The sequence below is a fragment of the Paroedura picta genome, chromosome 2, assembly GCF_049243985.1.
Source record: "Paroedura picta isolate Pp20150507F chromosome 2, Ppicta_v3.0, whole genome shotgun sequence".
NCBI lineage: Eukaryota > Metazoa > Chordata > Lepidosauria > Squamata > Gekkonidae > Paroedura > Paroedura picta.
This window is the reverse complement of record NC_135370.1, coordinates 33,651,839-33,723,927: the sequence shown is the minus strand read 5'-3', so window position 1 is coordinate 33,723,927 and position 72,089 is coordinate 33,651,839. Positions and strand designations below refer to the sequence as shown.

The following is a 72,089-nucleotide window of genomic DNA, read 5'->3' as shown; positions in this document are numbered from 1 at the left end:
TCTGGTATGAACGTAGGACCTGGGGAGCCCCTGAAATCAGTTCATCTTCAGGTGACAGAGACCAGTTCCTGTGGACAAAGTGGCTGCTTTGGAGGATGAGGTCAACTGAGGTCACTCCCTGGCCCAAATCCCACCCACTCCTGGCTCCACCCCCAAATTATCCAGGTATTTCCCAACCCAGAACCGGCAACCCTCTATGAAGATCTGGTGCAGAACAGCATTTAAAAAAAGGCGGGGAATCTCCCGTCATAACCAGGTTTGTCTCCAATTGTGCTTGCAGGTAGAAATGAAGCAATCCAATTAGCTGCTAAAATAGTTACCTCCCCTCAAACCTCTTCCAAGTCCCCTAAAACTACTGTCTGTCTTCAAACTCAGGGAGGGTTTTTGTTTGTTTGCCGAACTATATCTCACAAAGGAGGTCCAGGTGTCAGCATTAGGGCTGAATGCTTGACATGCACAAGGAAAACAGAGAGGGAATTTCATCTTGGATCAGTGTTGTTCGTGATAAAGACCTACTCAGCATTAGATGAAGCAATCAGCGCAGAATGCCGGTGGCACGGAACCCCCTGCAAATCTGCATGCCAGCAGCGGCAATATCTCTCACAGATTGTGCTTTCCCAGTTAAAAAGCTCTTCTCTTCCATCATCACAGCTGCAAAGCTTCATTTGGCAGACTGAGGCCTAATTGAACTGGCAGCTCCTCTCGCACTGCATAAATATTTGGATCAGGCACCGACTGCTGCAAAGAGCTTGCATGATGCTTCACGGATAATATTGGCCGAACACGAGAGGAGCAAGGGCAGAACGTTCTGGGACAGGATCTTCCCCCTCTGTCCGCACATGGCCTCATTCGGACTGATGGCAGGGGTTTTGAAGCAATCAAACAGAAACTGGTGGTGGGATTATTAAAGCAAAGATTCCAACGTTCCAAACAAGCTTCTAATTTGATTGACGTGAAAATGACTCCTGTTATAGGTTTCTGAGTTTCTCCAACAAAGGAGTGTTTTCCTCTTTTTTTTTCGTGTTAAAAATGCTATCACTTTTTATTTTGAGTATTTCCCACCTCACTCTGGATAGAACGCCCCCCTCTCCCCTCTCCCAGCACTGAGCACGTGCTGTTGGGCATCGTGCTTCTTACTGGGTTGGGCCAGGTGTAAATCTTGCACCAAATGGTGCAAGCACTATCAGCTCCGACAGCAATCGTAACTGAAGTGTGTGGCAGTATCAGGGAATTAAATCCAGCTCTCATTTCACCCCATCAACACTTCATCCTCGTGGCACTGTTGCAGCGAAAGAGATGCCACATCATTGGATGATATGTGTGTAAACTCTCACACACCTTGGTTCACACATGGTCCTCCATTAGTACTTCCTGGAATTCTAGCTCTTTGTTAAAAATTACAATTTAAGGCAGGTTCATTTGAGTTACCGACAAATAGCCACAGGGTACAGCAAGTAATGTTTGTGTAACTACCTGGATAACGGTTTGAACTGACATTGTTGTCTTTGTGCATTCCATGCTTTATGTGAAGGAATGGTGATGGATTGATTGATTGATTAGATTTTTAGACTTCCCTCCCGGCAAGCCGGCTCAAGGCAGTCTACAAAATTATATAAAATCCAAAATCAAAACAGATAAAATTTAAATTTAAAATTAATGTAAATAATTAACGGCAGATTAAAACAGCAGCGATACTTCCACAGAGCATCTATTATCGTCGGTTTTCCCCTGAAGGTTCAAGCTGGACCTAGTCTGCACACAATAGATAATGCACTTTCAATGCACTTTTGAAGTAGATTTTCCTGTTCTGCACAGGAAAATCCAGCTGCCAAAGCATATTGAAAGTGCATTATCCTGTGTATGCAGACTAGGCCCAGGTCTGAGTGAATCAATTCATAAGTAGATGGACAGATAGGAGATAGATAGATGTCAAATTTGGCCCCAACCAAACTCCCCCTCATGCCTGGCGGAAGAGCTCTGTCTTATAGGACCTGTGGAATTTTCCTAATTCTGACAGGGCTCTGATGTCCTCCGGGAGCTCATTCCACCAGGGAGGGGCCTGGATGGAAAATGTCCTGGTCCCGGTGGAGGCCAGCTGTACCTCCCTGGGGGCAGGGAACACTGACCGGTTGGTATTGAAAGGACAGAGCATTTTTTGAGGGGTGTAGATAGAGAGGTGGTCTCTCTGATATGCAGGATTCAGACTGCTCTGTTTACAGGGAGGTGTGGAAATGTGTAGATTTCCATATACATGGATGTCAAAGATGCTTTTAGTAGGACCTTTCCAGAAAGACTGTACCAAAGCTGGGGAGGGGATATCATAAAGCCAAGGAAAACCTGGAAGATGTACAACTGCATGAAGATGTCATTTGGAAGCCCCCTCCCACCCATCCCCCAAACCCGCTACAGTTTAGGGGGCTATGTGAAAACAACCTTTGAGATTTAGGCTGAAATTCTGTCTGCCATATGCAGAATTCAATCTACATTGCCAAAGCACAAAACACATTAATGTCCATCAGTTCATCTAACCAAACCAGGATCTGTCAAGAGACTCATATTCTTCTCTGCACAAAAAACAATCTACTATAGTGATGCATCGCTTTCATGAAGGAGACAAAATTATGGCAAATGCAGCCCATTTTCATGGAAATGCTCTTCTTTCCCCCCCCCCTGCTTCCTCAAACCACCTGAAGCTCAATTCATTCCAATAATTTTCTAGAGATTTCTTTAGCTAAGTAGCCGACAAGAACAGAAAGCAATTAGGAAAATGGCTTTAACCTCTCTTCTCTCTGTCGTATCATTAGTAGTCCAGTTCATACAAGCTCTGACTCTCTTAGGAAACCAGCCAGCAGCAAGTACAGATGTGTCTTGGGGCACAAGACTGACACATGCTTTTAGTTGCGCCAGCCTATTCTGAAAGTAGGATTTGGGCAATTGATGGGACTTTTAGACTAGTCTTGGCCCTGAGTCACTCCAGAAAAACAGACCAGCAGAATAACAGAACATTTGCAGTTATTGGTTACCTTTTATGGATTATGTACAGATCCAGACTCACAGAGCTTTGAGGTTTAAAAGGCATAATCTCTACTGAAAAATTATACAGAATATATATATTCATCTGCTTCAGTCTCCTTACAGAAGCAGTGCACAAAAGCTTAAAAAATTAATTACAACGAAAACACATTGCAAGTCCCTATGGCTGCCTTTGCAAGCAGGACTACATGCCCACACATAAGCAGATAGAGAGAACTGAGAGCCTAACAGAGGTTGCCTTCTCCTCACTAGCAGAAGAACTTCTCTTCCTGAAGAAGGAGGAAGTAGTTGGATGCCACCTTAAACAAAGATATCTACCAGCCATGTGCTTGGGAATTTCCACTTATCTTGGCTGCAATCATAGCTGTAACCATTTGGTGTCACTAGTGAGCACATAGGTGCTGTTTAGCAGTTCAACAGCTTAAGAACAACAACCCTTCGATAATGACTTCACCAAATTACTTGCTGATTGCAATTCCAACAGCAATGAACATAGCAGGTAACTTGAGAAGTGGACAAGATCCAGAGGAGAAATTTTGCAGCCCAAGAGAGAAGGAATGAGAGGCAGGGGATCTATAAGCTGGCAGGAGAATCCTAATGTGAATATAGATAGAATGTGTGTCTTGGACTAAGGGATAAACTATGGGTCGTTCCGCATTCGTCCAAAATAGCACAATGGTTACTAATTGAAATCGCTACAGTTTTGCCGTTATGCACAACGTCGTTGACAATCTGCAACACTCCTGAAACCGATCCGCAAAAAGCGCTTCATTGTAGCGCTTTCAGGGAAATCCCAAAAAGTGGATTCACCCTCCGGAAAGTGCTGCACTCCTGCAACCAATCTGCAACACTAGCGGGAAAGTTCTGTGCGTTACCATTGTTGCGGTTTCTGCAAAGTCCCTCCCCCTGGCTCTCTCCTCTGATCTTCCGGCGAAGCGATCGCCATTTTTTTTTCTCCGAGCGAGTGGAGATCAACGCACCAGCAAGCTTTCGTTTACCCAGTGAGGCTTCCCCGGCTGCAGTCCCTCTGTTTAAAGTCACCAAGCACAAGCATCGCAGAGGCCCGTTTGCTGGTTTATTTTCACTTTATTTTTCACACTGTTTTCAGCCGAAAATCGCGCCCGTGAGGGGGGGGGGGATTTTTTTTTCACTCGGGGGGAGCATGGCAACGATGAAACGGCAGCTCAAATATCACCTGCTAGCTGGATGGGTCTCTCCTTTGCAACGAATCAACGCATATTTGTTGCAATGGGTGTGTGTTTTTTTTTTTTTATAAAACCTTCTTTAAAGGGAAAGGGGCTGTTTGGGAGCATGATAACAGCTGCCCATTGGCTGCTTGACGGCCAGGGGCGGGACACAGCTCAGCAATAGCGCTACCTTTCTAGCGATTTTTGCCGAGACCGGAACCCTGTGGGAAACGATAGAAACGCAACTGGATTCCACTACAAAGGCAGGTATGCATAACGACGAATTCCACTATTTAAAATGGCGATTTTTCGTTCAGCAAACAATTTGCTACATGGATCCCGGTGCGGAATGGCTCTATGTGTCAGCATATCCAGAGAAAGGGCAGCTCCCAGGGCCCAGGCTTTTGGTGGGGCTCACTGCCACCAGTCCCCCTTCTATATGCCTTGCCTACTGCTTACCCTTCCCCCACCTGCTCCCACTTGCTCCACCCTCCATACTCCTAGCAAAACACTCTCTCTACATCAGGGGTAGTCAAACTGCGGCCCTCCAGATGTCCATGGACTGCAATTCCCAGGAGCCCCTGCCAGCGAATGCTGGCAGGGGCTTGTGGGAATTGTAGTCCATGGACATCTGGAGGGCCGCAGTTTGACTACCCCTGCTCTACATTATTGAGGAAGAGCATGCCAATGATGCACGGCAACAGGGCCCCTGGCAGCCATGGTGGGAGCTCCTCCAAGTACATGCAATGCCTAATACTATCAGGCAAAGAGGATACAGGCAAGATGAGCAGCTGTGCATGCAAGCAGGGGAAGGACATGATGGAAATAGAAAGGAAGGAGTAACTGGTGGGGTCTGGTGGTAGGGAAAGAGGGGCCCCGCAAAAACCTGGAACCAGCCCTCACTTAGGCATAGCACAGAAGAGGCAAGAACAGTTTCCAAATATTTTTATGCAGTAATAGGAGCGTCAAATTGTCGCCTTCAAATTGCCTTCTTAGCTTGATACCTAGTCCATCAATATTTTGTCCAGTAAGGGTGAGAAGCATCTCAGGGACAGAAAGGTTGATACTGAGAAAAGATTAACCCCCTTCCCCCTGCATTTATTCCAATCAAATCTGCTTATAGCCGGGGGGGGGGGAGAATCTGGAGACTGCCTTTGCATTTCCCCTTGAGTTCCATAGAGGTAGGTTTATACAGCCCTGATGAAGAAGAAGAGTTGGTTTTTATACCTTCCTTTTCACTAACTGAAGGAGTCCCAAAGCGGTTGACAGTCGCTTTCCCAATCCTCTTCCCACAACAGAGGTAGGTAGGGCTGAGGAAAGAGCTCTAAGAGAACTGACCTGCACAAAAAGCACTATTGGGACTGTGACTAGTCCAAGGTCACCCAGCTGGCTGCATGTGGAGGAGTGGAGAATCAAACCAGGTTAGAGGCTCTTAACCACTACACCACACTGTTTCTCTCGCCTTACCTTGAGCAGAGCAATACTCACTATTCCCCTATCAAGAATTAATTTTGGGGGGGAGGAAGACAAAGGTTTTCTCCTAGATTAGTTTCTGTTTAAAATTCCCCTTCCTCTCAGCTTTTGCGCAGTACCTTTTCCACCTGTCCTCACAAAATGGTTCCAAGGGGGGCAGAAAGATGCACAGAAGTGTGGGACATTGCTATATAACATTTCAGTTCTACTGACAGCTCTTCAAATATAATGTACTTGTGGGAATTTACATTTTAGATCAATCTCTCTCTCTCTCTCTCTTTTGCAGGCAGCTTGGAAATGCACTATTACTCTGAAGTTACATGCACCTTCAGTATGTAGATAGCTAGAGTATCATGCAGGGGGTCAATCAGATTAGGAATCTCTTGCCATACACGGGTCTTTTTCTTCCCCCCTTGTCAGATCAGAAGATTTCAGAATTAATTAAATCTCCTGATGTACTTGGACAGCTTGCAGAGTAAATGTTAAGGTATTAAAGACACTGAACTTGTTCATTTGATTTCATCTCTGTAACCTTTCCAATTTAATACTGTATCTTCTAACCTCTCCGAGATTAATTACTGCGCCAGTTAGTAAGTCAGCCCATTTCTTTTTCATGTGTGGAGCATTCATCAGTAGAAATGTAATTCAGGTATTATGCTGGCTTTGCGTACAAGTTCAAAGAGGGGGGAAAGCCTTGGTGTAACAGGGAATCTTACAGTGAGTAAGTACAGGGTTGCCAGGTTTCTTTTCTTTTGAGGGACATCCTTACTTTAAAGGGGTGTAAGAGATGCTCTTTTTCTAAAACAAAACAGCACAAATCTTTATAGGCAGGAGCCCATTTTCAAGATAAAACATATAGCAAATTCATATGGGTCTAACAGATTAAAAAATGAGATGAACCTTGGAGTGCAGTAAGCAAAGCAGATCTATGCACAACTAAAGGCTTTCTGCCATTTTGGTCATAGGTGGCTTACCAACAATCTTGGCCAATGATGTTTTAAATCTCATTGAAAGCAGGGCTCATTCCACACACATAGGATAATGCACTTTCAATGTGCTTTGGCAGCTGGATTTTCCTGTGCGGAACAGGAAAATCTACTTCTAAAATGTATTAAAAGGCCCAGGTCTCCACTTGTAGAATTCCCATGTTAGAACTACCAAACTGTCCCTTCCAATGTCTAACAGCTACAGCAGAAGGCACATGCTATACCTGCTCCTTGGATCAATCTGGGAGCAAGGCAGATGTCAATGTGTAGGGGGGGGGAGGTGTTGCTTCAGCCCAACATTTCCCCCCATAGGTGCCTGCTTTGGTGGCAATCAAAATCCCCACAACGGAGAACTGGATGGGACCGTCCTCCTCCTTTCCAGTCCCACTGAGGACCCCTGTTATCTCATACCTTCATTAGAGGTGAATACTGGTCACTTTTACCTTTGCGTGAAAGTTTATTATCTGTGGGGGAAGACCTTTAGCAAATGTACTATTTAGCATTTTCAGAATGTTCACCTTAAATTGCCACCACATTATTGGGAAGATCCTTGAGATCAATGCCCCCCCCCAGTCCCTCGGAAACATCACTGAGCACAGATCATGCTAGAAATATATTCATTGATGTTGCTGCTCCCTTATGGAAAGTGGTTTTTAACGGGTTTTATATTTATATCATTTTATATTATGTTATCGTTTTTTTTTAATTGTATTCTGTTATTAATCCTGTTGCTCACCACCCTGAGTTGGCTTGCTGGAAGAACAGTATACAAATCAAATCAATATTAATAATTTCAGAATGAAATCTGGAAGAGGGCAAGCTCCATCTTCCAAAGCTACCATTTTCTCCAGGGGAACCCCAAGCTTCACCTGGAGGCTAGCCACCCTAGTTGGTCTAGACGCCTGTTTATCAAAATCTGAGTTTTGCCTTTCCACATGTTGACCTGAAGACCTTTATTTTTCTGGCTTAATATACCGGGTTTTTTTTCTGTTCTGCATCTGGCTTGTGACTTCCAGAAATACCATGCAGCAATTATTCTGTTTGGCTGTGTCAACGGGTCCCACATATCCCTGATAATGATTATCAAGAAGAGGTCGCTTTTCAACAGTATTTATGGGAGGCACATCAATCATGCAACTGGATGTGAGGCATATGAAGGGAAGTGACCTTCACATGTGTCGAAAAACAATAGTGTGTGGAGTGAATTCTTCTTCTTAATGAATCAACGTAAAGGGATTTTTACATTCATGATTTCCTCACCAGGTTCACTCTTCTAAGCAAACCAGATGTTCATAGGATTCTATTCCTCAACTCTGTTTTACTGATACTAAACATCTGCCACAATATGATATTTGTTTTAGAGTTGTATGGTACCTTTTTAAAAATATGAGTACAATGTCACCAAGTGGAAAATAACTCAATGACTTGCAGTTCAATCTTAAGAAGAGTTCCATTTGAAGTCAATGGGCTTAAAAGGGAGTAAGTCAGTTTAGGATGGCACTGCTACCTTTCCGCCTAAAGGTCTGAGAGCCAGCGAGGTGTAGTAGTTCTGGGGCCCCACTTTGCTTCTTGTCATTACATAAACAACCATAACTTTGTTTTCTCTGCAAGTCTTACTGCTTAATCTTTTTGTTAGTGCATGGACCACTGGATTGTAAAGAAAGAGGAACCTTCTCCAATTGTAGACCTAGCAACTTTACCAAATAAATAAGTCTACTTCAAACAGTTGGTTAAGGATGCAATCCTCTTAACTGATATAGGAGCTTGTAATTCTTATTTAGTATGATTGAAACATAGAAGTTAATGCTAGTGACTATGAGATTGATTTTGAGCCAAAATTCTATCAAACTGTTGGTTATGCTGGAAAAATCAACCAGAGTAAGACCATTTCCACACGACGAATCTGTCACTGGACAGCATTCGAATGTTGGCAGCTTTTAGAGCCTCCTCCACATGAAATCACCTGCATTCTGAGGCTGTACAGTAGCTGGCTTAAGTTATGGCCATTTTTAAATAGCGATGAGGGGAATAGCTGAAACAGGATTTACAACCCTAAATTGTATGTCCCATCGGTGAGCAATCAGAGGCAAGCCTGTATGGAGGGGGAAAGGCACAATAGTCTCTGCAGTGTTGTTCTGCCCTTGAACCCCCCTCCCCACTCCATTTCCTGCTCCAAGTAATTTTTTTTAATGGAGCGGTCTGTGTTGCAGAGCAACCATGGAACTTCATTGTCAAAGGTAAAATAAAATCTTCTGCAAAGTGAACACAATCTTTTTGGGCTCTCCCGATCATATAGGGGCCTGAGTGCTTTGTTCTTAAGCCAACAGTTAACACAAAATATCTTTTTGGGCTCCAGGAACAATGTTCAGCATCTCAGAAATCCACCCAGACTGAAAAAAGTACAAAAGAATACGAATCCCCAAAGGGAGGGAGATGCTGTATTGTTCTGACATTTCTCCATAGCAATATGGCAGTGCTGAATTTATTAAAAATGCATCTGTGTTGTGGCATTACCGCGTAGCAACGCAGAAGTGCCTTAAAAAAAACACACATTAATTTCAGGGCTCAGGGAAGGGATGGGAGATAATTTCTGTCCACAAGAGAACTGCTGTGTTGTGGTTGGTGGGTTGCTGTAATTGACAAGCCAAGGAGTGGAGGGAGAAGATTGTTTTGCTTTCCCTTGTAGCGTCATCAGGAGGCAAAAAGCCACAATGGGGGAGAGGGAAAACACAGGAGAGGTCTCCCCATGAGGAGGGCTGCTAACGCGAGATTTACCATCCCGCATTTGCAAGCAGGAAGTTACTTGCGTTTTACCCTCCCTGAGGAAATGGTCTAATTACTGAACCTCTCTCATTTTGATAGGAGTACATGAAGATGTTCTAGATAAATATAGGGAAGGGGGAACCTAATGTTAAATAGTTTTGACCCATGTGACTCATCAAAGTTTGCATTGTGACCTGATGGTCTGAGAAACCCAACTAGCAAAATCAATTATACAGCATTTTCTGGCTGGCTTAAATGGTCATATTTTTGCATTAAAATGTGCAGAGTGTTTCCATGGGTGGAAAGATTTCCATCACAGATCACTTCAGACCCCCAGAAACCACACTGCAGGGGTCATTTTCAGCTATGGCGTGTGGAGAGGGAAGGCTAGAAAGTTGCACTCTATAGGTGGAAATCCTTCTATGTATGAATAAAGCTTGCTTGATCCAAGTCTTTGGCCGCCATTTTCCCGGAGTAAACCAAATCAGAACTGATGGGAATTGTTACGTTACTCTGTTTACTCTTGTGCTGCTCTTATTGATCTCAAACAGTGGGACCTTCTGGTGGGCTGAGCTTTTGGGCTCATCTCCTGCATTTCCTACAATACTTCTGCTTATTCTTCTTTCCATCCCTCTGATTATTCTTCTTTCCATCCCTTCAAAGCTCTAAATATCAGGCTTGAGAGCATCCTGCCATCTTTAATCAGGAACGTCTCCTCAAGGGGAGTTACAGCAGCCAACACAAAGCAACTGTTGTGGAACAATTACAACTAATAACTCAAACAAGATGTCTTAGAAGAAGAAGAGTTGGTTCTCATATGCCACTTTTCTCTACCCGAAGGAGTCTCAAAGAGGCTTATGATCGTCTTCCGTTTCCTCTCCCCACAACAGACACCCTGTGAGGTGGGGGTGAGGCTAAGAGAGCCCTGAGATTACTGTTCAGTCACAACAGCTATCTCAGTGCTGTGGCAAGCCCAAGGCCACCTAGCTGGCTGCATGTGGAGGAGCACAGAATCAAACCCGGCTTGCCAGATTAGAAATCCACACTCCTAACCACTACACCAAACTGGCTTTCTTATTAAAAGGCATATGCACCTCTCTGCCTAATGGGCCCCAAGTGGCGTTTGGAGAAGGGAAACTTGAACTACAACCTCTGTAGTTGTGAGTAGCACCCTATTAGGACATGGCTAGGCCTCAGGAACATACAGTGTTATGGAAGATAGTAGAGAAGGCCTATGGGCCAATTACCATTGCTAACAGGTGCAAAGACAGGGGAGGAGAGGAACCCTTGTGGCTTGGATTCCATTGGCGCCCATCGTCAAATATATCTCTGTATCATTAAAAAAAAATTTAACTACAGTTTGCTGCTCCCCTCAGACAGCTTTTATCCCTCCCTCCCCCAAATGCAGAAATATAATTAGCATCTTTGTTTTAAGGCGCCTCCTTTTTTCAAATTAGCCTGCACAACAAACCACGATGGCAATGAAATCGTTAAAATCATGTAAATGCTTAAAGTGCTTCGGCCTGGGAGATTATGGTTTCATTAGAGAAAAGGCTATAAAGTTAGACCTAGGTAATTACCTTTCCCATTAATGCTTGAGAATTCTTTCCTCCACCGAGAAGGGATTGTGGTCCATCATGCCTTCTGTGCTTTTAACATTCAAGCGGCGGGAGCCTTTATTTCATCAGCACAAAACTGCACAGAAACAGCAGCAGCTTTCCAGGTGTACTTTGCAAATTGGGGGTTTAAATGTGGAAGGCATCAAATTAAAATTCGATATTAATTATTTTGTCTTGCTAGGAGCCCGAGTAGTTTAAAGCAGCAAGGGTAATTGTCTAATTCATTGTGTGTGTCTACAGTGAACTTAATCATTATGTCAGCTTCCTAATAAAAGGTTATTATAGAAACAAAGATCCCCATTTTACATATGGTAGGCAAGGGAGAATTCGATGCGCGGGTCTCCAAGGTAGATTTGAGGTTCTTGACAAATGATGCCCATGCTGTGATCAGATACTTAACAAGGAATCTCGTTATTAACTAGGCCTGTACAGATAATTAGCACTTGAGCTTCAAATTTTAAATCTGGCTTGAGATGTATAATTTATCACATCCTCTCGCTTGCTGTCAAACCTCTCTAATAAGACAGCGTTATTGATGAATTGAGATTAAGAGCAGATTGAAGAGAAAATTAGGCCACTGGTTAGTCTGGGGGAAAAAAAGAAGGAGTCTGATTTCAATATTTACAGTACTAATTTGGCATTATTTTGGTAAATGGATGGAGTCCCAACGTGCGCGTACACAGCAAAAAAAAAGGGGGGAATCAACTCGGCATCATTATATTCGAACAGAAACAACATTGTTTACTGGAACCTGGATTCTGCAGCATTAGCAGTCTAGTTAATAAGCTTCTTTATGAGATAAGTGTACCTGTTTTTATAGCGCGCATTTATTATAACACATTCAGGAGGCTTTTAGGCAGGATTAGAAAACGTCTTGCCTTTATGTTAAAAAAAGAGATTATGTTAAACAAATTGTGATGAATCAGGCAGCTCCCCCCTCCCTCCCCAATTTAAGTCCATTTCATTTACGTCTTTTGAATTGTCTTTGTGCTGGAACGCGGGCTAAGTACTTTCATACAATCAAGTTATGTATAATAAGCAATCTTTCCTCCTCCCCCCCCCCCTTTTTAATGGCTGCAGGCAGCACTTCACTGCAAGTGGTTCTGGGGAGGGGGAAATATGAAAGAGTTACTGTATGCAATCAATCGACAGCCAACCACAGCTGCAAAGGTGTGAGACGCACATTCATGACCCCGAGTATGCTAAATCTTTTTTGATGCATATAATAAAAAGGCATTTGAGGCAGTAAGCTGGTTCCCAGGATTATATTAGGCAAAACGTAAAGATGCAGGGGGAACGGTTTTCATTTTTTTTTTTTTTTTGGCCTCGTCTGTTGCCAGAAATACAAAAGCACATGGCAAAGACGCTCAAGATTATGCGTCAAACAACCAGGCTTTTACTGTTTATAACGCATCTATCCTGTCCAAATCCTCTAGCAAAATAATTGTGGCAGCGAGGGTCTCTTTCTAGGAAAGTTTGCATTGAAAATCCCTTGTAATTCATTACTGGCAGCCAGTCCTTTCCCCTTCAGCTTCCAGCTGTCCAGTGGGGCATGCCAACTCACAGCAGGACCTGAGGAGTGTTTATTCTCAACCATGCCAGGGAACCTTTGGGAGTATTCCCTTGTATGCACATAGCGTACACAAAGGCAATATTTTTGAGATCTAGGCAATACTGACCTCTTACTTAGCTCTTACTCAGCTTCTGGGCCAATTGGTTTTCTGGACATACATGTTTTTCCCAGAAAAAAGTCTCACTTAGTTCCATGGACATTATCCCCCCAGGAAGTGTGATAAGGACAACAGTGTTAATGACCTGTGCAAGGTATTGTGTACAAGCTCAGTGTGGCGCAATGCCAGGAAAGCGATGGCTGAGAAGACGCTTCCGCAGATCTGAATCCGAGGACAGACGATTATGAAGGTTTCTTGGAAGGAAACAGAACCATGTCTCGGTTGATCCATAAAGGTTACAGAGATGAATAAATCAAACAAGCTTTTGGGAACTGGGGGGGAGGGGCAGCTAAGGCTCACTTAATATGCTTCAGAGAATGCATGCTCCTCAGGTTCAACTTCTGATCCAACCATGAAGTCCCTCAGCCTCGTGGAGAGAACACTTTGTTCACAGTACATTTATACAGACGTTATCATTAATGACGAGAGCGTTGCTAATGCTTGAGAACCCAACGGAGAAACATTAGGCTGAAATCCTAAGCAATAGCCTTATTATGAAGGAAAACTCACCGGCCGTGGCAAGTCCAACGTCGCCGAGAAGGAGCGCTTTCAAAACTGGCAACCCTTGATCACGAGTCCCGAATGCCCCCGTTACTTGACCTATGAAGAAGATAAAAGACAAGACGGCCATGGTCACTATTCCAAGTCTGGTACACCCTTAAAAAAATATCCTCTAAAAGCAAACAATAAGAACAAATGGAGCTAATTAAAAACTGGCTGTCCTCCGTTGGGGTAACGAGAGTCACAAAAACTGTTCTGCATGCAGACAAGCCTGAAGTCTCTACACTGTGGAAGAAGAGGAGTCTGAAAATCCACCCAAAGAAAAATGCCCCTCAAAAACCAAGTCACCTGAGGAAGACTAGAAATGCTCTAGAAGGAACAACATGTCCAGAGCAGCTGAATGCCCATGAAGAGGAAAAAGGGAGAGGTGGGATTTTCAAACTACCCCCCCCCCATGACTCTTTGGAGTCTCCCAGCTTGTAATCATTACAGTAATAATATGCTTTGAGTTCCCGACTTCCCAGGCTAAAGAATCGCTAGAAGTAAATGGGGCATCCATGAAAATATGAAGGACAAAAAAGGGACGGGGACGTTTTCAGTGGGAAGGTACATTCTTTGCACGCTGAAACACCACATGTGACATTTCTCAGTTACAATGGGCTCAAGACAGCAGGGGAAGACTTAAGCCCAAGGCCATGGAAAGCCACCAACAGGCTGAGGCTAAAGGAAATTGTGAGGTCAAATATGGTCAAATACATATCACTCTAACCTAGTGTTCGTTCAGTTGTCTGCATGTTGAACCATTAAATTGTTTTTATCACCTTGAGGATCCTAAGGTGGGTGGAAGGGTGGCGTTTAAACATTGTAAATCCATCAAACTAAAGTACTCATCTGTCATTACCAAAAGGAAAATGGCTCCCAAAAACTTTGGTGGCTCTTTCACTTAACAGGGCCTTATACAATGCAGAGATGTTCAGTCTGAGGGCTCATTTAGAAGAAGAAGAGCAGCAGCTTTTTTTTTCTTTTTGTACCCAGCTTTTCACTAACCAAAGGGGTGACAATGCAATTGCCTTCCCTTCCTCTTCCTACAACAGACACCCTGTGTGCTAAGTGAGAAAGCTGGGAATAAAACCAGGGGAGAGGGGAATCAAACCCAGTTCTCAGCTTAGAGGTTGCTGCTCTTAGCCATTACAGCAAGTTGGCTCTTCAGTTGTATAGGAAAAGAGATACCAAGCAAAAAAAAAAAATTCTGCAGGCTTATTTTTGTGGTTGTGGCAATAGGAGTCCCTATACAGTCAGGCTATTTCTTTAAGAATCCCTGCAGAATAAAATACTCTGAAAGCCATTTAAATGAAGCCCTCTGGGCTATTCAGGTTTTTTTGTTCAATTGACAACTGACTATTTACAGGGTGTCTTATTGTTGTCTCACTGTTTTTAATATTTCATAATCCACCTAGAATCTCAGGGAGAAAAGTGGGTTATAAGTGAAACAACCAAATAAATAACAACAGTATGCATTTCAGGTTCTCTTTCACTCAAAAGAGAAAGTAAGTCTCTTGAGCCTTTCTTTGTGGAGATATAAGAGGAAAGGCATATATCCAAAATAAAAGCAACTAGAGATATACTTTTTATTATTTTTTAACGTAAGCTGGGACTTCAAAGAACCTAATGTCAGAGTGATATAATGATATTCACTTGCTAGTACAACATATTTATATAGCATTACAGTACTCACAGATGTTTACCTGATTAATCTTTGCTACAATCACATACTTTCAGAATAGCCGGTTCCATGATGCTGTCTGGAGATTAAAGGCAGGTTCTGGGTCCTGATATGCTGAAGAACTCTGTCATATTCTAGACAAGGAAGAGTTAAGATTGAAAAGTATTACTAAAGCTACTTAGGCTGCATCCAAATATTGTTGAACTACCATTGCTTTATATCTGGATTCAAGTTCAATAACACCTTTGCGATCAACAAAATTTGGGGGGGGTAGAGGCTTTTGAGCTATCTGACAGAGGGACTTTTGAATCTCAAAAGCTCACACCCTGAAAATATTTCTGGTGCTCCTTGCCTTAAAGCCAGTTCTTCTGTTGTAGATCAACATGGCTACCTCCTGAAACATTGTTATATAGCAATCCTTCACCTCTTGGTTTAGCTCTGTGCATACAATCCAGCTGCACACGGACTCAGCACATCTGGAGGGAGAGCTTGCATGAGCATGTTGGCCCCACCCAGTTCTTCCATGAGATTGCCGAGTCATCCCACTTTGCCAACTCAAGGAGGAAGTGCTCAGGTGCACCGTCCCATTCCCCCCCCCTCCCCGTGACGAGCAACAGTCAGAAAGCAGCACGAGGGACATATACACAGGGCATTCTCTGCACATTCATACCATGCACACTGCACAGTGATAGGGCCAGTGTGCTCAGGACCAATCAACTTCCATGCCTAGTGAATCAACACACAGATGGGTCATCGGTAGATACTGTGACATCACTCGTGGGTCACATGGTTGTGTGCATGATCCAGAAGGGAGACCCTAGCATTCCCTGTGATACTACAAATGCCTGGAGCACACAGCTTGAAATACGGTGTAAAGTCATTAATGAGGACTACCTATTACAAGCCAGTTATTTTTTGAGTTATAATGTTTTATATACATATTTTTTAAAATACAACGATCAACATCATTGGGCATTTTGTTATACCATTCTTTTGTTTTCAGTACAGCATTATTATTTAAAAAACAGCAACTTTGCAAATGCCATCATGTGCAATTTATATTAATGGCCCAAATGATGGCGCTTTCCATTTTAATACATTCAGATTGTTTAAGGGGGCAAACGGTTTGGAGACCTTTTCCCTCGACTTCTCGATTGCTAACCGCCCCGTTCCGCTTCCTACAGCTGTCACTGTCAGAAACCCACCAATAGGGGTCTCCAGTGCATCACAGAACTAGTTATATAGACCATTCACTCATGATTATATTTACAGTATAAACTGTGAAAAGACACAGAGACGGAAAGTGAGGGAGTGCATGAGGGTGTTTTCTAAGAAGTTCACTGCCCATGATGTTATTTTCAGGGGACTGCATCACATTTAGCATTTAGCAAAGCAAAGCAGGGGATCGAATGCAGGGGCAGTTTTCACTCTCTACTTCCTAGGTGCAAAGCGAAGACCAACCCAATAGCTTTTCTTTCCACATTTTATGTGCTTCTGTCTGTCTGTCTACATGTATGGATTTTGTTGATTTAAATGTGTTTCACCCATCTGTCTTTATTTTTTAACTTCTAAATATTGCACAGCTCCAGGGAAATACTGTTTCCCCCCCCCCCCCATTGAGAAGGTTAAGGAGCATTGTGGGGAGGGGGGGAATACCTCACACAGCTAGAGGTAGTCACGATTAAGCCTCTGATAGAATATAAACTTTAGCAGCAGTGAGTCCCGCTGAATGCAGTGAGCAACGGAGCTAGAATAAGTCACGGCTAACTCATTCCATTTCGTTTCACGGGCAACGAACTGATGTTTGGCTTCCAACCGCGACCCCAAATTTGATCCATCTTCCCAATCACCGCAAATGAAGCCTACAATAGAGATGGCCAGGCAAATCCCTCATACCGTTCTGCACTGGGACCTTGGCTGCTCTGGCTCCCGTGTGGGAGCACAAATCTGGGGTGGACAAGGTACACCAGGCAAAATGCTCCCCCATGCTGGAGCAGGAAGAGGCGGGGCAATGTGCCCCGGCTCAAAATCCAGTCTGCAGCCTAGCGCGAAACCTCCAGTGCGGAAACGGTAACAGTGTACGTTCCCCTCCTCTTTCCCCAATTTTTTCCCTTCCTTATATGTATCCATATTGAAGAGCAAAGATAATATGTACCGTTTCCTCACAGGAACAAAGACATATACAAGAAGGCAGTGTTAAACTTTGTTTTAACGGCCTACACCTATTTATTTTGACTATATCTTACATTTTAGTCATCTTTAATTTACGCTTTTCTCGACGGGCACATTTGTTAGATGTAAACAAACAAAATAAAATTATGGGTTAAAAAACCTGGATGGGGGCCTTTAATTTGCAATTACAGATTTGAGGCCTTTGGCGTAATGAAATGGCATTGTGCTTTCTATTCAACAGATTATTTGATTAAGGAATAACTGGCTGATTCCCTCAACCTCCCCACATACATAGAATGTACCCTCGTTGAATGCAGCCCTTATAGGTTTGGAGGGCAATCTTTTGCTGAAGCTAAGTCAGTACCCACCGCCATCGTGCTAGAAGTCTTAGGACTTTCAGATTAGATTTCCTAAATGTTTCCAGCTAGGTATTGAGTTGGTACATTTTGCTTTAAACTGCCGGAGGAGACAACTGCCCCAGAGCTTGAGGGCAACCGAAAACTCCAGCGTCGCTCTATAGTCTGACAATGCACCGGTGGTTGATGAGTTTGTTCTGGAGGCTTCTGAATTTTAATGATGTTGGAGATGATATTGTGTGTCCTTCAGCTTGTTAGAGTGACACTAGCACTCCATAAATCATAATACCTGTGTATTGTAAAATCAATACAAAAGTGCTACCTCAGCACAAAACCTTAATAAGTTTTTTTCCCCCCCCCTCCCTCCCTTCCCCTCAGTACTTCTAACAGCTTTAACTTTGCTCTAAAGCCATTGGGCCCGCAGGCTGGGGAATCAGCGCATGCCTAATTTGTTTTGTAATGGAGACTTTTCTTTAATGAAGAGGCGATTAGTAAAGCCTTGGTCGCCACGCGGGTGATCAGTTGGCCGAACAAGCCTCCGCAATTAAACTCGTGTATCTCTGTCCTGAAGCACAAAAAGCAGGCTTAAACAGTCAATAAATGTTAATCCAGTCAGAAACTGTCTGTGCCTTTGAAGGCTGCCCATGAGGGGCTTTTCAAATAGCAATTTTTTGTCTCGTTTTTAAGTGCACGCGTCCCCACAGACTTGGTACCTCGTGTAGCAGGCCTCCCACTGCTCTGTAATAAGACTTGGCATTCTCACACTATTCTATAAAGGTCTGTCATCTATGGGTTCCGTTCCCACAGACTCTCTGTTTTATCTCTTCCTTAAGAATAAATGTGCAACCCTGTTAATTTTCAAACTGGGGGAGCAGGAGGAGAGCGTTATGCTTTTAAATGAAAAAAAAATCAGGGTGGAGGTTGGTCTCTGTGTTTGTTTACTATTTACATGGATAGGGACCATCTGCAGAGCCGTAAATTCACGTCCTCGGGAATGACGGTGTCGTTTAAAGCCAGGTCCTGCTTTGTACGAGGCGGAGGCATTTTCAAAGAACTTTCGAAAGCGTGGGCATAAATGAAACCTCAGATGGCAGATATTGCTTGGTCCGCAGAGTCTCTTCTGGTCTCTTTCTGTATTCTGGTTCTAAAGCCTCAGTCTTCACGGACTGCCGCAGTTTATTGCAGGTTAATCGCTGAAGGCAAGCAGAATTTCAGGCCTAAAGCTGCCTTCTAAAATTGTGAGGGGACGGCATCCGTTACAGGAAACAGCCAAACAGTTAAAATGCTCTTTAGCTGGCTCTTGGCCAATGCCATTTCCCAGGAATTGGATTATATTTCACGAATATCAATAATCCGGATTGTGTTATCTTTATCAATGCATCTGCATGTGTGTCTTTGGCTATAAATATAATAGGAGCATGCACCAGAGAGTATAGTATAAATTGGCCTAATTATAAATGGCATTAGATTTATGATGCTTTGTGTAACTCAGCTTGTGCTCATTATAAGCAAACTAGAAAGGGAGCCAGGCTAGGGGTAAAAAGGGGGGGGGGGGGAAGCTGGATGGAGATTGTTGTATGACTCGTAATGTAAGGCACCAAATATATGAGCAGAACAAGATATATGGCTGGTTACCACCTTTAACGCTCTACATTAATTTAAGTTTCAATACATTAAATTCATTTATGAATTATGAACCTGTCAGGCTATTCATTGGTCCCTCTAGCTCAAAATCTGGGGTGACTGCGGCTCAGTGGTAGAACACCTGCTTGGCATGCAGAATACCCCAAGTTTAATCTCTGGCATGTCTAGTTAAAAAGATAAGGCAGAAGGTGATGTGAAAGACAGCTACCTGAGACCTTGGAACAGGGTTTCTGAAGTGTCCGGGAAAGATTTCCTGAATGGCTGGGAATTAATTAATTTTAATATATTTTTTAAAAATTCTTAAATATTTATCAGGTGATATGATCATATATGTTTATGTCAACCTCCCCCCCCCCAATAGCTAATGATGGGCCTGGAGGGGGTGGGAAGGGGAGGGACCCCTGGTGGGCGTGTCCACAGCCATGCTTCCCAACTTTATTCTGCATGATGGTGCCACTTCTGGGGTTTCTCAAAGCCTGAAGAATGTTTCAGGGGTTTCTCAATGGTAAAAAGAAGTTGAGAAAGGCTGCCTTGGAGAGATACTACCAGTCAGTGCAGGAAATATGGCTAGACCAGTGATCTGATCATACATAAAGTTGCTTCTTGTGTTCATTTGTGTCTGTTCCAACTGGGAGTGGTTATTTCCCCCAACATCATTGACACTCTCCTCCTTTCTGATTCCAGTCACTCTCAGTCTTTTTATGGTGCTTTATCAGGGCTTGGCTTTTAGAATGTTTTTGTTTTATCTTCATAGTGGTTTTTAAAAAACTCTGCCTCAACCGTACGCCTTCCATTTTTTGACCTCATCCTCATCTCCGGTATGAGACTCAGCATGGTATGCTGGTTAGAGGGCCAGTTCAGGTTCTGGAAGACCCAATTTCTAATCCCCACTCAGTCTTGGAAACTTGCTGGGTGACCCTGGCCCAGACACACTTATCCTAACCTACCTCACAGTTTCCTGTTCTGAGGATCGAATGGAGGAAGTGGGGAATGTTCTAAGGCCCTGTGGGTATTTATTGGGAAGAAAATTAAGAAATAAACCAAGTAAATAAATACATCAGTCTCTGCGGTCCTTACAACACATGTATGCTAGTATTAACTCATAGCAGACAGGTGGCAAGTGAAGCTACGAACCTATTTTCTTGCCCATGAAAGTTTTAGAAGAGAAGCAGATTTAACTCCTCTTAGTTCCAGCCTTCAGAGGGAGCTGTGCTTAGTTTAGGGTAGATAAGTCAGGTCTCAAAACTTCCTGTTTACTCTCTGATCCTTTGTGACTGTCTCCTTTGAAGGAGACTGAGGTAGCTCTCAGGGAATTCTGGTCTCTCCCTCCTCATTTTATAACTCTCTCTCTGTAAAGACTCTATCTTTGAGAGTGAGATACAAACATGGGGTTTGCAACACCTTGCAGCTTAGGCAAGAGTAGCCTGCTATCTCTCCCTATCCCATCACTGATGGATTTCCTATAATAAAGTCGTTATATCAGCCTGAAGAAGTACCACCTGAGCCTGCTTAATCGTGTTTGTTATTTTCTCTTACTGCACTCACAACAGAGTATGTTCTTACTTCCGTTGTGCTTAGCCTTGAGCACTCTGGGCATATTCGATCAGAAAGGAAAACAGCCCACAAACTAGTGGGATAATGCTACAGAAGTAATTACCGCTGTCAAACTTTAAAATGTCACTTTATAGAGCAGCAGAAGTGGAGCCCCTTAAAAATAAATGCAATTTTTGGCAGCTTGAATGGGAAGTGCCATTGAGTTACAGAAGGCTTATGGTATCAAACAGGGTTTTGTGAAACCCTGTGGTTTCTTGATGGCCCTGGAAGGTTTTCCCAAATGGGTGGGAATTAATTAATGTTTAATATATTTTTTTTAAATGTGCTGCACATTTATTGGGTGACATGACCACATATGGTAATGTCAACCCACCCTCCTATCCCAAAATGTGATGGGCCTGGAGGGGATGGGAAGGGGAGAGGCCCCAGGTGGGCATGTACACAGCTATGCTTCCCAACCATATTCTGCAGGATTGCACCACTTCTGGGGTTCCTCAAAGCCCAAAGAATGTTTATGGAGTTTCTCACTGGTAAAGAAATTGAGAAAGGCTGCTGTAGGGCTTCCACAGCAAGAAATGTTCAAATCTGTTTGCCACTGTCTGCCTCTTCATGGCAACCCTGGACTTCATTGGGGTTTCCCCTTTCACTACTAACAAGCATCTGAGATCTGATGAGATCAGGTTGACCTGGGCCATCCAGAACAAGGCAATAAAATTGTTGGCAGTTCTAAAAATGCTGAACGGATTGGATGGACAGGGGCTACTGAACTAATCTCAAGTGGTTTCAAGGTTGGTGGTGGATCGGCATCCATGTGACACACACGTACGTTCTCAGTTACAATTTCCCCCCAACTTGATATGATACTTCTTCACCTTTTATAAAAGTCAAGAGGCAACATTACATTGTAGGCCAAACCAGTAAGCCTGAAGCATCTTCCTTCAAACAGTGCATTCCATTTAAAGGCAATCTCAAAACCCATTCCAGGACGGAGGGCAAGAAGTGTGAGAGAGACAATACATGATGAAAACTGCCTAACAAAAACTCCACCACCACCCTCCTAAATATGTGCAATGGAGCTTGGGACCATGGGCTTGTAGAGGTAACGTACACACATCTGTATGCATGCATGCCAAAGTAATGAGATACTCAATTATTTTGGTATCAGAGAACATTATAGAATCATAGAGTTGGAAGGGAATGTACAGGCCACCTTGTCCAACCCCCTGCTCAATGCAGGATCAGCCTAACACATCCACAATAAGTATCTGTCCAGCCACTGCTTGAAGATGGCCAGTGAGGGGGAGCTCACCACCTCCTTAGGCAGTTGATTCCACTGCTGAACACTGCTGACTGTGAATTTCGCCCCCTGATACCTAGCTGGTACAGTTCCCCACGTAATTAAAACCTATTACTGAGTGTCCTATCCCCTGCTGCCAACAGGAATTATTCCCTGCCCTCCTCCAAGTGACCTTTCAAATATTTAAAGAGAGCCATCATGTCCCCTCTCAACCTCTACTCTCCAGGCTGAACATTCCCAAGTTCCTCAGCCTTTCCTCATAGGGTTTGGTCCCCAGGCTCCTGATCATCCTTGTCACTCTCCTCTGCACCCTTCATTGGTGAGGAACAGGACAGAGCTCTTTTAATATTTATTTTTCCCAACTCCCACTAAGAAGATATTATTTTACACATGCAAGAAATATGACTTTTAAAGAGTTGGCTTCTTTGTGATCAACTTCAACTATCCAATTTATTCAATAAGCAAAAACAGACCACGGTGCCATCATTTAACGTGACATGCTCGGTCCTACATTCCCTTCTGACTCGGATGAAGGTCCTTCCTGCTATCTGAACCCTCATCACACTTGAAATTTAACCCCGGTTGAAATGTTGCAACAAGGGTTGAACTGCAGAAACCAAAATTAGGTACGTTTGGCCAAAATGGGTATGCTGACAGTCTGATTATTATAAACACACAAAAAAAATCCACAAAATGTGGGGGGGGGATCTGTTCCATTGACGCTGCAATCCTAAGAACTTGTTGATGGGGTTAAGGCTATTGAATTGACCTGAGGAGAGTTCTGAGTAGCAAAAACAGGATTTAAATTTCCCAAATGGTTCAAAATCACAAGACTCCAGAATAAAAATCCGTAAAAATAATTAATGAAATAAAATCTGTTTGTAAAACGGTCCTGATCAGAATTGTGCTGCTGTTTCTAGCATCTTCAGAAATGACCGGCTTTGACTTTCTCTCTCTGGGCTCCCCTGAATTATCAGTATCCTTTCATTCGTTCAGCAGGGCTTCCAATCATTGGAGAGGTCAAAGGAAAAAGCCACTGAATTGCTTTACCTCCTTGCTCACAACAAGGGAAGGAGCGACAAAGCTATTTGGCCATTCATCTGCCTGCCAGCGTCAGCCAGACATTCCAAGGTCCTTCTGCATCTGCTAATGTTTTAGGGAAGCCAATGATTTTCCTAGTGAATGCTCTGAAACCTCAACAACCATGGCCAGGAAGTCCAGGAGGGAATGAAGGCTGCCGGTATTGGAGCGGAATGCCTTAAATATCATGCTGGTGTAAAGAATGAACAGAGCAAAATCTGTTTGGACTGTAAATACATACTATTTGCAGGTAGTCTCCAGCTACTCTTTCAAACCACACTGTACTGGAAGGAGATGCATATCCCGGGTGGATCTATCCACATTACAGAACTCAGCTTGCTTATTGACTTTTCCCATTGAACTTTGGAAAATGTAGCTGGGGGTGGGGGAGGCAAAGACCGCCTCTACTATAGATCACAGGATTCTGGGCAGGAGGCAGGAAACACATATAGGGCAGTTAAGTGTGCATACGATTGTGGCCTTAAAGTGGCATAAAGTCACATCTGTATACAACACTGGCTCCGGGTTGGGGAAATACCTGGAGATTTTGGGGGTGGAGCAACAAGGCGTGGGTGGGATTTGGAGTGGGGGGACCTCAGTGGAGTATAATGCTATGGAGTCCACCCTGAAAGGAGCCATGTTCTCCAGGGGAACTGATCTCTGCCGCATGGAGATGAGTTATAATTCCAGGGGATCTTGCTACTTCAGCCACTTTGGTAACGCACGTGTCTTGTGCGAGTGTCTTGCTGGCTGCTCTCATTCTGCTAGCACTACACGGCAGGAGTAATCCAGTCTTGTGGATTTCCTTGCAAGCACTTTAAAATAGAGGATGTAGCTCCTGGTTTGCAGATGTAATGCAGGATTGTTACGACAGTGAGCAAAACACCAAAAATATGATGTTTGCAAAGGGCAAGGCTCACTTTTTAAATTGGGTGCGGAATGGCCCTGGCTATCTTCCCTCCATGTCAATCACCCAAAACATATAAGTCCTAACATGTATCTGGAGCTTGGGCCGGGCTTCTAGGCAGATTTCAGTTGCTGTTCTTGAAACACAAAAGACAGAAAGAAATGTTTAACTATTAACTTCTCAATGTGCCATGACTCTTTTTGGTATTGAGTCCTTTATGTTTCAAGAAGATGATAGTATAGCTCCTTGTTTAGATTTTATCTTATAAATTTATTTTTCATTCTCCAGACTAAGTTCGATGAAAACAACATTTACTAGAAATTGTTTGAGAACTAAGACTTAAGGAGGATTCATTAAGGAGTGATTTAAGATTTGTGGGGCCCATAGCACCAAAGCCAGTTTAAGGATTCACGGGGCCCTAGAAGAGTACAGTTGTAGGTGGAAGCAGCCAGACTGGGGACAGAGAGGCCCCTCACAGTGGAAAGGTGTGTCACTCCGTGTCCTTAAAGAGTGGGAGGGAGAGTGGCTATGGCCATGATCCATGGGGAGATGGCATCCCTGGAAGTGCCAGACCTGTAGTACATGCTACATGTTCTACATCAGGGGTAGTCAACCTGTGGTCCTCCAGATGTTCATGGACTACAATTCCCATGAGCCCTTGCCAGCAAACGCTGGCAGGGGCTCATGGGAATTGTAGACCATGAACATCTGGAGGACCACAGGTTGACTACCCCTGTTCTACATGGATAAACCAGTCCTGGATTTGTTCCCTGGATGACAACATATTTTGTTTGCATTGAAGCAGAAGCTATTTAATTACACTAGTAAAATTTCTTATTTATAGTTATTACCTTGCACGGATTTATCTTTTTGTTTGACACAGGTTTTGGCAGAAGATACGCAAGAAAGCCTTCTGAGACACCACAGGGATGGGGCAGCTTCACCCTGAGCAGGAACCTATGAGTTAAATGGGATAAATTTACATAGTACCACAATCCAAAATGGTTGATGTTGTGCTGTTCTGCTTGATAACTGGAGACCAAAAGGTTCCCCAGGCACAGCTGCTGAAAGTGCCCCCCCTCTTCTTGGATCTGAAATGGTTGTAGCTGTTTCTAAGTCAAGGAGAGGCAAACTTTTGCACTGCCTCCAATTTATGATTGCTTAATTTGCAATAATTGATTTGCCTTCATTTAGCTCAAGATCAAGCAACTCATCTTAATATGTGTAATTTGCCTAATTTGTTTAATGTGTCTCATTCATCTTTTGCACAAACGAACATGAAACTGACACAGATCTATTTAGCCATATCCAGGCACTCTGCAATTATGGCTGAAAGCATGTGACATGTTATTAGCCAATGATCAAGGGACAACACAAAGTTGACAATTTCTTTCTTTCTTTCTTTCTTTCTTTCTTTCTTTCTTTCTTTCTTTCTTTCTTTCTTTCTTTCTTTCTTTCTTTCTTTCTTTCTTTCTTTCTTTCTTTCTTTCTTTCTTTCTTTCTTTCTTATTATGATGCACTTTATCCATTTGTTGATTTTAAAAAGAGCCACCTTGCTGTAGGGTTAAGAATGGCAGCTTGTAATCTCCTCTACATTCAGCCAGCTGGGTGACCTTGGGCTTGTCGCAGTCCTGACAGAGTTGTTCTCACAGAGCAGTTCTGGCAGGGTTTTCTCAGTCCCACTTACCTCCCGGGTTGTCTGTTGTGGAGAGAGGAAGGGAAGGAGATTGTAAGCTGCTTTGAGACTCATTAGGTTAGTGAAAAGAGGGGTATAAAAACTGCTCTTCTTCTAATCTAACTGCTTAGGATCATGCAGAGAAAAAAGGATATCAGAATTTGGACATCCTGATCTTTTTATTAACAACCTTCAAGTATTCTGTTAAACTCTATATTGCCTAAGGAGAGACCCTGCTCATGTACCAGTAAAGCTAAGGGGGTGAACAGAAAACAGATTGGTTTGGGAAAATGTCTTGTCTCGTTCCAAAATAAATGAACAAACAGACAAATCAAATACCAAGCAGAAATGCACCAAAGAGAGTGGGTATTTATACCCTGAACTAAATTGTTGGGGCAGCCAAGCCTACATTTTACTCCCTCCATCTAGTGGCCAGGCTGGAATGACTTTTCTCATATTTTTACAAGACTACAGTAGTTCGCTAGATACAGGACCAGCCTGACCCAAAGTTGCCACAAATGCAGCAAATGGGATAGCTTGGAGCACATGAACACAACTGAATCTGAAGTTACACCCTTTTATATCCATTGTCTGTGCTGGATTTTGAAGGGTGTAATTTAGAGGCAGGCAATGGCAAACCACCATTGAACATCTCCTGAAAACCTGTAAGTTGGCAGTGACTTGATGGCCAACCCGCCCCCCCTCCCCCCGCTTACGACTGTGCTGTAAGGCTGTGCTTCTAAAAGCACTTTTGGGGGTGGGTGGTGGGTGAGGAGTAAAGTTCTTGAATAAAATGGGAACAGTTCCAAGCAGATTGGTTTAGGATTTCTGCCTAACCCTTTGCCTCTTAGTCTACACCAGCTTATTATTGCACCACTAGAACAATTCATTGATAGACTCCCATCTAACTACGACTCAAGGACAACACACAGTCACACATGTATACTTACATTTATAAACACAAACCTTCACTATTTAAGCAGTGGTCTAAGTTTATTTCTATACAAGCAGGGGATTCACAAGGGCTTCTAGGGGCATCTGATTTTCCTCTCCCCCGCTATGCCCACTTTTTCTTTCCTGAAAGCCTCTATAGTAGGGGTGGCCAAACTTTGGCTCTCCACTTGCTTTATAGCCATCCCCCCTCCCCCAGCTCTTCCTCTCCTTCCCACCCGCCAGCCAACCTACCTTTATCTGTTTCCCTCTCCTTGACTTTTCCTCACCCTGGTGGCCTATTCTTTGAAAAACTCTAGCCAAATTGCAAAAAGCATAGTTTGGTGGTGTGGTTAAGAGCAGTGACCTCAAATATAGAAAACTGAGTTTGATTCCCCACTATTCCACATGAAGCCAACTTGGTGACCTTGGGCCAGTCACAGTTCTCTCAGAGTTCTTTCAGTCTCACCTACCCCACAGGGTGTCTGCTGCGGGGAGAAAAGTAGGCCACTGAAAACCCCTTTGAGACTCCTCTGGGCAGTACAAAACAGTGTACTAAAAACCAGCTTTTCTGCTCCTCCTCAAAGGCCAAAACTGCCTTAGGAGCATTTGGTCAAAACTGCTCAAGAAGTGGCCCTGCTCCCTTGCTGTTCACTGAAAGAAACCAAGGCTTGAAGGGTGGTAATAATGTTGTGGTTGCCTAACAATGGCTATTGAAGGCACAGCTTCTATCATTTTGGAGGCATTTAACCCTTCACTATTTCTTATTGCAGTGTTTTTGGGTAATGTTTTCACAGTTAATTCCGTGTCTTTAACGAAACTGAGTAACACTGTTTTATCATAACTATATTACTATATATATTTTGCATATCTTGTTCCCAAATGACAATAAGGGCTTCTGTATCTCCATTGTTTTTTGTTTGGTTTTTAGTTTTCAGATTTTTCTGCACGCCTGGAGCTTTGCAGAAAACATCGTTAACGTCCATGGTTCTAGTCTTGGGGTTTAAACATCCACGCTGAGAATTAGACATATTGATAATTATATGCATACCCATCTCCCTTTCTCATACACTCACACACACTGTTGAAGTCCATGGGGATCTGTAACTAATATCCGTTAAAATAATTCCAACCCAACAAAAGAAAAAAGTTAGCATTCCTACAAACAGCGACTTGCTTCCAGGGCAATTGCCCTCAATGTTTTCATTTACGCTAATAAAAACAAATGCCATCAAATTGGGAGGCCCACAAAATATCTGCTTCCATTCGGTAACAATTATTTTCTTGCAAGAATGACAATATTAATAGAATTCATTTTAAAACTGATGAAAAAGCTCATTGTCCCCATTATTCTGCATAACATGCTCTGATCTAGTTGAAGAACAAAGCTTAATGCCATTTTTTTTAAAAGAAGAATTACAAACACCCATCGTGCGGCAGGGGTTAGATGCTACCTTATCAAGTCGCAGCCCGAAGCCAGTTTTTACAGCCAAGTTATAAAGCTCCCGAAAAGGGATTTTTATAGCTGAAATGCTGACAGAGCCACAACCTGACTTGCCACTGGTTGCTCCCTCAATTAGTCTAAACGTACATCCTCCCCATCCAAGGCAATAACGCACAACTGCACATCTTAGCCGGGCATTTCATGCTGTCAGAACTCCACGTAACGTATTTTTGTCCTTTGTGCTCTTTGCGGTTTTGACAACAAGGCCTTATTGGCTTTTCTAATTATACGAATATCCGGGAATGCTGTTTGGATTTCAGCAGCTTTTGTTTCTTGTTGTTGTTGTTGGGTTTTTTTTTTACCCTGTGTTTGACAGCGTAGGAGTTCCCCATATACTCACTTGACGGAGGCAGACATGAAGTCCACACTACTAGCTACCCACATGTTCTCCAGATACTCGTTTTAGAGAAACTCTTCAAATGCTTTCAATAAAACTTCTGTTCCTGTCCACAGCCTGTGCTGGAAAAACATCCTGCCAGCAGACTGAAATAAATAAAACACAGGGAACTGAACAGCCCGTCATTTGACTTCTGCCTCCTTCTAGACTCCCCATCTTTGCGCTCATATATATTTAACTAGATTTAAAGCCCGTTGAATCTGTAAATAAAACGGACGCAGGCATCCCCTTTCCTCACTCCCCCTCCCCGCTGGCACTCCCCCGTGTCCCAAAAAGGCTGGCCACGGCCTCTTCATGGCATGGCGGGCCTTTTCAGGGCCGGGAAGGAGGCATGGAGTTCCCGCCTGGACTCCCCCCTAGAGGGGAGACCACAGCAGGTGGTTTCGGGGCAGGGGGAAGTGCTGGCTGGAACTTGGTTCCTCCCCCCCCCCCCCCGGCAGCCCTCCCACCAGCATTCCCCCCCTGCCCTCCCGAAAAGCCCTGCTGTGGCCTCTCCAAGCCTTGGTGAGCCTTTTTGGAGCAAGGGGGAGGCATGGAGTTTCCACCAGGACTCTCTTTGGCCCCGAAAAAGCATGCCCGGGCTTGAGGGGGCCATGGCAGGGTTTGGGGGGGCAAGGGGGAACCTTGTTTCTCCCCCCCCCCCGATGGGCAGCCCTCCTGCCAGCCCTCCCCCGGTGGGCCTTTTGGGGGCAGGGAACTCCCTTCTTTCCCCGCCCCCCCCAGGCCAGCCCCAGCAACCTCCTCTCCTGGCAGTGGTCAGGGGCAGACTGGCAGCGATTGTGCCAGACTGCCCCTTGCTGGGTTCGTTGGGGGCTGGGGCTGGCCTCTGTTTCCGTTCCATAGGCCAATCTGTTTCCAGTCCATGGGTTTTGATTGGCCTGTGGACCGGCATCAGAAGCCAGACCGGCTTCGCCCAGGAGGCCGCTGCTCAAATATGAAGAGTGTCTAAGTGTTAAAGATGCAGCAGGGGGGAACAAGCATATTGTTGTACACCCATCAGTTTTAGTGGCAAAACCACTTTGCCAATGCCCTTAGTGCTGGTTTGGCAATCTGAAAAAATTCTAAACATCTGCGTGTTCTGGAAAGTCAGCATCATACCCAAACAGCATTGAGTCACTTTGTACTCATGCTTCATACGAATTTAACTTTGAAGGAGTCTCAAAGTGGCTTACAATTGCCTTCCCGTCCTCTCCTAACAACAGGCACCCTGTGAGGTAAGTGGAGCTGAGAGAGATCTGACAGGACTGCTCTATGAGACCAGCATTATCAGGGCTGTGACGAACTCAAGGTCACCCAGCTGGCTGTAGAAGAGTGGGGAACGGGATTAGAATCAGCTGCTTAACCACTATGGTAGCTCTCAGTAGCATTATAATGCTGACTCTGACCAAATCTTTAACACTATTCTAGGGTTCTTGCACTCCCGGAGGATCACCTCAGCACAGACCTGAGATTATGGGAAACATCCCAGGGTTCTCTTTTACACCCTGCATTCCCAAAATCGTAGCACTCCGGCTCACTTACTTTGGCCATATCATGCACTCCAACTCAATGGAGAGAGCAATTATGCTAGGACTGGTCCATGGTAAAAGAACACAGTGGCTAGATAGGATCAAAATGGACACTGGCTAGAACATTGTACAACTAAACGAAGTGGTGCAAAATCAGAAGGGGTGGAGACAGCTGAGCCAAAACTCATACACGACTGAATGGCTAACATCATCATCTTCATTCCCAAAGTTGTGTAGAAATGTATTCTATTAAAAAGGTAAAGGTATCCCCTGTGCAAGCACCGAGTCACATCTGACCCTTGGGGTGACGCCCTCCAGCGTTTTCATGGCAGACTCAATACGGGGTGGTTTGCCAGTGCCTTCCCCAGTCATTACCGTTTACCCCCCAGCAGCAAGCTGGGCACTCATTTTACCGACCTCGCAAGGATGGAAGGCTGAATCAACCTTGAGCCAGCTGCTGGGACGGAACTCCCAGCCTCATGGGCAGAGCTTTCTGACTGCATGTCTGCTGCCTTACTACCCTGCGCTACAAGAGGCTCTTATACCCATGGTATAATACAGCATAGAAAACAGAGATCAGAATCACTGACGTGCCCCCCTTGTTATCCATATTCAATCTGATATAAATCTGATATTAGGAAGTACGACTGACCCAAGAGATTTGAGTGTTCTTGGGTAGGGGGTTGATGTTGCATATATAAACTCCTGCCAGCTGGCAGAAAGATGACAGCCAACTTCCACCCTGCAAACCGCACAGCAACCATGCATGGGGGAGGCAAGGCCCTGACTACTCCCAACAGCAGTGTGGCAAGGCAGAACCGTCCGCCCTGGCCTCCCTACAACACAGCGAGATGTGGAGAAAGGGAGACAATGTCTACCCTCCTTCCCCACTGTGCTAGTGATGCAGAGGTGAGGGAGGTGCCCTCTTTCCTCACCCAGTATGCAGTGGGAAGGCCGGGTGTGGAGACAACTAAATGAGACCCCCCCCCCACCATAGGAAGGAGAGGTGGGAGGGAAGGAGGAAGGGAAAGCAATGAGGGATGGAGAAAGGGGCTCAAGCCCGCTACTGTAAGGGAAGTAAGGAAGCAGATTCCCTGCTGGTTGCCCACTGCGGCCAGGGCATATGAAGAAGAAAAGTTGTTTTAGACCCTGCTTTTCACTACCCAAGAGTGTCGGAGTGGTTTACAATCGCCTTTCCTTCTTCTCCCCACAACAGGCACCCTGTGAGGTAGGGGGTGCTGAGAGAGCCCTGATATTATCGCTCTGTGAGAACAGCACTATCAGGGCTGTGATAAGCCCAAGGTCACCCAGCCGGCTGCATGTGGTGGAACGGGGAATCAATCCTGGCTCACCAGATTAGAAGCCACCCTCTTAACCACCACACCATGCTGGCTCTCCCAACTGGGTGACATATCAGGTGCAATCCTAAGCAGGTCTGCTCTGTAAACTCTACCTTAGGGTGGCAGCCTTTGATACATTCCCTCATGTTAATGCTGTGAATCCATAACTTTGGGCTGGAATAGCTCTTTGGGTGACATTGTTATTCTGTTAAGCGCGAACTGGATTGCCCTTTCAGTTTTTAGCCTTCTTTTTTTTCCCCCCCTCACAAGCCCACTGACACACAGCCACCATTCTGTAAATACAGATTTCCTTCTTCTTACACTCTGGCCCAGCCGGCTGTAGATCTATGAACGGCTGAGTTGCAGCCTACCTCATATTCTAGGGAAGACGAGCTTGGCTGACGACAAGAAAATCCTGCCTTTGATTACTTCTCTGTGTTGATTTTTGCCTTCTTTTGTAGGGATTGTTTCTGCCCGGCCTTTGGCGGGCCCAACAAAAGAGGCATCAGCCATGAATTTAGTATGTCTGATGGAATTACATTAGAACACCAGCGGCATCCAACCTCCAGTCAAGTCCTGACAGAGCTAACCCTTAATGCAAACATTTCTGCTTGTTCAGCAGTGCAAGGCCTCCCCCCCCCCCCCACTGCATTTATTTCCTCCCCTCACAAAATGGACGGCATCCTTTCAGGAGTGACCTGACGGCTCGGGGCTTTGAGATTTGACTCAACCAGATCTGACCAAACCAGCAACACTGACAATTAGACGGCAGTCTCCTGAGTGCATTAAGATCTACAACCCACTGGAGGTCTATTAGTCTGCTCGGCCACTAGAGTAGCCCTGATTGAAATTACCATTTTGATGCACTGACCTTCAAATCTCTTAATAAAATTGAAAAGTACCTATCCAGTCGTCCTCTTTCCCACCCCCACGACAGAGACACAATGTCTTGCCCACTACTAGGCAATGCGATTTTGAGAATTACAGGCAGTCCAAAATAAAATAACACGGCAACAACAACATATAGGATCGGTCCGAAACCCATTTTCCCCAGACACAAATTGTCACGCACACAGCCCATTCTCAGGGTGCTTAGTTCTGTTTTCTTAACTCAGAGAAGACAGCGTCTTCTAGCCCAACACAGAGGCTATTCATATTTCCTGACAAAGATAATTTAGCTTTAATTATTTGTTATAGCATACCTCTGACAGCCAATGCTCTGATGGCCCTCTTCCGAAGCAGACTGCATTTCACTAAATCCTCACTCTTTCCCATCATATGCATCAAACGGAATGAGGCCTGAGCAAATTCAACTGTATGCCAACAGGCATGATTTTCAAATATGAAAGGGCCTAGTTCATAGAATCAGGAATACCTACATCAGGGGTAGTCAAACTGCGGCCCTCCAGATGTCCATGGACTACAATTCCCAGGAGCCCCTGCCAGCAAATGCTGGCAGGGGCTCCTGGGAATTGTAGTCCATGGACATCTGGAGGGCCGCAGTTTGACTACCCCTGACCTACATTTTAGAAGGCTGCAATCAGCTCTACAAACACCTCACTATTTAAAGAGATAGGAATACACAGCAGAGAGGCTAACCCAGCCTTTCTCAATGTTTTTTACCATTGAGAAACCTATGAAACATTTTTGAGGCATTTCAAGAAACCTCAGAAATGGGGTGAGCGAGCAGAATAGCATTGGGAAGCATAGCTGTGCCCGCGCCCACCCAGGGCCCCTCTTCATTCCACCCCCTCTAGGCCTATCGCTGGCCATTATTTTTGGAGGGGTGGAGGAGGTCAACATAACCATATATGGTCATATCACCTGATAAATGTTTAACACATTTTTAAAAAATACGGATTTAATTAACTTCTACCCATGTCATGAAACTCTGTCGTGAAACCCTGGTTGAGAAAACCTGGGCTAACCGGTTAGGAAGGAGAAGGGGTAAAAATGCCTTTTCCCTATGGGGTTGCCAACCTCTAGGTGGGGCCCAGAAAACTCCTGAAACAACAGATGAGCTCCAGCTGATAGAGATCAGGGCCCCTTGGAGTAAGGTGAACCAACAACTGATGGTCAACCACATCAAATGCAGCCAACAGATCTAACAAAATGAGGATGGCTGAAATGCCTCAATCCAGCTGGCGCCAGAGATGATTCAGTAGGGCGACCAACATTGTTTCCACCCCATGGCCAGGATGGAAGCCAGACTGGTATGTGTTGAAACCCGAATCTAGATGAAGGTGGAATGAAAATGGGTGGAACATTAATAGTTTGAGATATGCTGATGATGCCACATTCCTGATGATGGAGCCATGGAATAGCTGGATAATTCCCTAGTAATAATTAGTTTTGTCTTCTTGATGTTTGTAACCCTGCTTTAGCACTTTCCACTTCAGCCTTTATCATCATCATCATCCAATTTATTGCCCACCGCTCCCAGACTAGCTGGCTTGAGGTGGGTTACAAATTTAAAACCCACAATAAAACCCCAGCCGGTACTTCGGGGGGGGGGGGTACTTCGGGGGGGGGGTTAGCTTGATGTTCCAGCTGTGTTGAAGAGGAGGAGCAGACTCAAGAAAACCAACCATAGATGTTCATGATCAAAAACTGCTGTATCTATCACAAGCTAATTTATTGCTGAAGTTATACAGCTAAAGTTAAAAACATGCAAAAATAGGCTTTTGAGCCTTGCTGTAATTTATCTCCCTTTTCACCCAAACTTGTTTGAGGAACTTTGGCATTTTCAAAAGTAACCTTATGTAGGAAAGTGATTGGACAAAATTAATTGTATTTTCCAACAGTGATGGCAAAAATAAATAATCACAGATTTAAAAAGTTTTTTTTCAGTTTCCAGTGAATGATAACCAGTTATCAGTAATCATGCCCAATACCAGTTAGAATGATTGGGGGGGGGGGTCAACTCTTTAACCTCACAACAACCCTAAGAGATTGGCTAGATTGACACAGACAGTAACTAGCCTAAAATCAACCAACCAAGCATATCATGGCTGAGTGTGGATTTGAACCCGGATCTCATTAGATGTTTTTTTTTTTAATCAAAATCTATTTTTGTGTAACAGAATGAGTAAATAAACTTCCAAAAGCTAAACTATTAATAAAGTTTGAAAACTATAAATACATGTAGCCACAGTTGTGTTGTATCTCATATTCCACTTCATAATATGAGCTTATTCATTACACTATTTCATTATTCAAATCCAAACATATGGTTGTTTTCCAAGAGATCTGGCAAACACTTTTATTGCTTTGAGGGGAAATATATGTAATTGTACTCTATAAACCCAATCTGTAGACCGAATTTTAATGGTTGGTATATATTATATATGTAATGCATATATAATTAATTAAAAAACTCTGCTCCAACTATTGAAGTTTGATATGCGTACATGCACAAAAATGTACAAAAATGGCAGCGGATTGTGCTGAAAATATCCAGTGTTTAATGCTGATTTCAAAAAGTGGCACCAACAAAAATTTTATTATGGGACCCTCTGGCCATGATGAAAGACACTGAGGCAGTTGGTTGTTTGTAAAGATTTTGCTGGATAGAGCTGAGATTTTTTTTAACTATGTGAGAGTTTCAGTTTGACAGTAAAGGGTCACATGACAGGCTTCAAGATGAGGCCCTGAGAATGAACTGAAGTCAGGCAGCAAAATGATGTAGCTGAAGCTAGACAGAAGAAAGCCCAGGAGCCCCATGCAAGATTCTTCAAGTTTTTCAGTGGTAGATGGGGCTATCAGCTCCCCAGGCAAAAATGGCTGCTTTGGTGGGATGACTCTGTAGCATTGTACCCCACTGAGGTTTAGGAAGGCCAGCCTCCAGGTGGGGTCTGAGAATCCCCTGGAAGTACAGCTCATCTCCAGGCAGCTAGGCTGGAGGGAAAGCTCTCCCCCCTCATATGCATCCCTTCAAAAAGAATGCACATGGTTGGCTGATGATGTCTGCCCTTCTGAAGCCTGAGGCCTACTGCTGGCACCTGAAGTCCCTGTTGTTGTCTGCAAGGCCAAGTTGTTGCCTAATAAAACTGGATCACCTAGTTCCCCCCAAAGTCTCACTGTCTATTTTCCTAACTCTGCTTGAAATTCTGGGCCACTTATGCCTTTGATTTTGTTTTTATTTACCATTGAGAAACCTATGAAACATTCTCAAGGCATCGTTTTTATTTACCAGGCCAAGCTTGAGAAAAGTCACTTCAGTTCCTATGTCTTTTCAGCCATTTATTGTTCACCATTTACAGTTTCAGGCTGTGTCGGAACCAGCCCAATTCTGCCTTACAGGCCCAGTTCCGTCCTTGCCCACCCCCTAATCTGGCTGGTTGCCAACTCCAGGCAGGCAGCAAAATGAACTATCTGGGTAACTGCTGCCACCCCTGGCTAAAGGACAGGATCCCTAGCTTCTCCTTCCACACCTGAGGCCTCACATCTCTAGGTCTCCCACAGCCCCGGCTACTGAGCACTTCCATTAGCATTTCCAAGGCGGGGGAGCACTACATGGATCAGAGAACCATTGCCCACTTCCCATTTATAAAAGATGTATTAAGAGAACAAGGTTTAAAAAGCAAATCTTTAGCACAGCACAGAGTTAAGCAAAAGAGACCAAAACAAACTATCGAATGTTAAATATAGGGCAGGAAGCGTTGCTTACAGAGGTTCCAAACTCTCATTGCCTTGCTCACACGTCCAAGATGGCTGCTCATGTCTTCTCCCAAGGGCAGGCTCCATCCCTAATGATCAGCAAGCAAAGACCAACAGCAAAAGCACCAAGGACCCTTCTTTCCTGTGCTCAGGGTCAGATATACCCTTCTGTCCCCTCCCACAGGAAGCCCTTCCCCTAGGAATGCTGGGAAGAAGAACCTCTCCCTCCCCCCATTCCAGGCACCTGCTTCCTGGCCAGGTCAATTAACTTGTGAAAGGGAAGGTGAACAGGGGCTTAGTAACTCCTGCCTCTCTCTCCCCAACTCAGAGGGGGGGAAACTGTCCTTTTGTCACACAGGCTGTAAATATTCTTTTCTTTTTTTTTTTTAGATCTTCCTGCCCTTTCCAGCCTTGCAGGAACCATGCTGGTCTGTCTGTCTGCACCACCAAAATACAAAGAGTTGCCCATAAGGGCTGGTCAAAGCCTGTAGCCCAGGTGGGACACACCCACACCACTCCACACCACTCCACCCCAACTTTAACCTAAAAGCTTCTACCAATGTCTTACTTCTCTTCTTGCCAAAAGATGTTTGTGGAATTCCAGGTAATCCATTTTAGGTCCTGGCCTATTCACTAAAGCCTCATAGAACAGAGGATCCTATGTCAGTAAAAGTAGCCATGGATTTTAATATTTTAATGTTAAGATTTTATATTTGTTACATGTTTCTGGTTTTTTTTTAATAGCTTAACAATAGAAACATAACTTTAAGATGAATGTTTAAACAATTATGAAAGTATATGCATGTACCACTTTTCATCTTCCTATGGTTTCAGGGGTAGTCAAACTGGGGCCTTCCAGATGTTCACGGACTACCCTGGCAGGGGCTCATGGGAATTGTAGTCCATGGACATCTGGAGGGCTGCAGTTTGACTACCCCTGGTTATACCATAGCTCTCCCTAGCTACTATCATGAAAATAACAGTATACATTTATTCTAAGAAAAAACCCCAGTGGTCATTAAATTCCTGTAATGGTCTTCTATTAACTAAGTTGGTCAGTTTTGCCATTATAGCCAGTTCTCTGGTTTTATCTAGACATATATTTCCATGTTGTTTTTATCTAATCAGTTTTAATGTTGCAAGTTGCCATGAGACCCTTTTGGTCAAAGGTGACTAAAAATGAATGAATGCATGCATGCATACAATGCATGGATGAATGAATGAATGCATCCAATGGAGGATGGATGGATGAATACTTTTCCTGATAATTTTCAAATCTTGCTACCACCACCTCCACCAAGTCCAAAAGAAACAGCACTGAGAAACACATTGAACCACCAAGCATTTGGTTGAGGCCAGGTGCTAGAACATCATTTGGGTCCCTCCTCTGCACCCCCCTTGAGGCGTGAGTTGGTCGGTCTTTGAGCTGCAGATAGAGGAGGCGGAGGATGAGGTTATTGTTATTGTGTTATTGTTATTTTAACTTAGTCTTTTACTCTGATGTAATCCGCCTCGAGCCTACTTGTCGGGAGGGGCAGTAAACAAATATGTAAATAAATAAATAAAAATAATTTATTCGTTTTAATAAAGACTGCCCTATGTAAGCCGCCCACCTGCAGTATTCAGCTTGTTGTTTATTTATTTATAGTTGGATTTATATACTGCCGTTCGTCAAAAGGTCTCATATCGGTTCACAGTAAAATATAAATTCACAGCAAAATCACATAAAACCCCATAAATACCCCATTATTACAATAAAAAGATGCCATTCTATTCTATAACTCTCCCCACATTCCCCGCTTGTTCAGAGAGAGGTCAGACATTAGTTCCGTAAGAGAGAGAGGAGAGAAAAACTGGCCGATGGATTAGGGATCTGCCCTGGCCTCAACCATACGCCTGGCGGAAGAGCTCTGTCTTACAGGCCCGGCAGAAAGATGGCAGTTCCGTTGTGGCTAAGAGCAGTGGCCTCTAATCTGGAGAGCCAGGTTTGATTCCCCGCTCCACCATATGCAGCCAGCTGGGAAACTTTGGGCCAGTCACAGTTTTTCTCGGAGGTCACTTGGCCCCACCTACCTTATAGGGTGCTTGTTGCAGGGGAAGGAAGGGTAGGCGATTGTAAGCCGATTTGAGCTTCCTTCTGGTAGTAAAAAGTGGGGTACAAAAAAAACCAGCTCTTCTTCTTCTGTGTGATAGTCAACCGATGGGAAGAGATGCATCAAGGAGTTAATGGTGGTTTACTAGGGGGAAAGGGAAATATGAGAACAAATGCGGAGTATGAGTGCCCTGATGTCCGAGCAAAGCTATGAAGCATGAGTCAGGCAAAACTGCTATGTGGAGAGACCAACACTTACACAGCACTGAAGAAAGGAGAACGGATAGGCGTACACTGCGACCACTCATGACAGTGTACACTTGGCTGTATCCATAACTTTCTCAGCATTGTTTGCAATGCAGATGGATATATGCATTCGGTAACAAATTGTGTGCCTAAACTATGCATTACAGCACATCAGTAAACAGGGTAATTTAACATCCATATAGAATAATAGGGAAGGGATGGATTAGGGTACATGCTTTGCACTGAGGGAGTGCCCAGGAGCGCAGGCTTGGAACGATGCTTCTCTGATCAAGACAATGGAGAGCTATGACGCACCAGAGGGGATGATACTCAGTTAGGCAGAATATAAGTTGCTAATTTCAAATTCCATAAAAGAACGGACCACCAGTAGACAAAATCACAAAACTCCAGCCCACTTACTTTGACCGTATTATGTGATCCAACTCAATGGAGAAAATAATTATGCTTGGTTTAAAGGTAAGGTAAAGGTATCCCCAGTGCAAGCACTGAGTCTTGTCTGACCCTTGGGGTGATGCCTTCTAGCGTTTTCATGGCAGACTCAATATGGGTTGGTTTGCCAGTGCCTTCCCCAGTCATTACCATTTTACCCCCCAGCAAGCTGGGTACTCATTTTACCAACCTCGGAAGGATGGAAGGATGAGTCAACCTTGAGCCGGCTGCTGGGATTGAACTCCCAGCCTCATGGGCAGACAGCTTCAGACAGCATGTTGGCTGCTTTACCACTCTGCGCCACAAGAGGCTCTTGTGCTTGGTTTGGTCAGTGGTAAAAGGAAACCAGGCTGACAACGCAGTGGTTGGATGCGATCGGAATGGACACCAGCCAGAACATGACACAACTAAAAGAAGCAGTGCAAGACCAAAAATCATGGTGACAGCTGAGCCATAGGATTGCCAAGAACTGGACTCAACTGAATAACTATCAACAAAAGAAAGGAGCCAGTCACAATGATGCAAAGTGGCTTGCAGTCATATTTTCATTCACAGAGCATCTGTTCCATTATTTTGTAATTGTAGTAAGAACTTCTATGCATTCTTCAAGTCGGTGCTTTCTGGTTTCGATACTGCAATGTCCAACAACATGCGCATCCAGAGGCCACCATGTGATAGTCTACAGTTGCCCCCGGTACCATAAACAAAACAAAGCATAGATTTTTCAAGAATGCATGAGGTTCACAGAGCATCCCTGCATGTGACACATTGAGACAGGCCTGCCCACCCTTTGCTGCGCTGATTAATGCCGTTTTGATGTGCATATTGATTTAGCTCCACACTGCCAGTGATAGTGGACCACCCTGTGCTATGCTGCGGCCTGTAATGGCTGGACCACATTACTGGATTGTGTGCATCACTATCATTTTATGTTTCTTCCAAGGGGTTTACTTGATGATGATGTTATCTGTTCAGTCATGTCCGACCCTCTGTGATTCTATAGGAAAGTCTTTGCCATGCACTCCTGTCTCCGACTGCTTCTTTTAGTCGATTTATGGTCATCCCTGTATCGGCTTTGATTGTGTTGAGCCAGCGGATCCTTTGGCCACCACGTTCCCTTTTGCGACTAACCATGCCGAGCATTAATGATTTTTCTAACGAGTTTGATTGCATGATGTGTCCAAAGTAAGTAATATCTTCCTTTCTAATGACATGGTAGCTTTGGCTGTCCCTGGTATTCGCAGCATTCGCCTCCAACCCCATAATTCGAAAGCATCTCTTCTCCTCCTGTCTTCCTTCTTCAGAGTCCAGCTTTCGCATCCATAGGTTGTTATGGGGAAGACAACGGTGTTGACTAGCCGGCACTTTGTATTAAGGCTGATAGCCGTACTCTTCCATATTCGGTTCATGCCTAACATTGCGTTCTGGCCCAGTGTTATTCGCCGTCTGACTTCATGGCTGTGTCCAACACTTAGAACCATTTATTTAGAACCATGCAATACTTCCTGCAGCAGGTTCTGTTGAATAGCCTTTGAGACCTCTTTAAGGAGTGTTCCGAAAACTCTCACTGATATTAGCCTATGCATTATGGATAATGAATCCCCACTCACGGTATTGCAGCACAGGAGTCCTTCTGCATGTACAACCTATTACTATAAATCCCAAGCCAATTTCCCTTGTTCGTATATCCAAAGTGCTGATACCTGGCATTCTCGTGCAGAAGGGTCTGACTGCCCGAGGCATTACTCATAACTAACAAGTTCTGGTTCTGTCATTTTCCGTGGCAGCTTTGTTTGTATGATTAAGTGCCTACAATGAGAAGACCGTCCTCTGCCCCCCCCCTCTCCTTAATGGGCCTGCAAAGATGTCCAGCCACAAAGGATGGGGGATAATTGGGGACGATAACAATGTTCGTAGGTCCCGCACCTCACTATTTTGTAGTGCTTATCTGCTGTAATTGTGGATTGACCTGCAGCTCAGAGTTCAGCACTGTCGCTGGGAGTTTTCTCAGCATAAAAGGAGCTCAGTTGGGTCAGATCAGAATTCCAGGGTCCATCCGGGTCAGCATCCAGTTTTTAGCAGTGCACAACCAGACGGGAATCCAATGAGATAGGTATGTTGGCAAGAGCCCGATTAATCATTGCTGTGAATTTTCAACTGACTTATGGTGGCCCAGCAAAGGGGTTTTCCAAGTAAGAGGTGAGCAGAGGTGGTCTGCCATTGCCTTCCCCTGCATAGTGACCCTGGTTTTCCTTGGTATCTCCCATCCTAGTACCATAGTAGCCAACCCTGATTTCGTTCCTAGTCCGGACTGTTCAGGCTGCTACATGGGCGATATCTTTCCCCAAATGTTTTGTTTCCTGAGATCCAGGACTCTAGCAGTCCAGATTAGTCATAACGCTCAGCGTCATGAAGTCTCTCATCATCTCCAATGTTTTCTCTTTTTTCCTCCACTTTAATCAACTCAGCCGTGGAGACTGCAACCAGGAGGAACAGATGGGGCAACAAAAGTGTTGTAAGCCATTCCACTCCACCAATGTTTTCCATAAGAAGGAAACATGAGAGGGAGTATGAATCCTCCCTTGGAAATGGTTAAGAAGCTCTGCAGTCTTACTCCATGGCAGCGGAAGGAAGGAAGGAAGGAAGGAATCTTGTTCATTAATGTTCATTGATGTTCAGACTAGCAGCAGCTCATCTCCAAATTTCACCAGGAAGGAAGGGAGGGAGGAATCTTGTTCACTAATGTCTATTCGGAATAGCAGCAGTTTATCTCAAAACGTCATGAGAAATTTTTCAGATTTGTAATACGATATGTGGTGAAAATAATAATTGAACTGGTACCTCCCATATGGAATTGCATGTATTCTAGCACTGAGTTGTGCCCCCTCTATCTAGGATGTGTTTAGATTCCCTAGTTTATCTATGGATTTGTTTAGTTCCCTTTAGCTTGTTATGTCTTATGCTCAGACACCCAGTATCTTAACTGCAATCTTACTCAATATGATGAGTATGCAAACGATAGGCATACGATAAAGCAATTTTAGTAGAACTACAGTTCAATCAGAGGCTACCAGAGAGGGAGGAAGGAAGCGCTGAAGACAGGGAGGCAGAAAAACAAAGGTTAGCTGGCAGGTAGGATTGAGAGAAGTAAGCAGGAAAAGATGGGAAGCTATAGAAGCTTTCATGGAAAGGAAATAGGCTATAGTGAAGGAGATGGCAATGAGTCCTGGGCCCATTCCACATATGGTGGATAGTACACTTTCTGTGTGCTTTTGCAGCTGGGTTTTCCTTTGCGGAACAGGAAAATCTACTTCTAAAGTGCACCGAAAGTGCATTATCCAGTGTGTGTGGAATGGTCTGCCATATATTAATCAAATGTCATATATTTACAGATGCCTGCCACATATTTATCGTGTGAGATAAAAAGAGGCGAATGAAACCATTCAAGAAAGGAAAGAAGAAGAAGAGATGTAGGGAAATGCAGACTCCTTTGCCAAGACCTGTGCCCCTGGGTATTTGTTACCTTTTGTAGTTGAGAGACTCTTGTTATAATCTGTGTTGGATCTGTGCTGGTTTTCCCTGGCAGGTTTATACATAACAGCAAGTTTCTGGACCTTGTTAGTTCAGGGCAAAAAGTCATGCTTTGGTGCAGTTGCCCCAGCAGGACGATAAAAGATGATGGTTGGTAATTACATCAGTTTTGCACTGCTGAGCAGATGTTCTTGCAGATAGATTTTGGCTGGCATTTACAGAACATCACCAGTGAATCTCATGGCACTGCTGGAAGGCTGCTGCTACAAGCCCATATAATAAAAGATTATGAAGAGGAGTGAAAACATCCAGTGAAAATATCACTGCTACCTTAAAAATGAGGCAATTACTTGAGTAAAGCTGGAAAGATCACTACAAAGATTAGCAAAGGGGATGCATAATTTGATTACACTGCCTTTCTTGTTGCTGCCGGCTATTTCCATGCCAAGAAGAATGGAGAAATGCAAGTAATGGGATCAGGACAAACATAGCATTATCACTAAAGACGTAGGATACTTTACATGTTTGAAATTAACCAGTAACCCATCATGAGACATTAGTGGGAAAGAAGATATCAGAAAGACACATCCTTAAGGTTGTTAAATAAGAACTTATCTTTCTGTTAGATGCACTGAAACAATAAGTTGGATCCAACCCATAAGTATGGATCCCATCTCTCATGGAAGGACTCCAACCCAATATCTGGATGTTTCTATAACTTTATAAGGTCAATACTGAGCTCGGATTCTGAAGGTTCTTCTTGCATTAAGGAGCTGTATATGTAGTACTCCGTTCATCTAAATATGGAGTCATCTCCTAAAGCAAGGGACTCTCCTTTAAAGGAAAAAACATCTTCTGCTGGAAGGAGGCTTTTTGGGCTGGAGGAAGGATCCTTGGGATGGCTCCACTGTTAGTTGAGGGGAGTGGTAGAAAAACACATAAGTGTCAGCAAGTTGTATCTGGCATGGCAACCTGAGCAAAGGGATTTCAAGGTCAGTGAGAAGCAGAGGTGGTTTGCCATTGCTTTCCTCTACGAAGGAAGGGGCTACAAAGATGGTGAGCGGGTTGGAGACCAAGTCATATGAGGACTGGTTGAGCTTGGTGTATTTAGCCTGGAGAGGAGACGACTGGAGAGAGCCAGTTTGGTGTAGCAGTTAGGAGTGCGGACTTCTAATCTGGCATGCCAGGTTCGATTCTGCACTCCCTCACATGCAACCAGCTGGGTGAACTTGGGCTTGCCACGACACGGATAAAACTGTGATATATAAGAACCAACTCTTCTTCTTCTTCTAAGAGGGGATATTATAACCATCTTCAAATACATGAAGGGCTGTCATATAGAAGATGGAGCAGAGTTGTTTTCTGTTGTCCCAGGGGCCCCCCAAGAACCAATGGGTTGAGATTAATTCAAAAGAATTTTCAGCTGAACATCTGGAAGAAGTTCCTGACAGAGCTGTTTCTCAGTGGAACAGGCTTCCTTGGGAGGTGAAGAGTTCTCCTTCTTTAGAAATTTTTAAACAGAGGCTAGTCATCTGACAGAAATGCTGATTTTATGAACTTGGGCAGATTGTGTATGGGTGGGCAGGAAGGGATGTCCCAGTGTTTGCCTCTTGTGGCCCTTCCTTGCATACCCAGGGAACTGCTAATCACCACTGTTTCCCACTGCTGAACTACTCTGACTGTGAATTCCCCCCTCCCCCATATGTAGCTGGTACCTGTCTGCCCATAATTTAAGGCCATTGCTGCAGGTCCTATCCTCTGCTGCTAATAGGAACCATTCCTTGCCTTCTTCTAAGTGACAAACTTGGTAAAAAGGAACACAAGGACCACACAGACACAACAAAGAAAACAAGAAAAATAAGCAATATTTGCTGTAATGGGACAGCAAAACAGTTCAACGTAATCAAAATCTTATAGTGGTCTCTAAGATTCCAAAAACTTACCTAATAAGATGTGTCTATTACATGCTAATTTCATAGTCACACATACTGTTAGAAGACTCCCATTCTAAACCACTCTCTCAGAGAGAGAGAGAGAGAGAGAGAGAGAGGCAAGCAGTGGAAATTCTCATGGCCAAGAGCAAGGTGGAGAAGGTTTTTCCAGCCTCCCAAAGATGGAGACTTTGGGGGAAGAGTTGCCAACCCTGAGTTAAGAAATTGCTGAGATCTGGGCTGGGGCCTGGGAAGGACGGAGTCTGAGAAGGGAAGGAGTTCAGCAGGAATATGGTCCCATACAGACCAGCATCTGAAACTGCTGTTTTCTTCAGAAGCTAGAATAGTACAGACGCACTGGGAAACCAATATGGCAATTAAAAATATCCAAATTGGACTTATATAGAGTCCAATAGCTAAACTTAAGTTTAGCTATTGTATGACCTTATACTCTGGCAAGAGATTTCTTAATAAGCTGAAGTTGGTCCTTAAATATAAAAACCGTCCCTTGGAAAAGCTGTAGGTGAAACGCGTCGGGACTTGTGTGAAATAAGAATAAAAGAATTACTGAAACTGAAGAGAGACAACTCTATGTAAGTCCAATTTGGATATTTTTTATTGCCATATTGGTTTCCCAGTGCGTCTGTGCTATTCTATATTTGTCTCTTCACTGGGACCCACCCCTCCCAGTTCATTATTTTTGCTTCTTCAGAAGCTAAGCAAGGTTGGCCCTGGTCAGCAGAGAGGTGGAAAACTACAAAGGAAGTCCAGGGTCGCTACTACCCAGAGACAGGCAATGGAAAGCCACCTTGGAACGTCTCTCACTAGGAAAACATAGCCCCAGCAGGAAGAATCAGACTGCTGCCCCCCTACTTCCACCAAATTCCTCACCACCCAGTCCCCTGGATCCTCCCCTCCCAGGGGAGTGTATCACCCCTTTGGGAACCCCTAGTCAATAGCATTCAAAAGTCACAATAACAAACAGCCAAGGACTGTTACTCCCCTCCTGAGGATAGTGAAAATGATACAAGGGGGTCAGATTAATACCACAAAGCTGGAGGGGGAGAAAAAACTTAGTTCCCTAATCTTGAGGTTAAATACTGCAAAAACGTTTATCTGTGCAAGCACTGTATAAAACAAACCACCAGAACTTGCATAGTATTCAAGACAACATAGCAAACTCAAAACAACACGTGAACAATGGCGGTAACCAGGGGCAGTCAGTACACCAACCCTTTTAAATAGTTATTTTTAAAAAGTTTTCAAAACATTTCTCTGATACTCTGTGCTCTGATACTGTTCTGTTTTTTTGCCACAGTTATGTATTTGGAAAGGTCCCAATGGTAACTCTGGGAAGAGGATCTTCCTAGGTTGTGCTCCAATGTCACCTGACCACCACTCTGGCACATGCTGCTGGCAGAGCCGCATGGTACTTTGTAGTTCATAGACATGAACCACCATTATCATCCCCTCCCCTGTGAATTTTTTTTAAAAAACGCTAGTGAGCCAAAACTAGGGCCTCTTGTGGTGCAGAGTGGTAAGGCAGCCGTCTGAAAGCTTTGCCCATGAGGCTGGGAGTTCAATCCCAGCAGCCGGCTCAAGGTTGACTCAGCCTTCCATCCTTCCGAGGTCGGTAAAATGAGTACCCAGCTTGCTGGGGGGTAAACGGTCATGACTGGGGAAGGCACTGGCAAACCACCCCATATTGAGTCTGCCATGAAAACGCTAGAGGGCGTCACCCCAAGGGTCAGACATGACTCTGTGCTTGCACAGGGGATACCTTTACCTTTACCTTTTAGTGAGCCAAAAATGGGAGCCTCTGTCCATAGCCTGAAGCAGCTCTGCGCCCTCATTTTCCTGCAAGGTGGAACTGGCATTTCAGACAACTGCTGAGCCCATGCAGGAAGCCCCTTCCGTTTTGTCAGCCTGATAAACAACAGCCGCCCCGCCACCATGGTCACTGATGAAAGGTAGACTGCCACTGCAAATATTTACTTGTGTGATATAGTTCTACAGAGAAGCTAATTTTGTAGTCTCAGGAGCGTTCAAAGAAAGCTGTTATAAATGCCATGCATACCAGCAGAGGTACTCCTCAGGCTATTAAGCAACAAAACAATAAAGTTTGCTGGGTTGTCAGGGAGACTGATTGCTGACACTGAAGAGGCAGAAAATCAGCATCAGGCGCCTTGAGCTCCCATTGGTGGATGAGGGAATGTGAGTAGAAAAGGGGATGAGTCCAAAAACACACTAACATTTATGCATCAAAAAGAGAGTCTTCAGTACCATCACACAAGAAAAGTTGTTGCAAAGCTAGTTTTAGATACAGCACTGAAAACACGCAGTTGACACTATGAGGAGGGGCTGCCATGCATAATCAAAAACAAGATGTGTTTCACACAGCAAAAATTATCCCATGTGCAGAAATAAAAACAAGAAGGTCTTTTTGGGCAGACTTTTTATAAAGTTTCCTGCCATGCATAATATACCCAGGGCCAGGAAGAAAAGAAGAGAAGTCATCTGGAGAATTAGGGCAGTACAAGAGTCAGGAAGAGAGGAAGCTAGAACTGAAATGGCAGGCAGGGGTGAGAGAGAAAACCGAATTTCTGTTCCACCCATAATCCTTATATACCCATTAAACTACAGTAACAACTATGTATAAGGCAGACCCTAGACAAACTGTCTGACAAACATGATATCCATGTGACTTCAAGGTGCAAAGGAAGTTGTTCCTTTCTGGCATATTTTCCTTAGTGGGTGGAGGGAAGGGGCTGCCTTTGTTCTAGCTCCAGTTTCCTATCTTGGCTCTGTCCTTGCATTCTCCTTTCTCGGCTGTGGTTTCCTGGCACTCAACCAATGGCATTTCTCATCTCAATTGCAGGCTGTTCCTCAATTTTCTCATCTGGCTCTTAACCAATTCAGCTCTGAGCTTGGCTTAACCCCAGCAATGTTTAGCGTGATTCTGATCCATTGGTTGGAATTTTCCTTAGCTCAAAATGTTCTTGCCCTAGACATTTTGGTACATTCTGGAGCCCAAGAGGGACAATTAGGTTTCTCACAGGCACTTCAACACATTTAGCCGTTGATTTCTCCCTCTTACCCATCTTCCGCATTCTCCACTACAACCTAACACATCTCTTAACCATCACACAACTCAGACAACAATCTGTTGGAAGTGTTGATGATCTCTACCTCTGCTTGTCAAAGGACTGGATTTCTATCCAGCTAAGTTATGGTTCCATGGATGCAGATGAATGTTTCATGAGTTCTGTGATGTGGTTGAGAGAGCCCCTGATTTGTAGGAGGGAATCTGGGGGGGGGGGCAGTGTGTGTGTGTGTGTGTGTGTGTGTGTGTGAGAGAGAGAGAGAGAGAGAATTTGTGGGCAAGGTTTTGTGCGGTGACTGTGAAAACCTTGAAAGCTTTTCCCGTTTTGTAGGTGTTTAGTTTAAGGAGTGTGCAATAAAGGTGTGATAAGGTTTTTTTTGAGCAAATTAATCTCCCACAACTACAGCTACTGTTCGAGTATGGGCCTCTTTCCGAACAATGTTGGGCCTTGAAAAAAACAGCATATTGTAACATCAATGCTTGACTCTGGCTTTCGTTTGTGCCACAAGCAATCAATGTGCTTTGTGAATGAGGAGGTTTATTGACACGGGAACATAAAAAAAAATACATTTACAATTAGATTAGAATCTGTCCCCCTTTTTACCTACTTGTGAAAACGCTGACTTGAAAAACAAATATTCTCACCTTTATCGCTTGGGCTGGGGGAGAGTTTCTAATAAAAGACAGGAGTCCATCCAAACTGGCAGGATTTGCTAGTGAGAAAAGCTGATGTGTCGATCTTGCAGGTCACTTTCCAAAGCAGGAATGTCATCAGGTGGAACGAAGGGCTCTCATCTGCACCTGGGGGTGGAAAAAAGCTTTTTTTTGTCAGAGAGCTGAAAGGACTGCTCTACAACACGTATCTGACTAGATCTTCTGATGAGCAACCATTGTGCAAAATTTCATACACTTTCCAAAATGACCTCTGAGATATGTGACTGGCCAGACGCGATGGTGAGACAAAGGAAAGGCGTATGGGGAGCTGATTTCAACTGTTTATTTATATTACTGATTTTTTGCAGGGGTGCAGGGTGAGTTGATGCACTCCTACAGCATAAGACGTCCAACAAACAAGGTGAGAGTACAGAATTAAAAGCCACAGTAAACAACAAACCACCTAAGGCACGCCATTACATACATGAATACAGTATTACAAGGTAGTACATGAAAATACAAAGATGGTATAATATAGTAAAAGCAGTATAATGCCTAGAACAGCCTTTCTCACTTTTTTCTTTTTACCATTGAGAAACCCCTGAAACATTCTCCAGGTTTTGAGAAAGCCCAGCAGTGGTGTGATTGTGCAGAATACGGTTGGGAAACATAACTGGGGATGGGTCAACATGACCATATATGCTCATATCAGCTGATAAATGTTAAATTTGTTAATTTTTAAATATATATAACAATTAATTAACTCTCAGTCATTTAAGAAACCCTTCCAGGGCTGTTAGGAAACATCAGGGTTTCTTGAAACCCGGGTTGAGAATGCCTGACCTAGAATAATCACTGCAGTGGACTACAGTCCTATCCAATTGTAAAAGTGCCCCCCTGGACACTCTTCCAACTGCACTGACTCCAGATTAAAGACTGAATTGGGTTTGAGGTGTTGGTTCTTACCTTTAAGGCCCTAAACAGTCTGGGACCTTCGGACCTGCGGGACTGCCTCCTCCCTTATGTGTCTCAGAGAAATTTGTGATTGAGCATGCAAAACCTGCCCAAGATTCATGGCCCCAGAGAAGTCAAACTGGCCACAACCAGAGCCAAGGCATTGGCGTGGTAGAATGCTCAGATGAGATCAGGGCCCTGTGGGACCTAAGGCAGAGCTATTCAACCAGGCCAAAGTTGAGGCTGACGGAATACCATCAACAGCTGGCCTCCCTAAATACATATAAAAAGATAACCATCTGTATGCCACCTGTCGACAACAATGCAGCACTTCATTTACCCACCTCTCTCTTCTTCTTTAATATTTCTAAAATACCTATCTGTCTCCAGTCTGATAGTACAGTCCTAAATAGAGCTGCATTCTTCTAAGGTCATTGACATAAATAGACATGGAAGAGTGTAGTCTAACAATATTCTGTTTAGGATTGTAAAAAATCTAGAAATATTAATTCCAGTCTTCTCTTTCTTTCTCTGTACATGTATCTGTTCAGACAATAATTTTCACCGACAAGTAACCTAGGCTGAATCTGCACTTACTTTATTCCGTTGTAGATCTTGCTGAATCCAGATCGATTTGAACTTGGGTCATTCTCTTCCACCTCCCCATTGAAACAGAAAAGTGTTCTGCACATGGTTAGGGAAGTTCAGAAGGGGAGGCGGGAGCCAAGCACAGCTGGAGCCTCTTTCTTTGTTTTCTTGAAGGGGGGGGGGGGAGGATTGGAGACAGCAGAGGAGGGGGAATAAATCCAAGAGGCAAATCTCTACCGACAGAAGTTAGGGCTTCTGGGAGCTTCTGCTGAGAGAAATTAGGGGATTCCCCTTTAAGGCAAGCTTGTTACCTGGGCAGCCTTGGCCAATCGGGGCTTCTCTACCACAGAGTTCAGGAATGAATTCGAAGCAGCCGGAGCTCTGTATGCTTTCTCAATCAGATTCTTCAAATATTGAAAGTTAAAACCACTCCAGGATATTGCAGGATAAAGGTAGGGTCACTCCGGATCAATCATGCTTGTTGCAGAGGGAATATTTAAACTGGACAAAATCAAAATGGAAATCACATTCAGTGGAGGTGGCAGGGACTGAATCGACCTGGGATTGGAATAAAAGCTTCATGCAGACTCCACCCTATTCAATGTATAAAAGATCGGGTAACTGTGCCAACCTACGCAAGGAGACCCCTCCTAAGCTCAAGGACTTGACATGAAGTGTGCAGTTCTACTTAGAACTTCACTGTCCATCTAGAAAGAGTTTATTCATATGTCACCCTAACTCCTCTTGAAGCTTATAAATATCACCACTAGTGTTTGCCACTAGAGATGTTGCAATCTCTAGTGGCAGTTTGGTGTAGTGGTTAAGAGTACGGACTTCTAATCTGGCATGCCAGGTTCGATTCTGCGCTCTCCCACATGCAACCAGCTTGGTGACCTTGGGCTCGCCACGGCACTGATAAAACTGTTCTGATCGAGCAGTGATATCAGCGCTCTCTCAGCCTCACCCACCTCACAGGGTGTCTGTTGTGGGGAGAGGAATGGGAAGGCGACTGTAAGCTGCTTTGAGCCTCCTTCAGGTAGGGAAAAGTGGCATATAAGAACCAACTCTTTTCTTCTTTGCGAATGTGTTGGAAATCTAGACTTACTCTTCAAACGCCATGGCTGTTTTCTCTCAAACGCCCCTTCCCATTTTGATGAACTGGTCATGATTTAAAATATACCTCAAGTATATTTGGATCGGGGCATTTTTCACCAAATAGTTGTCACCATCTCTGCCAACTGTGTCTATAATGCTTCAATCTGTCATTAAAGAAGATATGTACATATCCTATAGCATAACATACCTCTTTAAAAAAAAATCCCCACATTCACAGATATCTTCATATGCCTCCCTGCAGGGCCTTACATTTTGCAGGTTTGAATATACTGGTAGATCCTGACAAACGGGCTTTGAATCAAGTAAATATATAAACAAACAGACAGATAAATAAAAGAGTAGCACGCTGCCTGAATGGTCTATAAATCTAACTAACAAATAAATAGTTTTGATTTTTCCCCTTTAGAAAAGCAAAAGGCTTCTACATATCTAATACATTTATTTCTTTATTATATATTTATTATATCTATTATATTTATTATCTTTATATACCACCCTCCCCGAAGGCTCAGGGTGGTTCACATAAAACAGAAACAATACATATAACTCAGTTTAACAACAATATAGTTATAACAGCAGTATAGTAGGATAATATGGAGAACATTAACGCATACTGATAGCCCAGTGGGTACCGTGGGAGGGAGGTTCCGGGGAGGGTCCTTGGGAAGTGGTGATTCAGGTTGACTTCAACCAAATGCCTGGTGGAGGAGCTCCCTTTTGCAGGCCCTGTGGAACTGTTCAAGCTCCACCAGGGTCCTGATCTCCTCTGGGAGCTCATTTCACCAGGTGGGGGCCAGGATGGAGAAACTCTGGCCCAGGATGAGGTCAGGCGAGCTTCCCTGGGGCCAGGGATCACCAGAGAGCTGGATGTGCTGGAGCGTAAGGTTCTTTGGAGGGTGTAAGCAGAGAGACGATCCCTTAGGTACACTAGGCCCAGACTGTGTATGGCCTTAAAAGTGATAACCAGAACCTTAAGTCTGATCAGGAATTCAACCAGAAGCCAGCGCAGCACAGCAGGTGTTGCTGTGAGGACTCTGGCAACTGCATTCTGGATCAGTTGCAGTTTGCAGATGAAAGTCAAGGACAGGCATGTGTAGAGTAAGTTGCAGAAGTCCAGTCTTATGTAATTTGGTTCCACTAAACAAGCAAAAGGAAAAATGCATGCCTTGTTTCCATGCTTAATAGCTTTTCTTTCCTGAATGAATGCATATTTGTTCTATTTTATTTGCTTTATTTTTTTGTTTTGTTTTATTTATTTATATATTTGTCATATATTTATTTTATTTTATTTATTTCTATTTTAGATTTATATGGTTATGCCAATTTCTTGAGTCTTAGATTTATAATAACCACCCCTCCTTGGATGTTGGCTCGAGACGGTTTACACCATAATACATTAAAACATTGATCATAACCAATAAAGCAACGAACAATTAAAATTTAAACAATTATAAAAAGCCTAGGATTCCAGTTCTCAGATTAATCACCTTGCAGATGTTGTAGTCCTTCTGATTTTATTCCAGGCAGACTCTTCTGGGTCTTATGGGAGGAGACCAACAGATGTTATACCATAGATCATTTATTGGCCCCCATCAAATGCCTGGCAGAAGAGCTCCGTTTTGCAGGCCCTTCAGAACCATGAAAGCTCCTGAAGGGCTGGCAGATCTTCTGGGAACTCGTTCCACCAGGCTGGGAACAGGGCCAAAAAGACCCTGGCCCTGGTTGAAACCAAATGCATTCCTTGGGTGTCAAGGATCACCAGCCAGTTGTAATTGGTGGAGTGCAGCACTCTATGGCGGGCATAGTAACAAATGGGTTCTTCAGATAATCTGCTATATTCTTTCCAGGCAACCACCTAGATTTTTCTCTCTTTCACAGTTGATTTCTAGAGTGTTAAATTACATTTCTAATAAGATGGACAGAACTACAGGTTATATTCAAGTGGGTAGTCATGTTGGTCTGAAGAAGTACAATATAAGTAGAGTCCAATAGCACCTTTAAGACCGACAAAGATTTATCCAAGGCATGAGCTTTCAAGTGCATGCACTCTTCCTCAGACTAAATGAAAAACCATCATAACTGTGGCAGAAATTCAAGAACAGGCTAGAAAGGAAGACTGGAGAAATGCAAGCTATTACAACAGTCAAAACAGTGGCATACCCTGGATTCAACAAGGACATAGTTTTTTTTAAATCTCACTGTACATACTAACCTCATTCAACTTTTATAGCCACATTCCTTACAATTTTCTCTTCTATTTGTTTTATTTGGAACAATGTGACTGTAACGTGATGTTAGTAATATGTAATGCAATTTTGAATTTAACTCTCTGGTCTAGGACAAGATAGCTGCCATCACATCTTGTCACTTGCAGTGATGTTTCCACACTTGGGTGGAGATGGATGGGGCCAGCAACAACTAGGAAAGTGTCTGCCATTATTTACTAACGTGGACAGAATCTGTAAACAGCCCGTGGCGCCACGGGCGCCACGGACTGTATAAAGGAGTAAGGGGTAGTGGGGAGGAGTTAGGGCGGGACCGGTCCGGGATAAAAACTCGGGGGGGGGCCAATCAGGAGCCGCGAAGCAGCTCCTGATTGGCCCCTCCGAGTGTCAATCCCGCCCCAAGCAGTGTCAATCCCGCCCCATTGCCTGCTTCACTCGCTCGGAAAATGGCGGCCCGCCTGGTGAGAGCCTCGGCTGGGGGGTGGGCCGGGAAGCCTTCTCTCGGCCGGCGGAGCGGCCTCGCAGCGTTGTGGACGCTGCGAGCCCGCTCCGCCGGCCGAGAGAAGGCTCCAGAGAGCCTCGGGGGGGTGGATGGGTGGGGGGGGGGAAGGGAAGCCTCCGATTCCCAGCCCCAGCAACTGCGAGCCGCGCGCAGCGCGGCTCGCAGTTGCTCCCGGCCTGACGAGACTCCAGCCGGCGAGAAGCTGAAGAGAAAAAAAAAACACCCCTGTAGGAGCCTTTCGCAACTCCAAGCCGGCACGCCCACGAGAGCCAGCAGAAAAACATTAACCCTGTAGGAGCCTTTCGCAGCCCCAAGCCGAGAGCCAGCAGAAAAAAAAACCCTGTAGGAGCCTTTAGCAGCTCCAAGCCGAGAGCCAGCAGAAAAAAAAACCCTGTAGGAGCCTTTCGCAGCCCCAAGCCGAGAGCTAGCAGAGAAAAAAACCCTGTAGGAGCCTTTCGCAGCCCCAAGCCGAGAGCCAGCAGAAAAAAAAACCCTGTAGGAGCCTTTCGCAGCTCCAAGCCGAGAGCCAGCAGAGAAAAAAACCCTGTAGGAGCCTTTCGCAGCCCCAAGCCGAGAGCCAGCAGAAAATAAACCCTGTAGGAGCCTTTCGCAGCCCCAAGCCGAGAGCCAGCAGAGAAAAAAACCCTGTAGGAGCCTTTCGCAGCCCCAAGCCGAGAGCCAGCAGAAAAAAAAACCCTGTAGGAGCCTTTCGCAGCTCCAAGCCGAGAGCCAGCAGAGAAAAAAACCCTGTAGGAGCCTTTCGCAGCCCCAAGCCGAGAGCCAGCAGAAAAAAAAACCCTGTAGGAGCCTTTCGCAGCCCCAAGCCGAGAGCCAGCAGAAAAAAAAACCCTGTAGGAGCCTTTCGCAGCCCCAAGCCGAGAGCCAGCAGAAAAAAAAACCCTGTAGGAGCCTTTCGCAGCCCCAAGCCGAGAGCCAGCAGAAAAAAAAACCCTGTAGGAGCCTTTCGCAGCCCCAAGCCGAGAGCCAGCAGAAAAAAAAACCCTGTAGGAGCCTTTCGCAGCTCCAAGCCGAGAGCCAGCAGAAAAACATTAACCCTGTAGGAGCCTTTCGCAGCCCCAAGCCGAGAGCCAGCAGAAAAAAAACCCTGTAGGAGCCTTTCGTAGCTCCAAGCCGAGAGCCAGCAGAAAAAAAACCCTGTAGGAGCCTTTCGCAGCCCCAAGCCGAGAGCCAGCAGAAAAAAAACCCTGTAGGAGCCTTTCGCAGCCCCAAGCCCACGAGAGCCAGCAGAAAAACATTAACCCTGTAGGAGCCTTTCGCAGCCCCAAGCCGAGAGCCAGCAGAAAAAAAAACCCTGTAGGAGCCTTTCGCAGCCCCAAGCCGAGAGCCAGCAGAAAAAAAAATCCTGTAGGAGCCTTTCGCAGCTCCAAGCCGAGAGCCAGCAGAAAAAAAACCCTGTAGGAGCCTTTCGCAGCCCCAAGCCGGCACGCCCACGAGAGCCAGCAGAAAAACATTAACCCTGTAGGAGCCTTTCGCAGCTCCAAGCCGAGAGCCAGCAGAAAAAAAACCCTGTAGGAGCCTTTCGCAGCCCCAAGCCGAGAGCCAGCAGAAAAAAAAACCCTGTAGGAGCCTTTCGCAGCCCCAAGCCGAGAGCCAGCAGAAAAAAAAACCCTGTAGGAGCCTTTCGCAGCTCGAAGCCGAGAGCCAGCAGAAAAAAAACCCTGTAGGAGCCTTTCGCCGCTTCAAGCCGGCGCCCTGGGAGCCCCGGCAGCCGCCCACAGCACAGCTGCTGGGTGCTCCCTGCCCTCATAGCCCCAGAACACAATGGAGCCGCCGGGAAAGCCGCAGAAGAACAAAAAAATGCAGAGGAGCCGCCACAGCCCAGCGCACCACACCTGGGACTCCCGCCTCCTCTTTCAGGTAGCCTGTCCCTCGCTCTGTCCCTCGCCTGCCGCTCGCTCTGGTCCCCACCTGCTAGCGCCCATTGTCTTCTTCATACAATGGGCTTTTTTACTAGTTGACTATAAGTCCATAGTGTCCTAAATATATTTATCTAAGAGACAACCGGCTATAACAATTATTGTATTTATTGTATATTTTATGTTTGCTATTTTTATTTGATGGCTGACCATTGATAAAGGTGGTTACACCAAAATGTGTCTGGTCATTCGTATGTCTTGATTTTATTGAGGCTATGCTAAAAGCCTTGGGCTTTTCACTTGATTAATACTGGTACTACCAGAGAAGATCTGATCCCCCTAGAGTTACTTAAAGCCTTTTTAGAATGGTGGGCACCCATGCTAACCAAAGTCTTTACACAAATAAATGGATTGGGTCCAATGCCATCTGGATGGAAGTTGAATATCATTGTCCCTATTTCTAAGAAAGGTGACAGAATAGATCCACAAAATTATATACCAATAAACCTGTTGGATATATCAGCAAAATTGTATAGTAAATATCTGCTACATAAGCTGGAAGACTAGGTGAGTGAAAATCAGGTTATACATCCCCAACAAGCAGGTTTTAGAAAAGGTCATAATACAGTTAACCACTGCCAAACTTAGCCTTTTCTGGTGTAAATGGCTCAACAAAAGCATTATATGTAGCATTTGTTGACCTAGTGGCAGCTTTTGATTCTATAGACAGAAACCGCTTAGGGTTAAATTTATCAGGAACAAGCATTGACAGATACTCTCTTTATTGTGCAAGCTACATATACTTATACTCAAATCATGGTAGATACATATGGATATTTAATGAATTCCAAGGAAAGGAGTCAAACAGGGCTATGTACTGGCTCCCCTCCTATTCAATCTGTATACAAACAACATAGTTGAGAGTAGGGTTGTGCGTTAGTGTAGAGACATCGTAATCCATCCTTTGTGTGCCTCAAGGTTTTGTTTTTTGAACTTCCTTGTAAGCTTGTAGATCCTTGTAGATCCCTGCTTATGTAACATTCCCTGTAGATTTGCGATCTTCTCATCTTCAGTTCTTGCCATCACACCAAGTTCTGAATTTACATCTCACTCCCTTTGTTGTTTAAAGCCCTCTTCACTAGGTGTGCAGGGGTTCTCCCAAAAAATACTTTTTCCATCCCTTGTGAGGTGCACACCGTCTCCTTATAGTCCACATCATAGACCATGGTCCAGAAATCCAAAGCATTCCCGACACCAGTGACATAACCAGTCATTTACTTGCATGATTTTTCTCTCACTTCTTAAGCCACGGCCACTTACATGAAGGACTGATGAAAACACAACCTGCGCTCCCAGATCCTTTACCTTTCCCCCCATATCCACAAAGTCTATCTTAATATGTTCCATGCTCTGCTGGCAGTATTATTAGTTCCTACATGGATGAGAAGGAAGGGGTAATGATCTGTGGGCTTGATGAGCCTGTCCAGCCGTTCTGTGACATCCTTGATGCGTGCACCAGGTAGGCAGCATAACTCTCTAGATCAGTGGTCCCCAACCTTTTTATCTCCGGGGTCCGGTCAACGCTTGAAAATTTTACTGAGGCCCGGGGTGGAGGTGGTCTTTTGCTGAGGGACATTGCCGCCGCTGCCTGAGCCCCTTCTTCGCTTGCTTTCCTGCGGCGTCCCTGACTTCCCGCCGCCCACTGGGGGGCACTGCCAGCAGCAGCTGTGCAGTGCCATGCCAAGGGGGAGCCCCAGCCATGGAGGCCGCTGGAGAGTACCAAAGGTGAGCCAGCGGCAGAATGGCAGGGCAGCCCCCGAGGCAGCAGCCGGGGAGGACAAAGAGCCGTGGCCCAGTACCAACTGAGCCACGTACTGGGGGTTGGGGACAGCTGCTCTAAGTCTGGTCTCCACACCTTGGCCTCTACACCTCTCTGCAGGGAATCCCCAATTACGAGTAACCATTTCTTTGTACTCTTGGGAGCAGAACTAAAACGGTCACCTGTGTGGACTGTGAAGCGCTTCATGGGGTCGGTGGGGGAGAAGACCTATAACCCTCACCTGTGGGGAGCTGTGACTTTTTTCCTGGTCTACGTTGGGGCTTGCACTTCATGGGGGATTGCACATGGTCCTGTGTTCCTCAATCAACCTCTTCAGGCAAATCTTGGAACCGATTGCTGAGCATCAGTAGGTCAGACCTTCTCGTTCTTCTACTCCTATGTGTAACATTCTTACATTTATTACCCTCATGTATTAGGTCTTCCTCATTTTGTTTTGATAGATTTCCCTCCTCCTGTATTCAATTGTTTCTCTAATCCCCGGACCTTCTCCTCCAGCAGAGCCACTAATTAACACTTGCTGTATTTGTAATAATTGTTCCCCTGAGGTAATAAGACAAACATTGGGCAGATGGCACATGTCGCTGCACGAGCTACTTCAGTCTTCATATCACTTTGATTCTCACCTGGAATACAACTTTGTTGGGCTCTGCTACTTTAGACCCACAGGCCTCCCTTGTTTTCTTGTTTCTATTTGCAAATCTTTCAACCTGTACTCATTGTCTGTATAATAGGCATCTTAGCTGTTCCAGAACTCTGGTGCAAATGCCCCCAACCGGTACTGGGGGGCACGATGTCCCACTGGACGGATTGTGATGTGAGGCTTTTTCTGGCCATCCCCATGGCAACCCTGCAGCCAATGAGGCAGAGGCAGGAAGGAGCCTTGGAGAGGCCAGTGCTGAGGACAGCAGAGGGCCTCACAGCAGGCAAGAGGAGTGCCCAACCAGGGGCTGCAGACCAGAGACAGAGGAGAGGGGAGAGAGAGCAAGTTAGGTGAATTGGGGAGGATTCCTTCCCTCTGCTTGGGAGACACTTCTTGGGCAGATGGCACGTGTTGCTGAATGAGCTTCTTTAGTCTTCATACCACTTTGATTCATCTGAAGTGCTCCACAAATAGTGCTACTCTTAACTGAAACCTTCAGCTTCATCCTCTGGCGAAGAGTCAACGGCCAAGAGTTATTTAGCCCTTGCTCTTGGCTCCTAACAGAGTATTCTGGTTTGATGCACACCCCAAAAGACCTTTGGGTTTTGTTAATATTGTGCACCAGGCCTAACCCTACCCCTAACCCTCACCAGTTTGCTTAACCACGGCTGAGTGAAAGGCTGGGGTGTGACAGTCTCCTGAGTGCAGGCTTACTTAACCACAGCTGCGTGGAAGCCTGGGGTTTACTGACAGCTTGGAAAGGTTTCCTGAATTGTTTGGAATGAATAAATATTTTTTGTTTCTTAAGCATTTATCAGGTGAAAGTATTTAATGTCTATCTATACTCCCTGTGATTAAATTGGTGCTTGGAAAGGAGAGAAAAGGAGGGATTCCAGGGGAGTGTGTACACAGCTATGCTTCCCAACCATAATCTGAACAACTGTGATACTTCCTGTGTCTCTGGAAGCCCGAAGAATGTTTCAGGGGCTTCCAGTAGGTAAACAAGTTGAGAAAGACTAGGGTGGGGGTGGGACATGGTCTGCTGGGGGCTGTCCTTGAAGCAACCATATCCAAGGTACTGCATGTCACTGCTAACAGTTGGTGGGTTGAACTCCCAGAGCAGACTTTGGCCGTACCAAAGAAAAACTAATGCTCTCGACCACATCTAAGCCTCACCCCCCACACCCACACACAGTGGTCTCCTTAATTCTCAACCAAGCAGTAGCCCATGAATGAAGTAAAAAAAAAGATGTTATTATAAGAAAAGACAACAGGGAACAACCGAACGAACAGCAGCAACACTTATGAACATTTTCATTAATTACTTATTAACAAACAAAATTGGCCAGCCAAGCAGTCCAAATCAAAGCTTTAGGAGACATCCCAGGGATGGTCCTGCAGTCCCCAAAGATGCGTCTCCTGATTGTCCTGGCGATCCCCTGTAGGTTTAACATGCCGTTATCCCAGTATCACACATCGTGCACTGAGAATATCTGGGCCACCTGGTCTTAGAAGAGATCGCAGGGGCTGGTCTTGCCTCTCTCGAGAACTTCAACATCGCCTTTAAGGAAAGGGGCCGCTGGGGACAGAATCCAAGACTGGATATTCTTTTGCATTTCTTCTCTCTATTAATCTGGTGGAATTTCTTTTTGTACAAAACGATTCCCCAGAAAGATGGGAAGATAAATATGATTGACACTTTCGGGATGAAAACAGTACTTCCTGCCATTGTTCCTACTTGTGAGCCACGTGGAGGGGAGATATGCCCTCCTATATGAGGAAAGGATCAGATGGCCTCTGGACTCTGCTTCACTGCCTTCCCAGGAGGGCCTCCTTCCTCTTCTTCCCTGGCCTGCTTGGTTCCTCCCACTTGCATATGCTCCCTCTGGGCAGGACCTCAGCAGCCTCCCCAAATCTCCTCATTGCCCACCCCCTTCCATCCTCCTGCTCCATTGCTCAGGACCTGGCTGCACCCCACCAGAAGGATGGGGTGACTCTGCCACTCCACTCCTCCCACTCCCATCCCTTCCTGTGCTGTCTTCTCCCCTCCCCTCTATCTCCACTCTCAGCTGACCGTACTCACCTCCATCCACCTAGCACCTCTTCTTCCACCCCCGAAGTGAAGCTCCCTGCTGCGGCTGGAGGGAGACATCACAGGCCCTGATGCCAAGACACCAGGACGGTGTTCTCCACTGGGAGGAAGAGCGGAAGTCTTTTTTGGGGTGGGGCTGATGCTCCAGGGGAGGCAGAGGGCCCTGGCTCTCGGTCAGGTTGATTAAAGCATACCCGATTTGAGCCAAGGCTGGCCTTCCTAGTCCCCGCCAGATATAAGCAGCCCACAACCGGATCCTCCAGCCGTGGTAGGTCTGTCTTCCTGGCTGCCCCTGGAAATGAAAAACAAGAACATCATAATGAACAGAGTCACTGGGGGGAAATAAGCCTCCTGAGCTCTTCCAAGGGCTCTTCTCTTGGGCAACAGCCAGAAACCCCATCGGACTCAACCCTCTGCCTTTTGGAGTGCAGAAATCTCAGCAGTCCCTAAGGGGCCTTGTCACAGCTCGTTCCTATTGCTAACCCCCTGTGGAGCAGCGGGAGGACCTCAGGCTGAGGTAAGGCCATGGAGGGAGCTTGTGGCTCCTGCCAGCTCCAGACCCCAGATGTCCTCTATGTTGGGGCACACCCTCTCCCTGGTTTCCTGCTAATGTGGGGGGTGGAAAGAGAAGTCTTTGGGGCTTCCTGGGGACCCTCTGTGCTGTCCCTCTCCCCTCCTGGGTGACTGCTGGCCCCTTTCCTAAGGCCTACTCTGGTGGGCCCTTGAGAGGCCATCTCTACAGGGAGATCTTGTGGGTCTTTTGTGGTTGGTATCTACTGGCTCTAAGCATGTCAAGCTAAGCTATTCACCTGAAAAGCCCTCCTTTCTTACGGCTCTGTCCTCGGGCACAATCTGCCATGGGCCCATTTAGGGAATGCTTGTGCTGGGGCACGTACATGGGTTTCCTGGTGTTCTTCTGGCGGCTAGAAGCGCTTAACGTTAATATAGGCAGCAGGCAGCTCGGTGATCCGTCCCGGGGGGTATTTACTCCATAAATATATATTTTTTCCTTATACAAGGAACTGGATGTTGCCTGGAGAAAAAGTGGACTAGAACTTAGCTTGCTAATTATCCCAGATCACACACTGGCTAGGGTGAGACATCCCTCTAGGAGTCCACCTTGTTCTTCAGCTAGAGAGTTCCCTTGTTCCTACCAGTCCTTAAACATTCCCTCTAAATGCTGCCCAAGGAGCTTGCTTATTGTCCTAGGAGGCTTATTGGAGGAGTCTCCTCACTGGGACCTGGAGGTTGGCTGTGAGATTGGGAGAGGAAGGAGGAGGATCTTGCATCCTATCCCGCCAGAAAACAGACTACAGGAGCTGAGGCCTTTGTTCCAGGTGATCCTCTCATCTTCAGAGAGCCACTCCAAAGCATTTTGCTCCCTTGGAGGGAACCTCTGACAGCATCAAGGAAGAAGATACAGGGGGTGAAGGTAATTCTATCCCGACAAGACCTGCGGGAAATTCTGCCTCAAAAGATCTCATCTCAGACCTCTGTAGCCAAGCGGTCAGTGGAGACCTGAGGATGAAATGGGGAGAGCTAAATGCCAAAACTGCTTCGAATCTCTGGGCTCCCTAGAAGAAAGACAGGCACCTCTCAGGAAGCCCTCCAGATGGGAGGCCTTCCACATTGTTCTGTAAGGATGGTTGGAAACACTCAGATTCCGGAAGACTGCAAGAGTCCCCTCCGGGTTAGAATCATAGAGTTGGAAGGGGCCATACAGGCCATCTAGTCCAACCCCCTGCTCAACGCAGGATCAGCCCAAAGCATCCTAAAGCATCCAAGAAAAGTGTGTATCCAACCTTTGTTTGAAGACTGCCAGTGAGGGGGAGCTCACCTTAGGCAGCCTATTCCACTCCTACCTCCTTAGGCAGCCTATTCCACTGCTGAACTACTCTGACTGTGAAAATTTTTCCCCTGATATCTAGGTGTAAACTGCACGGAGCTTTTATTCCAAACCCAGGTTGATTCAGTCCCTGCCGTCTACACAGAATACGATTTCCTTTTGGATTTGGGGCGATTTAAATTTTCTTTCTGCAGCAAGAAGGATTGATCCGGAGTGACCCTACCTTTATTGTGCGATATCTTAGAGTGCTTTTAACCCTCAATATTTTTCAAATCCGGATTGGGAAAGCAAGCTCCGTGGTAGAGAACCCCTGATAGGCAACACCTGCTCATGTGACAAGCTTGCCTTAAAGGAGAAGCCCCTAATTACTCTCAACTTCTGTCGGTCCTGGATTTTTTCTCCCTTCTCTGCCTTTTTCGATCCTCTCCCCCACCCCCTCCAAGAAAAGAAAGAGGCTTGGCTCCCCCTCCTTCTGAACTACCCTAACCACGTGCAGAACACTTTCCTGTTTCAATGGAGGAAGAAGAAGACCCGAGTTCAAAGTTATTGGAATAAACAAAGTAAGTGCAGACTCCGCCCTAGCCTATATCGTTGTACTTGTAGTTTAAACCCATTACTGCGTGTCCTTTCCTCTGCAGCCAACGGAAACAGCATCCTGCCCTCTTCTAAGTGATAACCTTTCAAATACTTAAAGAGGGATATCATGTTCCCTCTCAACCTCCTTTTTTCCAGGCTGATTCCTCAACCAGGGAATGAGAGTGGGACAGAACAGGGGTTTTCCCACTGGGGGTTTGGCTCAGACGCTCTCTCCACTCCCCCCAAACCTTTTCGTTGTTGGGACATGTGCTGAGGCTAAAGTTCCTTCCAGGGGTGCCCCAAAGGATTGAGTTCCTGGGACTGATCCCAAAACATCCTTTCTAGGCTTTCCTCGGAGGGTGGCTTCTCAGGGAGGAGGTGACCTGAGAGATGTGTCTAGAGACATTGAAGGGAACCTATGCAAGGAATTAACTGAGATGGAGCCTTTGGCTGGTCTTACATGAACTATAAGTGTGGTCTTAGCCTCCCATTCAACTCCAGAGGTCATCCTGGCTGGACTCAAAACAAGTTTTGAGGACTTGGATTCATTAACTGAGTAGCCTCCTCACACACCCACACCCTGTGGTCTCCTTAATTCTCAACCAAGTAGTAGCCCATGAATGAAGTAAAAAAAAAAAGACGTTATTATAAGAAAAGACAACAGGGAATAACCAAAAAAACAATAGGAACACTTATGAACATTTTCACTAATGACATATTAACAAAGAAAATTGGCCAGCCAAGCAGTCCGAATCCAAGCTTCAGGAGACATCCCTAGGATGGTCCTGCCGTCCCCGAAGATGAGCCTTTGTCCTGGCAATCCCCTGTAGGTTTAACATACCGTTATCCCAGCATCACTCATCGTGCACTGAGAATATGTGGGCCACCCTGGTCATTAAAAGTGATCACAGGGCCCGACTTGCTTCTATCTCGAGGACTTCAACATCGCCTCCTGCCTTTAAGGAGAGGGGCCCCTGGGGGCGGAACCAAGACTGGATATTGTTTTTTCATTTCTATTCTCTATGAATCCGGTGGAATTTCTTTTTGGACGAAACTATTCCCCAGAAAGATTGGAATATATTTGACACTTTTGGGATAAAAACAGTACTTCCTACCATTGTTCCTACTTGTGACCTACATGGCAAGGAGATATGCCCTCCTTTATGAGGAAAGGATCAGATGCCCTCTAGCCTGTGCTTCACTGCCTCCCCAGAAGAACAGCCTCCTTCCTCATCTTCCCTTCCTGCTTGGTTTTTCCCATTTACATATGCCACTCCTGCGCAGGACCACAGCAGTTTCCCCAAATCTCCTCATTGCCCACCCCCCTCCACCCTCCTGCTTCATTGCTGGGGGCCCGGCTGCCCCCGAATAAAAGGACGGGGTGACTCCGCCACTCCACTTCCTCCACACCCATCTCTTCCCATACTGTCCCCTCCACTTCCCTCGATCTCCTCCCCCAGGTGACCGTACTCACCTTCATCCACCTAGCACCTCTTTCTCCACCCTGGAAGCGGAGCTCTGGAGGGAGCCACTCTTCCCAGTCAGGCCCTGGTGATGGGACACCAGAGGGGTGTTCTCCACTGGAGGGAAGAGCGGAGGTCTTCTCCTGGACGGGGCTGCTGCTGGGGGGGAAGTGGGGGGCCCTGGCTCTCGGTTGAGTACCATAAAGCATACCAATTGGAGCCAGGGTCGGCATTCCCAGCCCCTGCCAGCTTTAAGCAGCCCACACCTGGATCCTCCAACCGCCGTGGGTCTGTCTTCCTGGCTGCCCCTGGAAATGAAAAACAAGAACAGTAAAATGAACAGAGTCACTAGGGGAAAAGGAGCCTCCTGAGGAATGAGTTATGTGGATAGGCCACCAGGAAAAAACCTGCCAGAGCAAGTTACCAATCCAGGTTATGGGATATGAATGTTCATAGGCCGTGAGGCAGTACGTTTACTGTCCAGGTCACACATCTACAGAATGTCCTGACATGAACAGTGACAGAGAGATGAACAATGATATAGCACTGCCTACTCTTGCTGTGAGTTTAGGGCCACCAGAGTCCTCCCGCCCCCAGAACCTCCACCATCCTGTGGGCTGCCGGACACTGTCGTGAGACTGGGGCCACCAGAGGTCTGCCAGGTCCTGACCCACCCAACTCCCCATCACTGGAAACCTTAGTTCCCCCTAAAGTCATTGTAAACCCTTCCAATGGGAACTCCTAAGCTTACTGGACTCGACATTCTGGGCTACTTATGCCTTTTATTTCAGGACAAATATTGATTTTTATTTGTCAAGCCAGGCTTGAGCCAAGTCTTTTCAGCCCCCCATGCTTTGGAGGATGGACTGAGGCATTATAATGTTTTGACACCCCACCTCCAATCTTCAAGGATATTTCCAACCAGGGCTAACCAACCTCCAGGATGGCCAGGAGATCTCGTCCCTCCCCTCATTTGGGGGCTGTTATGGACACATCCATAAAGGCCCTTGAACAACTGGGACTCAAGGATCCTTGATGTGATGCTGTGGTGTGACAGTCTCCTGAGTGCAGGCTTACTTAACCACAGCTGCGTGGAAGCCTGGAGTTTACTGACAGCTTGGAAAGGTTTCCTGAATTGGTTGGAATGAATAAATATTTTTTGTTTCTTAAGCATTTATCAGGTGAAAGTATTTAATGTCTATACTCCCCGTGATTAAATTGGTGCTTGGAAAGGAGAGAAAAGGAGGGATTCCAGGGGAGTGTGTACACAGCTATGCTTCCCAACCATAATCTGAACAACTGTGATACTTCCTGTGTCTCTGGAAGCCCGAAGAATGTTTCAGGGGCTTCCAGTAGGTAAACAAGTTGAGAAAGGCTAGGGTGGGGGTGGGACATGGTCTGCTGGGGGCTGTCCTTGTAGCAACCATACTCAGGGTGCTGCATGTCACTGCTAACAGTTGGTGGGTTGAACTCCCAGAGCAGACTTTGCCCGTACCAAAGGAAAACTAATGCCCTCGACCACATCTAAGCCTCACCCCCCACACGGTGGTCTCCTTAATTCTCAACCAAGCAGTAGCCCATGAATGAAGTAAAGAAAAGATGTTATTATAAGAAAAGACAACAGGGAACAACCGAACGAACAGAATTTTCATTCATTACTTATTAACAAACAAAATTGGCCAGCCAAGCAGTCCAAAATCAAAGCTTTAGGAGAAATCCCAGGGATGGTCCTGCAGTCCCCAAAGATGCGTCTCCTGATTGTCCTGGCGATCCCCTGTAGGTTTAACATGCCGTTATCCCAGCATCACACATCGTGCACTGAGAATATCTGGGCCACCCTGGGTCTTAGAAGTGATCACAGGGGCTGGTCTTGCCTCTCTCTCTTGAGAACTTCAACATCGCCTCCTGCCTTTAAGGAAAGGGGCTGCTGGGGACAGAATCCAAGACTGGATATTCTTTTGCATTTCTTCTCTCTATTAATCTGGTGGAATTTCTTTTTGTACAAAACGATTCCCCAGAAAGATGGGAAGATAAATATGACTGACACTTTCGGGATGAAAACAGTACTTCCTGCCAATGTTCCTACTTGTGACGTGGCGGGGTGATATGCCCTCCTATATGAGGAAAGGATCAGATGGCCTCTGGACTTCACTGCCTTCCCAGGAGGGCCTCCTTCCTCTTCTTCCCTGGCCTGCTTGGTTCCTCCCACTTGCATATGCCCCCTCTGGGCAGGACCTCAGCAGCCTCCCCAAATCTCCTCATTGCCCACCCCCTTCCATCCTCCTGCTCCATTGCTCAGGACCTGGCTGCACCCCACCAGAAGGATGGGGTGACTCTGCCACTCCACTCCTCCCACTCCCATCCCTTCCTGTGCTGTCTTCTCCCCTCCCCTCTATCTCCACTCTCAGCTGACCGTACTCACCTCCATCCACCTAGCACCTCTTCTTCCACCCCCGAAGTGAAGCGCCCTGCCGCGGCTGGAGGGAGACACCTCAGGCCCTGGTGCCGAGACACCAGGGGGGTGTTCTCCACTGGGAGGAAGAGCGGAAGTCTTTTTTGGGGTGGGGCTGATGCTCCAGGGGAGGCAGAGGGCCCTGGCTCTCGGTCAGGTTGATTAAAGCATACCCGATTTGAGCCAGGGCTGGCCTTCCTAGTCCCCGCAAGATATAAGCAGCCCACAACCGGATCCTCCAGCCGTGATAGGTCTGTCTTTCTGGCTGCCCCTGGAAATGAAAAACAAGAACATCATAATGAACAGAGTCGCTGGGGGGAAATAAGCCTCCTGAGCTCTTCCAAGGGCTCTTACTTTGGGCAACAGTCAGAAACCCCAAGCGGACTCAACCCTCTGCCTTTTGGAGCGCAGACATCTCAGCAGTCCCTAAGGGGCCTTGTCACAGCTCGTTCCTATTGCTAAGCCCCTGTGGAGCAGCGGGAGGACCTCAGGCTGAGGTAAGGCAATGGAGGGAGCTTGTGGCTCTGGCCAGCTCCAGACCCCAGATGTCCTCTATGTTGGCGCACACCCTCTCCCTGGTTTCCTGCTAATGTGGGGGGTGGAAAGAGAAGTCTTTGGGTCTTCCTGGGGACCCTCTGTGCTGTCCTTCTCCCCTCCTGGGTGACTGCTGGCCCCTTTCCTAAGGCCTACTCTGGTGGGCCCTTGAGAGGTCATCTCTACAGGGAGATCTTGTGGGTCTTTTGTGGTTGATATCTACTGGCTCTAAGCATGTCAAGCTAAGCCATTCACCTGAAAAGCCCTCCTTTCTTACGGCTCTGTCCTCGGGCACAATCTGCCATGGGCCCATTTAGGGAATGCTTGTGCTGGGGCACGTACATGGGTTTCCTGGTGTTCTTCTGGCAGTAGAAGCGCTTAACGTTAATATAGGCAGCAGGCAGCTTGGTGATCCGTCCCGGGGGGTATTTACTCCATAAATATATATTTTTTCCTTATACAAGGAACTGGATGTTGCCTGGAGAAAAAGTGGAGTAGAACTTAGCTTGCTAATTATCCCAGATCACACACTGGCTAGGGTGAGACATCCCTCTAGGAGTCCACCTTGTTCTTCAGCTAGAGAGTTCCCTTGTTCCTACCAGTCCTTAAACATTCCCTCTAAATGCTGCCCAAGGAGCTTGCTTATTGTCCTAGGAGGCTTATTGGAGGAGTCTCCTCACTGGGACCTGGAGGTTGGCTGTGAGATTGGGAGAGGAAGGAGGAGGATCTTGCATCCTATCCCGCCAGAAAACAGACTACAGGAGCTGAGGCCTTTGTTCCAGGTGATCCTCTCATCTTCAGAGAGCCACACCAAAGCATTTTGCTCCCTTGGAGGGAACCTCTGACAGCATCAAGGAGGAAGATGCAGGGGGTGAAGGTAATTCTATCCCGACAAGACCTGCGGGAAATTCTCCCTCAAAAGATCTCATCTCAGACCTCTGTAGCCAAGCGGTCAGTGGAGACCTGAGGATGAAATGGGGAGAGCTAAATGCCAAAACTGCTTCGAATCTCTGAGCTCCCTAGAAGAAAGACAGGCACCTCTCAGGAAGCCCTCCAGATGGGAGGCCTTCCACATTGTTCTGTAAGGATGGCTGGAAACACTCAGATTCCGGAAGACTGCAGGAGTCCCCTCCGGGTTAGAATCATAGAGTTGGAAGGGGCCATACAGGCCATCTAGTCCAACCCCCTGCTCAACGCAGGATCAGCCCTAAGCATCCTAAAGCATCCAAGAAAAGTGTGTATCCAACCTTTGCTTGAAGACTGCCAGTGAGGGAGAGCTCACCACCTCCTTAGGCAGCCTATTCCACTGCTGAACTACTCTGACTGTGAAAATTTCCCCCCTGATATCTAGGTGTAAACTGCACGGAGCTTTTATTCCAAACCCAGGTTGATTCAGTCCCTGCCGTCTACACAGAATGCGATTTCCTTTTGGATTTGGGGCGATTTAAATTTTCCTTCTGCAGCAAGAAGGATTGATCCGGAGTGACCCTACCTTTATTGTGCGATATCTTAGAGTGCTTTTAACCCTCGATATTTTTCAAATCCGGATTGGGAAAGCAAGCTCCGTGGTAGAGAACCCCTGATAGGCCACACCTGCTCATGTGACAAGCTTGCCTTAAAGGAGAAGCCCCTAATTACTCTCAACTTCTGTTGGTCCTGGATTTTTTCTCCCTTCTCTGCCTTTTTCGATCCTCTCCCCCACCCCCTCCAAGAAAAGAAAGAGGCTTAGCTCCCCCTCCTTCTGAACTACCCTAACCACATGCAGAACACTTTCCTGTTTCAATGGAGGAAGAAGAAGATCCGAGTTCAAAGTGATTGGAATAAACAAAGTAAGTGCAGACTCTGCCCTAGCCTATATCATTGTACTTGTAGTTTAAACCCATTACTGCGTGTCCTTTCCTCTGCAGCCAACGGAAACAGCATCCTGCCCTCCTCTAAGTGATAACCTTTCAAATATTTAAAGAGGGATATCATGTTCCCTCTCAACCTCCTTTTCTTCAGGCTGATTCCACAACCAGGGAATGAGAGTGGGACAGAACGGGGGTTTTCCCACTGGGGGTTTGGCTCAGACGCTCTCTCCACTCCCCCCGAACCTTTTCGTTGTTGGGACATGTGCTGAGGCTAAAGTTCCTTCCAGGGGTGCCCCAAAGGATTGAGTTCCTGGGACTGACCCCAAAACATCCTTTCTAGGCTTCCCTCGGAGGGTGGCTTCTCAGGGAGGAGGAGATGGTGACCTGAGAGATGTGTCTAGAGACATTGAAGGGAACCTATGCAAGGAATTAACTGAGATGGAGCCTTTGGCTGGTCTTACATGAACTATAAGTGTTGTCTTAGCCTCCCATTCAACTCCAGAGGTCATCCTGGCTGGACTCAAAAGAAGTTTTGAGGACTTGGATTCATTAACTGAGTAGCCTCCTCACACACCCACACCCTGTGGTCTCCTTAATTCTCAACCAAGCAGTAGCCCGTGAATGAAGTAAAAAAAAAAAAAGACGTTATTATAAGAAAAGACAACAGGGAATAACCCAAAAAACAATAGGAACACTTATGAACATTTTCATTAATTACATATTAACAAAGAAAATTGGCCAGCCAAGCAGTCCGAATCCAAACTTCAGGAGACATCCCTGGGATGGTCCTGCCATCCCCGAAGATGAACCTTTGTCCTGGCAATCCCCTGTAGGTTTAACATACCGTTATCCCAGCATCACTCATCGTGCACTGAGAATATGTGGGCCACCCTGGTCATTAAAAGTGATCACAGGGCCCGACTTGCTTCTCTCTCGAGGACTTCAACATCGCCTCCTGCCTTTAAGGAGAGGGGCCCCTGGGGGCGGAACCAAGACTGGATATTCTTTTTCATTTCTTTTCTCTATGAATCCGGTGGAATTTCTTTTTGGACGAAACTATTACCCAGAAAGATTGGAATATAATTTTTGACACTTTCGGGATAAAAACAGTACTTCCTACCATTGTTCCTACTTGTGACCTACATGGCGGGGAGATATGCCCTCCTTTATGAGGAAAGGATCAGATGCCCTCGAGCCTGTGCTTCACTGCCTCCCCAGAACAGCCTCCTTCCTCATCTTCCCTGTCCTGCTTGGTTTTTCCCATTTACATATGCCCCTCCTGCGCAGGACCTCAGCAGTCTCCCCAAATCTCCTCATTGCCCACCCCCCTCCACCTTCCTGCTTCATTGCTGGGGGCCCGGCTGCCCCCGAATAAAAGGACGGGGTGACTCTGCCACTCCACTTCCTCCACACCCATCTCTTCCCATGCTGTCCCCTCCACTTCCCTCGATCTCCTCCCCCAGGTGACCATACTCACCTTCATCCACCTAGCACCTCTTTCTCCACCCTGGAAGCGGAGCTCTGGAGGGAGCCACTCTTCCAAATCTGGCCCTGGTGACGGGACACCAGAGGGGTGTTCTCCACTGGAGGGAAGAGCGGAGGTCTTCTCCTGGACGAGGCTGCTGCTGGGGGGGAAGTGGGGGGCCCTGGCTCTCGGTTGGGTACCATAAAGCATACCAATTGGAGCCAGGGCCGGCATTCCCAGCCCCTGCCAGCTTTAAGCAGCCCACACCTGGATCCTCCAGCCGCTGTGGGTCTGTCTTCCTGGCTGCCCCTGGAAATGAAAAACAAGAACAGCAAAATGAACAGAGTCACTAGGGGAAAAGGAGCCTCCCGAGGAATGAGTTATGTGGATAGGCCACAAGGAAGAAACCTGCCAGAGCAAGTTACCAATCCAGGTTATGGGATATGAATGTTCATGGGCCGTGAGGCAGTACGTTTATTGTCCAGGTCACACATCTACAGAAAGTCCTGACATGAACAGTGACAGAGAGATGAACAATGATGTAGCACTGCCTACTCTTGCTGTGAGGTTAGGGCCACCAGAGTCCTCCCGTCCCCAGCACCTCCACCATCCTGTGGGCTGCCGGACACTGTCGTGAGACTGGGGCCACCAGAGGTCTGCCAGGTCCTGACGCACCCAACTCCCCATCACTGGAAACCTTAGTTCCCCCTAAAGTCATTGTAAACCCTTCCAATGGGAACTCCTAAGCTTACTGTACTGGACATTCTGGGCCACTTATGCCTTTTATTTCAGGGCAAATATTGATTTTTATTTGTCAAGCCAGGCTTGAGCCAAGTCTCTTCAGCCCCCATGTCTCTTGGTCAGTACCTTTTTCACCAATTACATTAATCTGGCCTAAATATTCCTTGTTTAGATGTTCCTGCAGTTTCTGGATTCGCAGGACCCTTGCTGGTCTCTCTGCTTGGACCCAAAATAATATCCGTTGCTGGTAAGGGCTGACCAGAGCCCACAGCCCAAGTGGGTCCTACCCTTGCTACTCTGCCCCCAGCCTCAGCCTGCAAGTCTAGGCCATTATGTCTGCTACAGCTGCTCACCTCTAGACTCTAACGCCAAAATGTGATGCTTTGGAGGATGGACTGAGGCATTATAATGTTTTGACACCCCACCTCCAATCTTCAAGGATATTTCCAACCAGGGCTAACCAACCTCCAGGATGGCCAGGAGATCTCTTCCCTCCCCTCATTCGGGGGCTGTTAAGGACACATCCATAAAGGCCCTTGAACAACTGGGACTCAAGGATCCTTGATGTGATGCTGTGGTGTGACAGTCTCCTGAGTGCAGGCTTACTTAACCACAGCTGCGTGGAAGCCTGGGGTTTACTGACAGCTTGGAAAGGTTTCCTGAATTGTTTGGAATGAATAAATATTTTTTGTTTCTTAAGCATTTATCAGGTGAAAGTATTTAATGTCTATACTCCCCGTGATTAAATTGGTGTTGGAAAGGAGAGAAAAGGAGGGATTCCAGGGGAGTGTGTACACAGCTATGCTTCCCAACCATAATCTGAACAACTGTGATACTTCCTGTGTCTCTGGAAGCCCGAAGAATGTTTCAGGGGCTTCCAGTAGGTAAACAAGTTGAGAAAAGCTAGGGTGGGGGTGGGACATGGTCTGCTGGGGGCTGTCCTTGTAGCAACCATACTCAGGGTGCTGCATGTCACTGCTAACAGTTGGTGGATTGAACTCACAGAGCAGACTTTGCCCGTACCAAAGGAAAACTAATGCCCTCGACCACATCTAAGCCTCACCCCTCACACGGTGGTCTCCTTAATTCTCAACCAAGCAGTAGCCCATGAATGAAGTAAAAAAAAAGATGTTATTATAAGAAAAGACAACAGGGAACAACCGAACGAACGGAATTTTCATTAATTACTTATTAACAAACAAAATTGGCCAGCCAAGCAGTCCAAAATCAAAGCTTTAGGAGACATCCAAGGGATGGTCCTGCAGTCCCCAAAGATGCGTCTC

The 72,089-nt window shown here is 45.7% G+C and overlaps 1 long non-coding RNA gene across 1 annotated transcript; it reads right to left on the bottom strand.

Annotated features, from left to right (window-relative positions):
* Window positions 1–13,300: 13,300 nt before the first annotated feature.
* On the bottom strand, window positions 13,301–50,038 carry LOC143829189 (uncharacterized). The gene is made up of 5 exons (XR_013228021.1): window positions 49,899–50,038; window positions 48,037–48,192; window positions 24,877–24,982; window positions 15,038–15,149; window positions 13,301–13,391 (listed from the first exon to the last, which is right to left on the bottom strand). It is a non-coding gene; the product is annotated as an uncharacterized LOC143829189 (long non-coding RNA).
* Window positions 50,039–72,089: the final 22,051 nt, after the last annotated feature.